At 61.0% G+C, this 69,544-nt stretch overlaps 4 protein-coding genes across 4 annotated transcripts in view; 1 reads left to right on the top strand and 3 right to left on the bottom strand.

The window, feature by feature from the left end:
- LOC104253270 (zinc finger protein 345) overlaps nt 1–2,145 on the bottom strand; it is a 10,994-nt gene extending 8,849 nt beyond the window's left edge. Inside the window, 1 exon segment of the mRNA XM_059833118.1 lies at nt 1,034–2,145. Coding sequence (XP_059689101.1) covers nt 1,034–2,088 — 1,055 coding nt within the window. The 5' untranslated portion in view covers nt 2,089–2,145.
- The window catches only part of LOC104255182 (zinc finger protein 721), a 43,118-nt gene extending 11,316 nt beyond the window's left edge, over nt 1–31,802 (top strand). Inside the window, 7 exon segments of the mRNA XM_059833101.1 lie at nt 5,652–6,043; nt 6,046–6,248; nt 10,186–10,192; nt 20,002–21,125; nt 30,158–30,410; nt 30,471–31,606; nt 31,691–31,802. Coding sequence (XP_059689084.1) covers nt 5,652–6,043; nt 6,046–6,248; nt 10,186–10,192; nt 20,002–21,125; nt 30,158–30,410; nt 30,471–31,606; nt 31,691–31,802 — 3,227 coding nt within the window.
- On the bottom strand, nt 13,565–16,327 carry LOC104254317 (zinc finger protein 883-like). The gene is made up of 5 exons (XM_059833134.1): nt 16,294–16,327; nt 15,945–16,019; nt 15,004–15,735; nt 14,571–14,925; nt 13,565–14,417 (listed from the first exon to the last, which is right to left on the bottom strand). The coding sequence occupies exons 1-5, from the start codon at nt 16,325–16,327 to the stop codon at nt 13,565–13,567; spliced, it is 2,049 nt and encodes a 682-aa protein (XP_059689117.1).
- Nucleotides 31,803–41,683: 9,881 nt separating the features above from the next.
- Nucleotides 41,684–60,979, bottom strand: DDR1 (discoidin domain receptor tyrosine kinase 1). Its single transcript, XM_059833100.1, is given in 19 exon segments — nt 41,684–41,821; nt 44,458–44,607; nt 46,595–46,829; nt 47,662–47,829; nt 47,923–48,050; nt 48,670–48,845; nt 49,296–49,403; nt 50,531–50,624; nt 50,626–50,721; nt 51,594–51,748; nt 51,844–51,972; nt 53,200–53,305; nt 53,307–53,447; nt 53,828–54,014; nt 55,122–55,224; nt 55,426–55,573; nt 57,007–57,235; nt 57,977–58,079; nt 60,895–60,979. Coding segments are annotated over 19 exon segments (2,679 nt in total).
- Nucleotides 60,980–69,544: the final 8,565 nt, after the last annotated feature.

Here is a 69,544-nt window from a genome sequence, read left to right as displayed (position 1 = left end):
GTGCCCCGGGGTGTGGGGCTGGGAAGGGAGGAAGCTGGTGGCACCCTAAGGGATGTGGGGGTCCCATCACAGGCCCGCCCACCCCAAAACAGGGTGGGGGGGCCTGCCAGCAGCACCCCAAGGGATGTGGGGGTCCCATCGCTGGCACCCCAAGGAATTTGGGGGTCCCATTGCCGGCCTCCCACCCCAAAACACTGGGGTAGGGTGCCCGTCACCCCAAGGGATGTGGGGGTCCCATCGCTGGCACCCCAAGGAATTTGGGGGTCCCATTGCCGGCCTCCCACCCCAAAACACTGGGGTAGGGTGCCCGTCACCCCAAGGGATGTGGGGGTCCCATCACTGGTCCCCCACCCCAAAATATGGCGGGGTGGGGTGCTGGGGGTGCCTGCTCACAGCACCCCAAGGAATTTGGGGGTCCCACTGTTGGCCCCCCACCCCAAAACACTGTGGGGTAGGGTGCCTGTCACCCCAAGGGATGTGGGGGTCCCATCACTGGTCCCCCACCCCAAAACACAGTGGGGTGGGGTGCTGGGGGTGCCTGCTCACAGCACCCCAAAGGATTTGGGGGTCCCATCACTGGCACCCCAAGGAATTTGGGGGTCCCACTGCTGGCCCCCCACCCCAAAACACTGTGGGGTAGGGTGCCCGTCACCCCAAGGGATGTGGGGGTCACATTGCTGGCCCCCCACCCTAAAGCACAGGGGCGTGGCTGCTCACAGCACCCCAAGGGATGTGGGGGACCCATGGCTGGCACCCCAAGGAATTTGGGGGTCCCATCGCCATCCCCCCACCCCAAAACACCCAGCGCGGCGGCGGGGGGGGGGGGCACACGAAATCCGGGACACCGACCCGACCGCATCCTGAAGTTACGTATGGATTTTTTCCCTCCATCCACGTACGTTTTGGGGGGGTCAAGCCCACCCTTATTTTGGGGGTGACGCTCAAGAGCAGCTATGGGGCAGTTCCTCCTCCTCCTCCGCTTACTTTTCCCTGCGGATCAAGCTCCATCCCGAATCCTTCTCCTCCCCGGGATGACTGGTGAAGCCGCTGATGCTTGAGCAAACTCGCCCGGCCGCCGAAGCCCTTCCCGCAAAGCGGACAGGGATACGGTTTCTCTCCCGTATGGATCCGTCGATGCCGAGCGAGGTTCGAGCTCTGAACGAAACGTTTCCCGCAAGCCGGACACGCGTAGGGTCGTTCTCCCGTATGGAGCCGTTGATGGATAACGAGGATGGAACGAGCGCCGAAGCCTTTTCCGCATTCCCGGCATTTATAGGGTTTTTCTCCCGTGTGTAATCCTTGATGTCGGATCAAGCTGGAACTGACCCTAAATCGTTTGCCGCACTCGGAGCACGTATAGGGAGTCTCGCCGGCGTGGGATCGCCTATGGATAAGGAGATCCGAGCTTTGTACAAAGCTTTTCCCGCATTCCGGACACTTATAGGGTTTTTCTCCTGTATGCCGACCTTGATGACGGATGAGATGGGATCGTTCGTTAAAGGACTTCCCGCAAAACGAGCAGGAAAAGGGTTTTTCTCCGGTGTGGGTTCGCCGATGCTGGATGAGATCCGAGCTTTGTCCGAAACTTTTCCCGCATTCGGAACATCGATAGGGTTTTTCTCCGGTGTGGATCCGTTGATGACGGAAAAGATTGGAGCGAACGCTGAAACGTTTCCCGCATTCGGAACAAATATAGGGAATATCATCCGGGCGGCTTCGGGAATGCAGGATACTGTCAGCCTTCAAGCTTTTTCCGTAAGGAATTTCCATGCCGTGCAGGCGTTGATGACGGAGGAGGTTGGAGCGACGGCTGAAGCATTTCTGGCATTCGGGACAACAATGGGGTTTTTCCCCCGTATGGGTTTTTTGATGGGAATTCAGATGGGAATTCCAGGTAAAAGTTTTCCCGCATTTTGGACAGGGATAAGGCCGTTCTCCGGAGTGGATGCGTTGGTGGCGGAGGAGGTAGGAGCTGTGGTTGAAGCTCTTCCCACATTCGGTGCATAAAAATCTCCTCTTCTCCCTCGGGATTGGGTCTTCCGGGGGGTCGAACCCCTTTCTGGGGAGAAGGGGATGAGCCGAATCCATTCCCGGGGGATTTTCCTGATGGTTCGGTGTGGTTGTGCTGAGCCCTGCACTGGCTGGTCCTTCGCCTGCCGGGAAATTCGGGATGAGGGCGGGGAGGGATGGGGGGAATTGGGGAAGGGATGGGAGGCATTTGGGAAGGCAGGGAAGGATGGGGGGATTTGGGGAGAGATGGGATTTGGGATGAGGACAGAGGGATGGAGGATTTGGGAAGGCAGGGAAGGATGGGGGGATTGGGGGAGGGATGGGATTTGGGATGAGGACAGAGGGATGGAGGATTTGGGAAGGTGAGGAGGGATGGGGGGATTTGGGGAGGGATGGGATTTGGGATGAGGACAGAGATGGAGGATTTGGGAAGGTGGGGAGGGATGGGGGGATTTGGGAAGGCGGGGAGGGATGGGGGGATTTGGGAAGGCGGGGAGGGATGGGGGAATTGGGAACGCGGTGAGGGACGTGGGGATTTGGGGAGGAATGGGAGGGGTTTGGGATGAAGGCAGGGAGGGATGGGGGGATTTGGGGTGGTAGCGAGGGGCAGGGGGTATTTGGGAAGGCGCAGAAGGATGCAGGGATTTTGGGAGGCAGCAATGGGGGGATTTGGGAAGGCAGAGAAGGATGGGGATTCGGGATGAGGGAAGAGAGGGATGGGGGATGCGGGAAGGCCGGGAGGGAATGGGGAGATTTTGGGAGGCAGCGATGGGGGGATTTGGGAAGGCAGAGAGGGAGGGGGATTTGGGATGGGGGATGAGGGAAGGCCGGGAGGGAATGGGGGGATTTTGGGAGGCAGTGATGGGGGGATCTGGGGAGGCGGGGAGGGACGCGGGGATTTGGGGAGGCGGGGAGGGACGCAGGGATTTGGGGAGGCGGGGAGGGATCCCAATGCTTGAGTGGGGTAGCGTGGGGAGGGGGAATTTAACAGGTTTTGCAGGATTCGGGGGAACCGCGGACCTGCTCACCCGATGCCTCATGGTTCTCCTGCATGGCCGATGCAACCCCGTCCTCCTCCAGCCCCCGAAACAGCAAATGTCTCCGTCGGTCCCCGTGATTCCCAAAACCCACCGATCCGGAGGAATCCAGGGATGGGCAGGAGGCTGCGACGTCCCTCGGGTTGGGGGGGGGGTGTCCCCGTTCGGACCCTGGAGGGATAAATGCAGTTGTGTGATGGTTAAAAAGGGCAAAGGATCCTCCTGGAAAGGGCTCCGGAGCCATTTCACCGCTTCCTACAGCAATCCGGGAGAGGAACGGGGAGGGAAATGGGGTGCCGAAGCCCACGGGAGGGAAACGCCGAGTGTGTGGGGGGCTCTGTATGGGGATCAGAGCTGGGGCGGTGCCTGCTATGGGGGGGTGAGGGGCTCAGCTCCCCGACTGTGTCCTGACTGGGGTAGTCCCGGGATCGAGCCGAGTGTCCCTGGGGTCGGATGGAGCTTCCCCGGGACTGGGCTGAGCATTCCAGGGCCCCCGTGGAGCCTCCCTGGGATTGGGCCGAGCATCCCTGGGGTCCCAGTGGAGCCTCTCCGGGCCCAATGGAGTCTCCCCAGGACTGGGCCGAGGATCCCCGGGGCCCAGTGGAGCCTCTCCGGGCCCCAACGGAGCCTCCCCGGATTGGGCCGAGCATCCCTGGGCCCCAGTGGAGCATCCCCGGGAGTGGGCCGAGCATCCCCGGGGCCGAGTGGAGCCTCTCCAGGCCCCAATGGAGCCTCCCTGGATCGGGCCGAGCATCCCCGGGGCCCAGTGGAGCCTCTCCAGGCCCCAATGGAGCCTCCCCAGGCCCCAATGGAGCCTCCCTGGATCGGGCCGAGCATCCCCGGGGCCCAGTGGAGCATCCCCGGATCGGGCCGAGCATCCCCGGGGCCCAGTGGAGCCTTCCCGGGCCCAGTGGAGCCGTCCTGGGACTGGGCCGAGCATCCCCGGGTGCAGTGGAGCCTCTCCAGGCCCCAATGGAGCCTCCCTGGATCGGGCCGAGCATCCCCGGGGCCCAGTGGAGCATCCCCGGGAGTGGGCCGAGCATCCCCGGGGCCCAGTGGAGCCTCTCCAGGCCCCAACGGAGCCTCCCTGGATCGGGCCGAGCATCCCCGGGGCCCAGTGGAGCATCCCCGGGAGTGGGCCGAGCATCCCCGGGGCCCAGTGGAGCCTCTCCAGGCCCCAACGGAGCCTCCCCGGATCGGGCCGAGCATCCCCGGGCCCCAGTGGAGCATCCCCGGGAGTGGGCCGAGCATCCCCGGGGCCCAGTGGAGCCTCCCCAGGACTGGGCCGAGCATCCCCGGGTGCAGTGGAGCCTCTCCAGGCCCAATGGAGCCTCCCCAGGACTGGGCCGAGGATCCCCGGGGCCCAGTGGAGCCTCCCCGGGACTGGACGGAGCATCCCCGGGGCCCAGTGGAGCCTCTCCAGGCCCCAATGGAGCCTCCCTGGATCAGGCCGAGCATCCCCGGGGCCCAGTGGAGCCTCCCCGGATCAGGCGGAGGATCCCCGGGGCCCAGTGGAGCCTCCCCGGGAGTGGGCCGAGCATCCCCGGGCCCCAGTGGAGCCTCCCCGGGCCCCAGCTGAGCCTCCCCGGTACCTACCGGCTCCGACCTCCCCCTCCGCTTCCTCCGGGCTGGGGCAGCCCTTTCCTGTGTCCTCCCACAGCCACCCGGCCTGCAACCGGCACCGGGAACCGGTGGCGGCGGGGGGGGGATCGAGGCGTCCGGCTGCCTCCCCCGAGCATCCCCGGGGCGCTGGAGCGGGGTGGGGGGGGGTCGTGGTGGTCTCCCCAGGTTTTTTTTCCATGGAAATACTGGATTTATTAAAGGAATCGGTGGGGGGTATTTTGTGAGAGAGCAAATTTGGGGCGGGGGGGGGAGCAGGGGGGTGAGGGTGGTCCCCAAAGTCTGGGGGGACCCTCCCCGGCAAGAAGAAACCCTTGAGCTCCACCAAGTCCCGATGGCAGAAAAAGGTGGGAAATTATAAAGCTCCTTTTTATTCCTCCTCCCGCCTTTTTCCATTAAAATCCAGGCACAAATCGGGGGAAAAAAAAACCCCAAACCCATGAAATTTTGCTTAAACCTTAAAAAATAGAAGCTTTTTTTTTGGGCGCTGTCCTCCTGCGAGGAGATGGTTGCGATGATGGGTACCTTCCAACTGGAGATGTTCCATGATGGAAGAAGGTTGGAAGAGGCTTCCTGGAGCTGGTCCACCCTTGGAGATGCTCAAGGAGGTGGACATGGGTCTAGAAGACCTCGTTTGAGGTAGGTGGTTGGAGTGGAACATCTCCAGGTCTTGGCTCCAAACCTCCATCCGTTGGGGACGTGCCTTGGTGGGACGCTTTGGGATCTCCATTAACGCGTCTCTCCTTGCAGGTGCCGGGACCACGGACGGTGAGGAGGATGGAGGTGGTGAGAGGATGGAGACGCGTCGGAGAGGACCCGGGATGGGACAATGTGGGGCTGGGAAATGGGTGGAGAAGGGGACGAGGGGTGGTGGGATGTGGGACCACGTGCGGACAGGGGGTTCTGTCGCAGGAGGTGCCGATGTCTGCGGGGAGGGTGGGAGAAGTTTTCCCCTCAGATCATCCCTGGCCACCCACCGGCACGTCCACGCCGGCGAGAAGCCCTACAATCGTCCCGACTGCGGGAAGAGCTTCAACCAGAGGTCCAACCTTCTCATCCACCAACGGATCCACGCCGGAGAGAGACCCTACGGGTGTCCTGAGTGCGGGAAGAGCTTCAGCTATAGGTCCGTCTTCCTAATCCACCAGAAGACCCACACTGGGGACAAACCCTACGCCTGCGCCGACTGCGGGAAGATCTTCAGCCAGAGCTCGGACCTCACCAAGCATCGCCGGATCCACACCGGAGAGAGACCCTACGGTTGTGCCGAGTGCGGGAAGACCTTCAGCCTCCATTCCCACCTCCTCTCCCATCAGAGGACCCACAAAGACGAGAAGCCCTACGCTTGCCCCGAGTGCGGGAAGAACTTCACAAGGACAGCTCCAACCTCATCACCCACCAGCGTATCCACACCGGGGAGAAGCCCTACGGATGCCCCGAGTATGGGAAAGGTTTCGGATGCCTCTCGCATCCCCACCGGCACCAGAGGACCCACACTGGGGAGAAGCCCTTCACCTGCTTGAGCTGCGGGAAGAGCTTCAGTGAGAACTCCTCCCTTATCCGTCACCAACGGGTCCACACATGAGCCTGTTTTGGGGTGGGATGAGGAGCTCCAGCTTTCCCACCAAGGATGGGGGAAGCAGGTGACACCTTTCCCAGCTTGGTGGTGGTGGGTGTCAGGCAGCAACACCCCACAGATCACCCCAAAATTGGGCAGGGAGAAGGAGCTCGGTGGGGTTCTTGGGCTGTCGTTCGACCCCAAGACGCGTGGGGGACGTCTGATTTATTCCGTATGGTGTTCCACCAAAAAACCTGGAGATCCACCAGGATGGGTGGGAGAAATAAAGTCCAGGTGGGTCTTGAAGGCTCTCTAAGCCTTTGGGGCCATCAAGTCCTCAAAGTCCTGGGTGATGGCCATCGAGGTGAGGTGTCCCCAAGTCCTGGGTGGTGTTGGCAGGCACATGGGGTGAGATGACCCAGTTTTGGGAGCTGTCGGGAGGACCTGGCTGCAGATCCCGGTACAAAGGAACAGCACGATGTGTGCTGGAGCTCTACGTCTTCTCCTGGGGCAGGGGATGGTCCTTCCCTCGGTGACAGGGTCTCCACAGCCTTCCTGGGAGGATGAATCTCAGCTGTACGGGGCAGCCCGTGTGTTGTAAGGACTGGTGGTCTCCATCCATGAACTCAGTTGGGGCACAGAAGATCCCAAGCGGGGGGAAAACTGTCATAGCTCCTTGTCTGGAGGGTTTGGTGGAGCCAAAACCTTGATGGAGCCAAAACTTTGATGGAGCCAAGCCCTGATGGAGCCAAAACTTCGATGGAGCCAAAATCTTGATGGAGCCAAGACCTTGATGGAGCCAAAACCTTGATGGAGCCAAAATCCTGATGGGTCAAAACCTTGATGGAGCCAAGACCTTGATGGAGCCAAAATCTTCATGGAGCCAAAACCCTGATGGAGCCAAGACCTTGATGGAGCCAAAACCTTGATGGAGCCAAGACCTTGATGGAGCCAAAACCGTGATGGAGCCAAAACCTTGATGGGTCAAAACCTTGATGGAGCCAAGACCTTGATGGAGCCAAGACCTTGATGGGTCAAAACCTTGATGGAGCCAAAACCTTGATGGAGCCAAACTCTTCTGCATGATGTTGGATGAGGCGGGGAGGGAGGAGATGCTTCAGGAGCAGCGTGGCTGTCCCGTTCATATGGATGTGGGGTTGTTTGGAGAGTCTGTAGCTTGTATCTGACTTTCTAGAGCTGTAAGGAACAAAGGGACCAGCTCGTCTTGGTGTCACGTGGAGAAACCCAAGACAGGAGCAACGTCTGCAGCTGCTCCTGGGCAGGACTTTTCTCCCCGCTCCCGGCACGGGTTCACCTCGCCGGTTATTTTAGGCATTCGGCGGAGTGGTTGGGTTTGCCCTTCAGGGAGCAAACCACGTGGAACCTTCGGGTTCGGGAGGACGTTGCAGGCAAATCTTTGGCATGCCAGAAATGCTCTCACTGCCGACGGAGAGCAAAGGAGACGACCACTTTATCCTTTTACAATTCTCTACGGCCATTTTCTCTCCATGTTTTTAATCTCCTCTGCTGATACCTGTCAGTTTTTTTTTTTTGCCGTAGTGAAAAATAAGGGTTTGGTGGGGTTTTTTTTTCCATATATTGACTATTCGTTCAAAGAAGAATCACCTCCTTTTGCTCACCAAAGAGCTGCTTTCGTGCTCTGCTATGGAGGAAGCATCTTGTGGGCTGATGTTGCTCCCCCACACCCCTCTTCAACCTCTTTTTTTTCAGCTTAAGACTTCAGATTTATTCAATTTTGGTTCCATTTTTTGTAACTATCCTGTAGCACGGCCACCACAATTACCTCATAACTGTATTTCCAGCATTAAAAAAAATTCCTACATCTTCTTTTTATGCATTTATTAAGACACTTATTCATTAAAACCTTTCTCAAATAAAAGTAGGAATATATACATATTCTACGCAGACCCCGGCAGCAATTTAATTAAGACAACGGACATTTAATATCGCTCTAAAAATAAAGACCCTACCCCGTCCCCCTCCTGGCACCGTCCCCGTCCCCCCCGCCCCCCGCAGATGTTTCCTCAGAAACAGCCAAGTCCAGGAGGGCTCTGGGGGGGGGTGTTGTCTCTGGGTTGAACCCCAAAATGGGGTTGTTCCCGGGGGGGTCTCTGCCCCATGGCAGAGCTGTGGGGTGGGGCTGGGGCTGGCACCGGCTTCTTGTCCCCAGGGTGGGCATTGAACCCCTTGGAGATGTGCTGAACCCCTTCAAGACATGCTGAACCCCTTCCAGATGTGTTGAACCCCTTTGGAGGTGTCCTGAACCCCTTCCAGATGTGTTGAACCCCTTAGAAGATATATTGAACCCCTTTGGAGGTGTCCTGAACCCCTTCCAGGTGTGTTGAACCCCCCAGAGGACATATTGAACCCCTTGGAGATGTGCTGAACCCCTTCAAGACATGCTGAGCTCCTTCGAGACATGCTGAACCCCTTTGGAGGTGTCCTGAACCCCTTAGAGATGTGCTGAACCCCTTTGGAGGCATCGTGAACCCCTTCAAGATGAGCTGAACCCCTTGGAGATGTGCTGAACCCCTTCAAGACATGCCGAGCTCCTTCAAGACGTGCTGAACCCCGTTGGAGACATCCTGAACCCATTCCAGATGCATTGAACCCCTTAGAAGACATGTTGAACCCCTTGGAGATGTGCTGCAGAGCCACCCTAAAAACCATTTTGGAGGCTGAGGGTATTAATGGTCATCAACAACACCGACCAGCCCCACATGGGACCCCCACCACTCCCCACCCATGGCCCAGGAGCTCTATTTAAGGCCATTTCTGGGGATTTTGGTCCCTCTGCAGGACATCTTGGAGGAGCATCCATGCATGACCACGGACCCTGCTGATCCGCCCCACCGGCTGCCAGCCTGGCTTGCCCCTCGCTTGGGTGGGTGGGATGTGGCCACGGCTGGTGGTGCCCCTTGGAGTCTTGGCAAGTGTGTGGGGGTTAATTTAATTTCTTCTCCCTGGGGTTCACCAGCAGACGTTTGGAGCAGCCCTAGGGACGCGCTGGGACCCAACCCTTCCCCGTGGTCCAAGTGGAGTTGCCTTTTGGGCTTAAAAAAGGTGGTTTTGGTACCACCGCGCTCTTGGTTACCCAAGTGACCACGACCAAAGGGTTCAGCTGGTGAAGGCTCAACACTTCCCTCCATCCTGACACAGTTTTACTGGATTCATGGGAATCTGGCACTGGAAAAATGCACGTTTTTAACTGCAGGATGAGCCGCAACCGGGCTTCGAATTGGGGCAACCCAACTGGAAACTCAACCAAAGGGGAAAAAGGGCAGGGGGGGGAAGAAAAAATCATCGGAAAATCGGATCTTGACGTGGTTTGAAGCCCTCCAAAGCAAAGGGAAAAGGAACGACCACTTTTCAGCCCACCGAGGGAAAAGACCGCAGCACCGCCGGAGTAGCTAGGCTCTAATTTATTACTACTCATGGAAAGAAAACGACTCCAAAAAAAAAAAAAGAAAACCAACAAAAAACCCAAGAGCCGCGAGCCGCGGTGATGAGGCGAGGGCGGTCCCCGAAAGCGGACTGGGGGGGGACCGTTGACAAGCAGCACAGCGACACGTCCACGCCGGTTTTGGAAGCACGGACAACACCAGAAAATATCTAAATTTCACTTAAATCGCAGTTCGGTGGGGGGTTTTGGGGTGGTTTCCCCCCCCAAATATCCTCGCTGAAGGCCTTTCATGCTCTTTTCGAGGTGGCGTTTGTCCCTCGTGGCTCCGTTTGGGACCCTGCGCCCCGCGGCACGGTCACCGTGTCCTCCTAAAAGGATTCGCTTATTTGAAGCCCAGGGGAGGTTCCTGACTTCATCCCCTTCCCTCCTCTTCCTCCCCCTTCCCCGCTTTCCGTTTGCCAGGTCCTGGGCTCTGCAGGGTGGTGGGGAGGGGCCTTCCTCGTGTCCCCCGCCTCGGTGACCCCATCCACAGAGACTGGAGAGGTGACCAAGCCACCAAATCTCACCATTTGCCCTTGATTTGGGGCTAATTTGGCCCAAATTAGCCGGCGAGCCCCACGGCAGGGCAGCATCTACGCAGGAGCACGTAATTAGTGCGCTCGTTAACGCACAATTAACGCATCGCAGATATGATTTGGAGGTGGGTGTCAAAAGCCGATCCAAGAGCAGCTCCCGTCAACCGCCAGCCAAAATTGAGGCAAGAACGTGAGATTTTGGTGCTCCTTCAAACAAGTTTTGTCCCCCGAAGTGGGGCTGGTGCTGCCTGGAGGCAGCTCCTTGGCGGGGGGCTTGGGGATCCGAAGCCGCCGGGGGCGTCCGGAGGGTCCCCCCGCCACGCGAAGACAGAACTAACATCCTCGGTGACATCCCAGTTGTGCCAGTGGTGACATCATGATTGTGCCAGCGATGACATCATGGTTGTGCCATCAGTGACATCCTGGTTGTGCCAGCGGTGACATCCTGGTTCTACCATTGGTGACATCCCGGTTGTGCCATTGGTGACATCATGGTTGTGCCAGCAGCAACATTCTGGTTCTACCATTGGTGACATTCTGGTTGTGCCATTGGTGATGTCTCAGCTGTGCCAGTGGTGACATCATGGTTATGCCATCAGTGATGTCCTGGTTCTACCATCGGTGACATCCCAGTTCTGCCAGTGGTGACATCCCGGTTGTGCCAGCGGTGACATCATGATTGTTGCATCAGTGGCATCCCAGTTTTGCCATCAGTGACATCTCGGCTGTGCCATTGGTGATGTCTCGGCTGTGCCAGCGGTGACATCATGGTTATGCCAGCGGCAACATCCTGGTTGTGCCAGCGGTGACATCATGGTTTTGCCACCAGTGACGTCCTGATTCTACCATTGGTGCCATCCTGGTTGTGCCAGCGATGACATCATGGTTCTGCCAGTAGTGATGTCCTGGTTCTACCATTGGTGACATCATGGTTATGCCATCAGTGACATCCTGGTTGTGCCAGTGGTGACATCCGGCTTGTGCCAGCGGTGACATCCTGGTTGTACCAGCAGTGACATCATGATTGCGGCATCAGTGACATCCCAGTTGTGCCATTGGTGATGTCTCGGCTGTGCCAGTGGTGACATCAAGGTTCTACCATTGGTGACATCCTGGTTGCGCCAGTGATGACATCATGGTTCTGCCATCGGTGACATCATGGTTCTGCCAGCGGTGCCATCCTGGCTTTGCAGCGGGGTTGGCCGGGGAGCCAGGTAGGTCCCCAAAACCCGTCGCACGGAGCCGGGGACAATCCACAGGGGCTGTTTCATCAGGCAAGGGGACGGCACAGCTCCGTATCCCCCTTCCCGCGGCCGGATCCCGCAGCCGTATCCCGTATCCCGTGGCTGCATCCGCTTCTCCTCCGCCCAGCGCACCTCTGAGCTGCGCAGCCCTCGAGCAAAAACCCGGAGCCAACTCCATCCACTCCGGGCGTTTTTTGTTTTTTTAAATTCTGATTTTTATTATTTTTTCCACGTCCAACCATCCGGCAGTGATTCCCGGCGCTGCCACGTCCGACGCCGGCTCGGCTCCCGCTTCCCTGCGATGGCTGCCCGACACAGGCTCCGGTACTTTCTTAGGACGGTTGGTTTTATCCCTTTCTCTATTTTTATCACCATTTTTTTTCTATTCCATACGTCCTTTGCTTTCTTTTCCTCCTCTTCTTTTTCATTTTCCAGAATTTCTTTTTTTTTTCCGCATTTTCTTTTTTTTCCTCTTTTTTTGCACCTACCGTTCTACCTGTTCTTCTTGCCAATATTTTAAACTTCTATTTTTTTTAATAAACACGACGAGTCCTTCCTGTAGCGTCTCCGCACCCCTCGAATTCTTTCAATTTCAGGTGAAACCTTCCCGATTCCAGAGATTTCAGCAATTCTCTACTTTTCCAAAAGTCTTATTTCAGCTTTTTATCCTTTTTCAGGAAAAAAAAGTCCTTCTCAGCCTTAATTCTTTCTCTTCAGTATTTCTTTCCAGGCTTTTCTATTTTGTGTGTAACCCTTTCTGTTTCTTTCAGTGTTTTTTGTTTCTTTTTTTATTTTTTTTTAAATTTCTTCATTTACTTTCCCCCGAGAAGCGCTCGCTCCCCCGGCAACGGGGAGAAATCGGAAAATGGGAGAAATCGGGATTTTAGGCAGCGAAAAAAGCACCGCGGCCGCCTTTTCCCGATAGTACCGAAACGCGCCGAATCCCGCTCCGAGGGACGGAGCAAAAGCAAACATGAAAATTCAGGAAAATCAGTAATAATAATACCCCCCCCCCAACCACATTAAAGTCCGCGTGGAAAAGGAAAAAAAAAAAAACCCAAACCAAAATATTCCACGAAGTGCCTGAAAAATGACGTCACAAAATCGCTTGTTTTTGCCCAAAAGTGTTTTCTTTCCCAAAGGAAAAAAAAATAATAATAAAAAAAGAAAAGAAGAAAACCCTAACCGGCTCCGTTTCTGAGGAATGACGTGGGATAAGATGAGCTCAGGGAGATGCCGCAGGAGACGGGGACGTGGAAATATCCCCGAGTCCCTCGTGGCAGCTCCCGGGCGAGCAGAGGGTGATGCGCCGGCGTGGGAAAACCCCCGTTTCTGCCGGTTTTTCACCCAAAATGCTCCAAGGTGGGAGCAGAGGGTGGTACCCGGGTGGGGGTGATGACGTGGAGCTTCATCCGATGGGGTACGGTGGGAAGATGCTCTGGGGGGGCACACACGGGAGGTGCTGGGATGAGGGGTGGGGTGGGGAGTGGGGGGACTGGGATGGAGGTTGGGGTCCCAGTGCGGAGCTGGGGGGATGCGGGGTGGGGGGAGCACCCAGTGCCGGCAATGAGATCGTTAATTAGCCATGAAGGCTGAACGGCTTCGGGTGGGACCAAGGCGCCCAATGCTGGGGCTTTGAGGTCAACCCAGGTTGGGTGTTGGGCGAGCGGCTGGGGGAGGCAGGGGGAAGGATGGAGCCGGGGCCACGGCTGGGGATGGAGGAGCTCCCTCATCCCTAATTAGAGAGATCATTAATTAGCCACCGGGACTGAACAGCTCCGGGTGGGATCAAGCCCCCCAGCACCAGGTCTTTGAGGTCAACTCCGGTTGACCAGGTCTTTGAGGTCAACTCCGGTTGGGCGTTGGGCGAGCGGCTGGGGAGGTCGGCAGGAGGACGGAGCCGCGGAATGAAGGGGACTTCCCCGTCCCCCTAATTAGAGGGAGCGTTAATTAACCCACGAAGGCTGAACGGCTCCGGGTAGGACCAACCGCCCCCAACGCCGCGTCTTTGAGGCCAACTCCAGTTGGGCGTTGGGCGAGCGGCTGGGGAGGTGGGGAGGAGGACGGAGCCGCGCCCAGGGCCCGGCACCCGCTGCTCAGTTGATGAGGGAGGAGGTCTGGGCCCCCGAGGCGGGCGCCGAGGGGAAGGAGGGGTGGGGGAAGGCGCGGGCGGGGAAGGACAGGGCCCACGGCAGGTCCAGGGCGGGGCTGGAGAGGGAAGGGATAGGCAGGGGCGAGGGGGAGGCAGGGAAGGAGGGCAGCGAGGGGATGGGGGCCGCCGGGCCGCCCAATGGCGGGGAGAAGGCGGCGCTGGAGAAGGCGCCGGAGGGATTGGCGGCGGCAGCGGCAGCGGCTTTGGGCTTGTCCCCGGCGTGGGTGCGTTGGTGGCGGTTGAGGTGGGAGCTACGGCTGAAGCACTTGCCGCACTCGGGACACTTGTAGGGCTTCTCGCCGGTGTGGACGCGTTGGTGGATGGTGAGCTCGGAGCGTTGGATGAAGCTCTTGCCGCATTCGGAGCATTGGTAGGGTTTCTCGCCGAGGTGGATGCGTTGGTGCTTGATGAGGTTGGAGGAGACGCTGAAGCATTTGCCGCAGACGTTGCACTTGTAGGGTTTCTCCCCGGTGTGCATCCGGCGGTGCTTGGTGAGGTCCGACTTCTGGATGAAACCCTTCCCGCAATCGGGACACTTGTAGGGCTTCTCGCCAAGGTGGGTCCGTTGATGTTTGATGAGGTTGGAGCGGACGCTGAAACTCTTCCCGCAGTCCCCGCACTTGTAGGGCTTTTCTCCCGTGTGCATCCGGCGATGCTTCACCAACGCCGAATTTTGCCCGAAGCTCTTCCCACATTCGGGGCAGGTATAGGGTTTCTCCCCCGTCTGCGTCCCCTGGTGCTTGACGTTCTCCGCCCGGTAAGTGAAGCTCTTCCCACACTCGCTGCACTTATGGGTCCTCTCCGGTGCCGGTCGGGCACGGGAACCCCAAAGAAAGCTCTTCCCGCAATCGGTACACTTACAGGGTCGTTCACCGGTGCCGGTCAACAGCCGTCGGCGCTTGTTGGAGGCCAAGAAGCTCTTGCCGCAATCGGTGCATTGGCAGGGTTGCTCGGCGCCGGCATGGACGCGTTGGTGCCTCTCCAAGTGGGAACTTTGGGAGAAACTCTTCCCGCAATCCCCGCAACGGTAGGGTTTCTCGCCCATATGGATACGGCGATGCCGGTCAAGATGGGAGCTCCAGGCAAAGCTCTTACCGCAATCACCGCATTGGTAGGGTTTGCCGGCGGCGTGGCTCCGTTGATGCTGCAGCAACGCGGCGTTCAAGCCGAAACCCTTCCCGCACTCCCCGCACTTGTAGGGCTTCTCGCCGGCGTGGGCGCGCCGGTGCTTGGCCAACGCCGCGCTCTTGGTGAAGCCCTTCCCACATTCACCGCACTGCAAGGGCTTCTCAGGGGTTTTGGAGCCTTCGGCGTCGCCAGGAGCCGGGCAGCGACCGCAGTCGGCACAACGGCAAGCGGGTTCGCCAGTGACGGCGTGGGTACGGCGATGCCGGTCGAGGTGGGAGCTCCAACTGAAGCTCTTCCCGCATTCCGGGCAGGCATAAGGCTTTTCGCCGGTGTGGATCCGTCGATGCCGCTCCAGATGGGAATTCCAGTTGAAACCCTTCCCGCAATCCCCACATTTGTAGGGTTTTTCCTCCAGGTGTAATTTTTGGTGCTTCACCAAACTGGCGCTGGCCGGGAAACTCTTCCCGCAGACGCCGCATTGGCAAGGCGCCGCGCCGGCACCGGCGCCGGCATGCACTCGTTGATGTTGGATGAACGCCGAACCAACGCTGAAGGTCTTGCCGCAATCGGGGCACTTGTAGGGTTTATCGCTGGCATGCCGGCGTTGGTGGGTGATGAGGGTGGAGCTGAGCCGAAAACATTTCCCGCATTCGGGGCATTTATGGGGTCGTTCGGTCCCTCGCCGGCGTTTGGTGAAGGCTGAACCGAAAGCCAAAGCTTTGCCGCAGTCGTGGCAACGGCCGTGGCCGAGCAAGCTCCGTGGGGGGAATTTCTTGAAGCCTCGGTGGCCCGATTTACCCTGTCGCTTGCCCGATGGCTTTCTGGGCTGGTTCTCCGGTTTTTGGGGACCGTCGCCGGGCTTTGTCCCCTCTCCACCAGTGGGGCTGCCCCCCTTGGGCTTCCCCGCCGGCGTCCCCTCGGCGTCCACCTTCTCCAGCTCGCCGGGTGGTGGGTCTTCCTCTTCGTTCTCGCTCAACAACCCATCGTCTACAGGGGAAATCAAAAAAAAAGGGGTGAGGATCCAGCCCCGCCGCCGAAAACCCACCGGTTGGCTGCCCGCATCCTTCCCGGCGTTGCGGCGGTGGGCTCCGGCTGTTTTCCCATCTCCTGAATCCATCACCCCGTCGTTTCGGGACTTCCAAAAGAGGTTTTCTGGGCGTCACCGGCACCGATCGGCATCGCTATGGGTGACTTACCAGACACCAAGCCTCTCCTCCGGTGCGATTCGGCGAAGGCGGTGATCCGTGGCCAACTGATGGCGATTTCTTCGGCTAAGGGGGGAGAGGGTGGGGTACCGGTTAGAGCTCTTTCTGCCCCAAAAATTCTAACGGTGGGGACGGCTGAGGACGCCGGGGTCGTAAAGCCCCGGCTGGAAAGGGGGTGCTGGTTGAATCCCCGCCACGGGTTCTATTTAAGGTGAAATCCGGTGATTTTGGTGCTTTTCAACCGTATGGATTCAGCCGCTAATTAAGGTAATTAATTTCCTTTTATTCTCTTTGATTAATAATAAATTAGGGAGAAATTAAGGGGAATTAGGAGCCTCACCCAGGGAGATGACGCTCTCGTAGCTCTCCTGCATCTCGGCCCGGTGCCGGCGCGTTTCGGGGGGGGCCGGGGCGCGGCGGAAGGGGGTCCCTGCAACGCAAACGGCTCCGCTTCAGGTATTGGGGTCCAAGGCTGGGGGGGGGGAGGTGAGGACACCCCCAAAATGGGTGCCCCCCCTCCCCCAGCCATGCCTTGCTGGATGTAGGGACCCGGGGGGGGGGGGGGGTGGGGGTGTCCCCGCATCACCCTGGGGGTGTCACGGTCGGGTGGCAATGGGGGATGGGGTACGACTCGCTGCCCCCCCCCCCCCCGGTGTTTGGGGTGGGCTTCACCCCAAAGCGCCCTCAGTAACTACCCTGTGGGAAGGGGCCCCCCCACCCCAGATGCCCCCCCACACCAGATGCCCCCCCACACCCCAGATGCCCCCCCCCACCCCCAGATGCGCCCCCCCAGATGCCCCCCAACCCCCGGTGCCCCCCAACCCCGAATGCCCCCCCAAACCCCGGATGCCCCCCACCCCACATGCTCCCCAACCCCCAGATGACCCCCCAATGCCCCCCCGGATGCCCCCCAAACCCAGATGCCCCCCTCGATGCCCCCCAAACCCCACATGCCCCCCCAAAAGGCCCCCCAAACCCAGATTCCCCCCAGATGCCCCCCAGCCCCACATGTCCCCTCCCAGATGCCCCCCAACCCCACATGCCCCCCCCAGATGCCCCCCAAACCCCACATACACCCTCCCAGATGCCCCCCCAAAACCCACATGCCCCCCAACATGCCCCCCAAACACAGGTGCCCCCCAAACCCCACATGCCCCCCCCAGATGCCCCCCAAACCCAGATTCCCCCCCACATGCCCCCCAAACCCAGATTCCCCCCCACATGCCCCCCAAACCCAGTTACCCCCCCCAAATGCCCCCCAACTCCATATGCCCCATCCAGATGCCCCCCAAACCCACATGCCCCCCCCGGAATGTTGGGGGGCACTTAAATAAGGGTTGGGGTGACCCCAGGGAGCGGGGGTGGGGATGGGGGGGTTCAGCACCCCCGAGGTGAAGACAAGGGGTGGAAATTAAGGGGGGGGGACGGAAAAATAAGGGGGGGGGGCGTTAAAATGCAGCAGGGCTGGAGGGAAAATGGGAACCGCGGTTGAATGCAGAGGGGGGAGAAATGGGGGGGGTCGGGGGAGAATGTCGGGGGGGGGTGCGAGGAGGGGGGGGGGATTTGGGGGGGGGTGAAAACACAACGCGGCTGGATGGGGGGGGGGGGGAGGGAAAATCTGAGCGAGGTGAAGGCGGCCGGGGGAGGGGGGGGGAGAAATAGAAGGGGGTGGGGGAGAATAGGGGGTGCCCCCCCCCAAATCGCCCCGTTTCAAGGTGGGGGGGGCCCGTGGGGTGCGGTTGGGCGGGGTGCCCCCCCCCCATATCCCCGGGGGTGCCCCCCCCCCGCCGTTACCTGGTAGCGGAGGGATGCGGAGGCGATGGAGGAGAGGAGATGGGGGGGGGGGGATATTTTTTTTTGGGGGGGGGGGGAAAGGAGGGTGGGGGGCGGCGGCGGGGCTGTTGCAGCCCGGTTGGGTGAGCCCGGACACACAGGAAGGGGATGGTGCAGCCGGGACCGGGGGGGGGGGCCCAGACAGGAAGGGGGGGGACACACACACACACGGGGGGGGGGGACACACACATACACACAGACACGGCCACGAGCGGAGGCACCGGAGTGGCGTTGTCGCCGTGGGGGGGGTGGGTGGCGGGTCCCCCCCACCCGCGACGGGGTGGTAGGTAATGGGGGGGGGGGACACACAGGCGATGGGGGGGGGCCCCCCCCGGGGGGTGGGGGACGCTGCCGGCGCCGCCCCGCTTTGTCCCCGGGAGGGGGAGAGGGGAGGGGGGGCCGGGGGGGTCCCCTCTGTCCCCTATAGGGCTGGGTCTCTTCTGTCCCCTATAGGGCAGTGGCGATGTGGGGCCGGGGGGTCCCCTCTGTCCCCTATAGGGCTGGGGGGTCGGGGGGGGTCCCCTTTGTCCCCTATAGGGCTGGTGGGGAGGGGGGATGGGGGGTCCCCTCTGTCCCATATAAAGGGAGCGGGGCCGGGGGGGTTCCCTCTGTCCCCTATAGGGCTGGGTCTCCTCTGTCCCCTATAGGGCTGGTGGGGATATGGGGCCGGGGGTTCCCCTCTGTCCCGTATAGAAGGAGCGGGGATGGGGGGCCGGGGGGGTCCCCTTTGTCCCCTATAGGGCTGGGTCTCCTCTGTCCCCTATAGGGCAGTGGGGATGAGGTGCTGGGGGCAACCGCTCTGTCCCCTATAGGGCCAGTGGGGACGGGGGGCCCCCTCTGTCCCCTATAGGGCAGTGGGGATGTGGGGCCGGGGGTTCCCCTCTGTTCCGTATAGAGGGAGCACAGATGGGGGGCCATGGGGGTTCCCTCTGTCCCCTATAGGGCTGGTGGGGAGCGGGGATGGGGGGTCCCCTCCATCCCATATAGAGGGAGCGGGTATGGGGGTCTGAGGGGGTCCCCTCTGTCCCCTATAGAGCTGGTGGGGCTGGGGGGTCCCCTCTGTCCCCTATGGGGCTGGATCCCCTCTGTCCCCTATAGGGCTGGTGGGGAGCGGGGATGGGGGGTCCCCTCCATCCCATACAGAGGGAGCAGGGCTGGGGGGACTGGGGGGGGTCCCCTCTGTCCCCTATAGGGCTGGTGGGGATGGGGGGCCGGGGGGGTCCCCTCTATCCCGCAGCGGCCCTGGGGTGCCCAAGGTGGTCCTACCCGAGCACCCAGCGTCACCCACCAAGCACCGGGACCTCTGGTGTGTGTGTCCCCCCCCTCGGTGTCACCCACGGGGTACGGGGACGCGCCACAAACCGGGACCCCCAAACTCTTCCTCCTGCCGTGCGCTGGGACCCCCCCCCACCCGCCATCCTGCTGAACCCCAAACTTCCCCGAACCCCCCGGCGATGCTTTTTGAGGGGGGGGTGCCGAAGGATGGTGACGGGGTGCCGTCGGCTTTCCAGGCTCCCCGTGCCGCCGGCCGAGGTGCGGGAACGGGCGATGGATCCCTGGGGGGCTGCGGAGCCGGAGCAGACGGTGCTTTTTGGGGGTGACGGGGAGGAGGACGCCTACGACCCCCCGGCGACGCAGAGTAAGTGTCGAGGAGGGTTGGGGGGGACGTGGCGGCGCCGGGGTGGGTTCTCATTGCGCTCCGGCCATGGGAAGGGGGTGGAGACCCCCGGCCCCCACCACGGGCACCCACATCCCCCGGTGTGTCCGTCACCCCCCCCCAAAACGGAACCCGTGTCCTTGGTCCCGGCGCCGAGGACGTGCCGAGCGCAAAGTTATGGGGTGCGCCAGCGCAGCCCCCTTGGAGGTCCCCGTGGGGAGGGGGTCACCATCGCCGTTAACCCCCACCCCGCACCGGCACTGACCCCCCCATCTGCCCCCCCTCAACCCCACTTCTGCCATCCCAGGGACACCGAGCGACCCCGAGACGGACCCCCCGCCAGCCGGTGACCCTGAGATCGTCGAGCTGGATCCGGCCACCTTGTCGGCTCACCCCCAGGAGGGTTCACCGGGCGAACGGAGCCCGGGACGGGAGACCTTGCAGTGGACGGTGGTCCAGCAGATCGACTCCCCTGGCGCGGCGGGAGGTCGGCGCGGCAGTAAAACCGGATCGGGAGCTGGCGCCTTCTCCAACTTCAAGAGCATCATTGTCTTGCAGAAGAGTTACGAGTGCGGCGAGTGCGGCAAGAACTTCAGCTGCAGCTCCCACTTCAGCAAACACCAGCGGACCCACACCGGCGAGAAACCCTTCCTCTGCCTTCACTGCGGTAAGAGCTTCAACGTCAGCTCCAACCTCTACCGGCATCAACGGGCTCACGCCGATGAACAACCGGCTCCACCGGCTCCACCGGCGCGTCCCCGCGGCTTGCCGTATAAATGCGAGGAGTGCGGCAAGAGTTTTCGCCGTAACAAGGAGCTGGTGACCCACCAACGGTTGCACACCGGTCGCTTGCCCTTCCAATGCGGTCACTGCGGTAAGAGCTTCAGTTGGAGCTCTCATTTTGACCGGCACCAACGTGTCCATACCGGTGAGAAGCCCTACCAGTGCCCCGAATGCGGTAAGCGTTTTAGCCGGAGCTCCCACCTCTACCGGCACCAACGCACCCACGCTGGCGGTCGCTCTTACATCTGCACGTATTGCGGGCGTAGTTTTGGTAGCACCCTCCATTTTGACCGGCACCAACGCACCCACACTGGCCAACGACCCTACAAGTGCACCTTGTGCCGGAAAAGTTTTGGCGATGGGCCGGCGTTGGTCAAACACCAACGCCTTCATCTGGGTGATGGTCCTTTCCGTTGCGAAGAGTGCGGTAAAGCCTTCGGCGCCCGTGCCCAATACGCCCGGCATCGGCGTAGCCTCCATGGCGGCGGTGAGAAACCGTACCGTTGTGGTGATTGCGGGAAGAGTTTTTCTTGGAGCTCGCATTGGGAACGACACCAGCGTATCCATACCGGCGAACGACCCTACCAATGCGGGGACTGCGGCAAACGTTTTGGCCGGACCTCCCATCTCTACCGACATCAACGTACCCACGCCGGCGGGCAACCCCACATCTGTGCCGATTGCGGGAAGAGCTTCAACAGCACCCTACACTTCCATAAGCACCAACGGGCTCACGCCGGTCCCCGGCACGCCTGTCCCGATTGCGGCAAGGCGTTTGCCGACGGTTCGGCGTTGGCTAAGCACCGACGGGCGCACGCCGGCGAGAAGCCTTTCCCTTGCCCGCAGTGCGGCCGACGTTTCGGCGTCAGCTCCCACCTTCACCGTCATCTCCGTAGCCACGGCGAGGAGCCGCCAGAGGAACCGCCGGATGAGCTCACGCCCTGTTAACCGGGGGACGGTGGGGCGGGGGGGACACACATAGGGTTGACCCCCTCGGCTGGTTCCCATCCCCCCGCCGCTGCCGCAGGGTGCCTCGGGTAGCCCCCATGTGTGATGGGTGCCACGGGGATGGGTGCTCCCAAGCCGGTGATGTCCCCCGGTGGCACCAACGCCGGCCCCGAGGACGTAGTTTTTGTAGGGTAGCGTAGGAAGGTAGGGTAGATAGGGGAGGATGGAGACGGGGCTGGGGGGCCGGGTGGGAATTGGGGGCGGGGGGGGCCCCTCCAGGAAATCAGACCTAATCCTACCGACGGACATCGGGACATCCCGACCGTGCTCCTTCTCCACGCGTAGTCCGGGAGAAACCACCTCCACAGGTGTTGGGGAGACGGTGCCGAGCGGCTGGGGAGGCGCGGAGGGAAGGGGATGGGGTTGGGGGTGCGGGAGATTCCCACCGGCTCCTTTGCCGAACTCGGAGAGACCCCAAAATATTTGGGGTGGCTTCATCCCCTTGACCATCCCCCCTTCCCTGTGCTGCCAGCTTTGACCGACACCCAAAGCCCGAATCCTCCCAGCCGCGCTTGGGGCGTGATGATGCCATCTACCAAACGACACCATTTGGGGCAAAAAACCAAAAACCCCATTTTTTTCTGGCTTTGTTGTTTAAGAAACGAGCCCCGGCGTCCACCCCCGCCGGTTCCCAGCCCCGCCGTTCGGCTGCCGGCGATGCTTCGGCGCGGACCCGGCGTTGAGTGGTTTATTTAATGTATTTATTGTATTTATTTGGCGGGAGCCCACCCGCGGTTGGAGGAACCCAACGTCTTGGGGTGAGCTGGAGGGCTGTTGGGGACAAAAGCTGGGGACGAGGGAGGAGGGTTTGTCCCCGAGCTGGCACGGGGACGCGGTGGCTCCTCTTGGGTTGCTTGATCAACCACCGTGCGAAGGAACCCATGGTGGGAAGCCATGGGTGATGGGGAGGAGGTGGCACCACCCATGGCTGGAAAAAAAGCCCCAGGAGATGACGGGGAGAGTCACCTGCGGGTATTTCCCAGCTGAAAAGAGGGGAACCTTTGGGGTGAACCTCAGGGATGGGGAACACGACCCAAATCCGGGGCGGGGGGGGAGTTTCCTGGGGGTTTTGGGGTCACGGCCATGCCGGCTGCCTGGTCCGTCTCTTCCCAAGATGAGCAGAAGATGTGTTTGTATCGTGAATAAAAATAGCCTAGCGCAAAACCCGGCGGGTGGCTTCTGCTTCTCCTCGGAGGAGCGGCGAATCCTGGGCTCTTCCCGTGCGGAAAGTCAGAGGGATTATGGCGGGCGGAGGCGGGGCGGTGTCCAAAATAACCCCCCTCTGCCTGCGCCCGTACCGGGGAAACTCAACCAGGCGGGCAGCCTGCAGCGGAGCCTGGTCTGTGGTGGCGGTGGCGGGTCACCTACCAGGAGGTGGAAGGTTGGGGCTACGTGTCCCCCCATAACCTGTGTAGTGTGTCCCCCCCCTGAATGCCCCATATTTTTGAAGGTCCCCCCTTCCCGGCCACGTCCCACACCGATGTTGGTGCACTGTCCCAAATACGCCCAACGGCAAACACGCAAATCCCTTCTGCCTTCGTTGGGTCCAGGACGATCTCCAAGGAGGAAGATCCTCTGCCTTCGTTGGATCTAGAGGGGTTCTCCAAGGAGGAAGATCTTCTGCCTTCGTTGGGTCCAGGAGGATCTCCAAGGAGGAAGATCCTCTGCCTTCGTTGGGTCCAGGAGGATCTCCAAGGAGGAAGATCCTCTGCCTTCGTTGGGTCCAGGACGATCTCCAAGGAGGAAGATCCTCTGCCTTTGTTGGGTCCAGGAGGATCTCCAAGGAGGAAGATCCTCTGCCTTTGTTGGGTCTAGAGGGGATCTCCAAGGAGGAAGATCCTCTGCCTTCGTTGGGTCTAGAGGGGATCTCCAAGGAGGAAGATCCTCTGCCTTCGTTGGGTCCAGGAGGATCTCCAAGGAGGAAGATCCTCTGCCTTCATTGGATCTAAAGGGGTTCTCCAAGGAGGAAGATCCTCTGCCTTCGTTGGGTCCAGGACGATCTCCAAGGAGGAAGATCCTTTGCCTTCGTTGGGTCCAGGAGGATCTCCAAGGAGGAAGATCCTCTGCCTTCATTGGATCTAAAGGGGTTCTCCAAGGAGGAAGATCCTCTGCCTTCGTTGGGTCCAGGACGATCTCCAAGGAGGAAGATCCTCTGCCTTCGTTGGGTCCAGTACGATCTCCAAGGAGGAAGATCCTCTGCCTTCGTTGGGTCTAGAAGGGTTCTCCAAGGAGGAAGATCCTCTGCCTTCACTGGGTCCAGGAGGATCTCCGAGGATCTTCTCCCTTCAGTGGGTCCAGGAGGATCTGCCCTGAGGGGACCCCCCCACGCACCCTCAAGCTTTTAGGGGGCCCAGGGGAGGGCTGGGGCCCCCCGAATGAGCCTGCAGCTGCCTCCCCTGCACGTGTGGCCCAGACAGAGGGGCACCCTGCCCCACACCGCTGCCAGACCCTGCCTGCTACCGGTCGCCGGGTGTGGAGTCTCCGGTGTCTACCACTGCGGTTGAGGTACGACGAACAGTCCGTTCCCCAGTTCTCTTGGCCTCTGCTTTCCTTGGGATGTGGCCTCCAGTTTCCTTGGGATGTGAGCACCTCATTGGGCATCTCTTTGGGCAACTCCTTAAGCAACTCCTTGGGCATCTTCCGCATCTCCTTGGGTATCTCGGGCATCTCCTTGGGCATCTTGTGTATCTCCTTGGGCAACTCCTTGGGCATGTTGGGCAACTCCTTGGGCATCTCCTTGGGCATCTCCTTGGGCATGTTGGGCAACTCCTTGGGCATCTCCTTGGGCATCTCCTTGCACATTTTGGGCAACTCCTTGGACGTCTTCTTGGGCATCTCCTTGGGCATCTTGGGCAACTCCTTGGGCATCTCCTTGGGCAACTCCTTGGGCAACTCCTTGGGCATCTCCTTGGGCAACTCCTTGGGCAACTCCTTCAGCATATCCTTGGGCAACTCCTTGGGCTTCTTGGGCAACTCCTTGGGCATCTCCTTGGGCATCTCCTTGGGCTTCTTGGGCAACTCCTTGGGCATCTCCTTGGGCATCTCCTTGGGCAACTCCTTGGGCAACTCCTTCAGCATATCCTTGGGCAACTCCTTGGGCTTCTTGGGCAACTCCTTGGGCATCTCCTTAGGCTTCTTGGGCAACTCCTTGGGCATCTCCTTGGGCATCTCCTTGGGCAACTCCTTGGGCAACTCCTTGGGCATCTCCTTGGGCATCTCCTTGCACATTTTGGGCAACTCCTTGGACATCTTCTTGGGCATCTCCTTGGGCATCTTGGGCAACTCCTTGGGCATCTCCTTGGGCAACTCCTTGGGCAACTCCTTCAGTATATCCTTGGGCAACTCCTTGGGCTTCTTGGGCATCTCCTTCGGCAACTCCTTGGGCATTTTGGGCAACTCCTTGGGCATCTCCTTGGGCATCTCCTTGGGCTCCTTGGGCATCTCCTTGGGCTTCTTGGGCAACTCCTTGGGCATCTCCTTGGGCATCTCCTTGGGCAACTCCTTGGGCAGGGGACCGCCGCGTCAACCCCTGAGGGTACATTTGCCCCCACCTCTGAAGGCCGATGGATTTGGGGCTCCGGACCCCCATGTTTGACCCCCCCACCCCCTTCCCCTTCGAGGGTCCCTAAGGGCATCCACGGCGAGAGAGGACAAGAGTAGGGGTGCAGGGGGCAGCGGGACGAGCCCCCCCCCCACCCCGCCCCACCCCATCCAACAGCATCGCTCGCTAGGGATTCTCCAGTGTCTAATATAGGGGTTGAGCACCCATAGTGGTGGGGGGCACCGGTGGTGGGGGGGTGGTGGAATCCGGGCGCTGGGGAGGGGTCGGTGCAGCCGGGGGTGGGGTGAGGGGGTGTCGGGGGGGGGGTGAACCGGAGGCGGGGGCCGCTAGAGGGCCCTGGCTGGTGCGGGAGGAGGAGGAGGAGGAGGAGGGGGAGGAGGAGGAGGAGGAGGAGGGGGGGGGGAGGAGGAGGAGGAGGGCGGCCACAGCTTCACTGTATCCGGGTCACACGGGGAGCCGCCTCCACCGGGACCGGTGCTCGGCGAGGAGGGTCCCCGGAGCCCGGGGGGGAGCCCCGGGAAGCCGGGCTGGGCCCCCCCTTCTCCCCGCCGCAGGTAACGGGGGGCCCCCCCCCAAAAAAAGGTCCCCGCCCCGGGGTGCTCGCTGGTTGCACCCCCACCACCCCCCCCCCGCGGTGGGTGCTCCAGGGGTGGGGTGGGGGGTTGTGTCCTGGGGGGGGGGGGGAGATGGGGGTGCAGAGGTGGGAGGCCATGGGCACCCCAAAGAGTGGGGGTGCAGCCCCTGGGCACCCCAAAGAGTGGGTGAGCATCCTCTGGGCACCCCAAAGAGCAGGGGGGGCACCCCCATGGCACCCCAAAAAGCGGGGTGTATCCCCTGGGTACCCCCAAAGAACAGGGTGCATCCCCTGGGCACCCCAAAAAGCTGGGTGCATCCTTTGGGTACCCCAAAGAACAGGCATATCTCCATGGCACCCCAAAGAGTGGGTGAGCACCCCTTGGGCACCCCAAAAAACTGGGTGCATCCCCTGGGCACCCCAAAGAACAGGGTGCACCCCCTGGGCACCCCAAAAAGCTGGATGCATCCTTTGGGTACCCCAAAGAACAGGCATATCTCCATGGCACCCCAAAGAGTGGGTGAGCACCCCCTGGGCACCCCAAAAAACTGGGTGCATCCCCTGGGCACCCCAAAGAACAGGGTGCATCCCCTGGGCACCCCAAAAAGCTGGGTGCATCCTTTGGGTACCCCAAAGAACAGGCATATCTCCATGGCACCCCAAAAAGTGGGTGAGCACCCCCTGGGCACTCCAAAAAGCGGGGTGTATCCCCTGGGTACCCCCAAAGAACAGGGTGCATCCCCTGGGTACCCCTAAGAGTGGGGTGCATCCTTTGGGTACCCCAAAGAACAGGCATATCTCCATGGCACCCCAAAGAGTGGGTGAGCACCCCCTGGGCACCCCAAAAAACTGGGTGCATCCCCTGGGCACCCCAAAGAACAGGGTGCACCCCCTGGGTACCCCAAAGAGTGGGGTGCATCCGCTGGGTACGCTGAAGAGTGGGTGAGCAGCCGCTGGGCACCCCAAAAAGCAGGGGAGCACCCCCTGGGCACCCCAAAGAGTGGGTGAGCATCCTTTGGGTACCCCAAAAAGCAGGCACAGCCCTTGGGCACCCCAAAAAGCTGGGTGCATCCCCTGGGTACCCCAAAGAGTAGGCCTATCCCCATGGCACCCCAAAGAGTGAGTGAGCACCCCCCTGAGCACCCCAAAAAGCAGGGGAGCACACCCCTGGGCACCCCATAGACCAGGCAGCAACCCCTGGGCACCCCAAATTGTGGGTGAGCACCCCCTGGGCACCCCAAAAAGTGGGGTGCATCCCCTGGGTACCCCAAAGAACAGGGTGCAGCCCCTGGGCACCCCAAAAAGTGAGGTGCATCCCCTGGGTACACCAAAGAACAGGGTGCAACCCCTGGGCACCCCAAAAAGCGGGGTGCATCCTCATGGCACCCCAAAACACGGGCACACCTTAGCTCCGGACTCCCTGGGTATCGGGGTGCACAGCCCTGGAAAATTTGGGGAGCAAGGAGGGGGGGAACGACACAGACACCCCCCCCCTTCCCCACAGAAAAAGGGGGGTATTGGGGTGCTAACGGGGATGGGGGGGGGTCTCTTGTCATTGCAGGGGCCGGACGTTTGGTTGTGGGGTGACGCCACCCCCTTGGGACCCCCCCGTGTCCCCCCCAGGGCCCCCCCCATTTTTCAGGGCCACCATGCAGGAGAACTACGAGAACGTCATTTCTTTGGGTAAGGGGCACCGAGGGACGGTCTCATTTGGGGGGCGTTGGGTCATTCTGGGGGGGCCCAGCACCATTGTCACCCCCCATGTGGAGGTTGGGGATGTGTGTCCCCCCCCAGGCACAATTTGGGGGGGCTGTGAGCATCCCATGGCCTCAGGGTGGATATTGGGGGGGGGGGGTTGTACCCCAACGCTGCCTCAGTTTCCCTTGGAGCTGGTGGAAGCCTGTTTTTGCCCAAAAGTGGAGCGTTTCACCCCAAAACGGAGGGTCTGTTGTTGGGGGGGGGGAATTGGGGGGGCTGGGGGGAAATGGGGGTGAGGGAGCCCCTCACCGGGGCGTCTGGGCGCCTGAGGACCAACCCTTCTTCCCGGCAGCGGAGGAGATCGCGATCAGCTGGCCGCGCATCACCGCCTTCGCCGAGTCCCACCGGAGGCGGGGACTGGCGTCGGGTGAGTTTTGGGGTTCGGCGGGGGGGGGGACAGCCCCCCCAAAAAATGTGGGTCAACTCCTTCGGTTGTGGGGATCCCCCCCAAAATGTGGGAGAATTCCTGAGGTTTGGGGGAAAGGCCAAATTGGGGTGAAGTCCGTAAGTTTTTGGGGATCCCCCCAAATTGGGGTGTATTCTGTAAGTTTTTGGGGACCCCCCAAAATTTGGGTGCATTTCTTAGGTGTGGGGGAACCCTCAAATTTGGGTGAATCCCTTAGATTTTGGGGAACCCTCACATTTGGGTGAATTCCTCAGGTTTGGGGGAACCCCCAAAATTGGGTGAATTCCATAAGTTTTTGGGGACCCCCAAAATTTGGGTGAATTCCTTAGGTTTGGGGGAACCCCCACATTTGGGTCAATTCCATAAGGTTTTGGGGACACCCCCAAATTTGGGTGAATTCCTTAGGATTGGGGGACATCCTAAATTTGGGTGAATTCTGTTAGGTTTTGGGGACCCCCAAAATTTGGGTGCATTTCTTAGGTTTGGGGGGACCCCCAAAATTAGGTGAATTCCTTAGGTTTTTGGGGACCCCCTTGAAATTTGAGTGACTTCCTTAGGTTTTTGGGGACCCCCCCAAATTTGGGTGAATCCCTTAGGTTTTTGGGGACCCCCAAATTTGGGTGCATTTCTTAGGTTTGGGGGAACCCCCCAAATTTGGGTGAATCCCTGAAGTTTGGGGGAATCCCCGAATTTGGGTGAATTCCATAAGTTTTTGGGGACCCCCCAAATTTGGGTGAATCCCTTAAATTTGGGGGAACCCCTAAATTTGGGTGAATTCCATAAGTTTTTGGGGACCCCCCAAATTTGGGTGAATCCCTTAAATTTGGGGGAACCCCTAAATTTGTGTGAATTCCATAACGTTTTGGGGAACCTCTAAAATTTGGGTGCATTTCTTAGGTTTGGGGGACCCCCCAAATTTGGGTCAATCCCTTAGGTTTGGGGGGACCCCCCAAATTTAGATGAATCCCTTAGGTTTTTGGGGACCCCCCAAATTTGAGCGACCTCCTTAAGTTTGGGTGACCCCCCAAATTCGTGTGAATCTCTTCTCTTTCACACCCCCCCCCCCCAAATTTCAGTGAACCTCTTAGTTTTTTGGGGACCCTTAAATTTGGGTGAACCCCTTAGGTTTTGGGGACCCCCTAAATCTTCATGAATCCCTTAGGCTTTTTGGGGGACCCCCCAAATCTGAGTGAATCCCTTAAGTTTGGGGGACCCCAACCAAATTTGAGCGCCTTCCTTAGGTTTGGGCAACCCCCTAAATTTGGGTGAATCGCTTATTTTTCGGGGCCCCCTCAAATTTGGGTGAACCCTCAGGATTTTTGGGGACCCCCCCAAATTTGGGTGAATTCCTGGGCTTTTTAGGGCTCCAAGGATTGGGGCGTTCGGGTTGTTTTTTGTGTTTTTTTTTTTTTCCCCAGGGGTGGAAGCGGAGGGGGAACAGGGTCAACCCGAACCCACCCAAATCCCCCCCTCGGCGGGGGCCGGTTCCAGCGACGGGGGGGTGAACCCCGATTTACGCCGCCAGTTGGGCCTGATCCTGCAAACGGCCGGTCGGAGCCAGGTGGAAAAGATGCTGCGGGAGTTGGTGCGGGAGCAGGGACAAGGCGGGAAGCGCCGCAACCGCAAGAAGACGCCCAAGGATGGAGGTAAATTTGGGGGGGACACCTTCCGAAGACCCCCTCCGCCCTCCAAGACCTTCCCTGAGATTCCTCCGTCTTGGGATCATCCCATGGGATATGAGGTGGGGGCAGTTTTGGGGGGTTCAGGGGGTGGGTTTTCATTGAGTCATGGAAGGGGTTGGGTGGGACAGGACCCACCTCCCGGGTGGGAATGTCTTCTCCCCGCTTGGGGTGCTCGGAGCCGCGGCCAACCTGACCTTGACCGGCTCCAGGGATGGGCCACCTCCGAGCTCTCGGGGCCACCTCTTCCCGTGTCCCACCACTCTCAGCGGGAAGAATTTCTTCCTTGGATCTAGTCGGAATCCGCCCTTTTTTACCTTAAAACCATTCCCCCTCGGTCCCACCAAAACCTCCGTCCCCATGACGCCTGGTGGGCCACCACGAGGGCCACCGCGAGGACCACCATGAGCCTCCTCCTCTCCCGGCCCGGCAGCGGACACGGAGCCGTCAACCGCGACTCTGGATGCCGCCACCCACCCAATCCCTCATCCGCCGGATCCCAACTCCTCTCCATCTTAGGGAGAAGGACGGCGCGCGGCACTGCGCCAAAGGTCTTCCAGAAGTCCAGCTCGATGACGTTTCCCCATGTTGGGGGGGGCTTAAAATGAATTTGGGGGGCGGGCGTTGTGCCGGGAGGGGCTCATGGTTTCTCACGCCGGTGCAGGCACTGGCGCCGGGAGCGGGACGGAAGAGGATTCGGCAGCGCGGGACGGCGAGGAGACGGCGCTGGAGGAGGCCGACCAGCGCCAAAGCGGGGGACAGGCGGGCGAACCCCCCGTCGTGGGTAAAGGGAACGGGGGCAAGAAGGGCGGCGCGGCATCGCCGGCATCCCGGGGCGGTTGTGCCGAATGCGGGACGCGGAACCGGTCACAGAGTCCGGTAAAACCGCGCCGGTGTTCCGAGTGCGGGCGGCGGTGTCGGCAATCGGCTCGGCAGCCGGAACGCGGCGGGGAGAAGCCGCACCGGTGTGGTGACTGCGGCAAAGGCTTCAGCCGAGGGTCCAACCTCGCCCAGCACCGGCGTATCCACACCGGTGAACGACCACACCGTTGCGGTGATTGCGGCAAAGGCTTCATCCAACGCTCCGACCTGGAGCGGCACCGACGGGTTCACACCGGCGAACGGCCATATCCTTGCGGCGACTGCGGCAAACGGTTCAGCGTCAGCTCCCACCTCGACCGGCATCGCCGTACCCACGCCGGCGGACCCGGTCCACCCGCCCAACCCCGCACCCGTCCTCGACCACCTCCGCCGGAGGGGTCGCCGGCTCCTCACCGTTGCCCCGAATGCGGTAAGAGCTTCGCCCAACGTTCCGCCTTGGCCAAACACCGGAAGACCCACAGTGGCGAACGGCCTCACCGCTGCGGCGATTGCGGTAAGAGCTTCAGCCGAGGCTCCAACCTCACCCAACACCGGCGCATCCATACCGGCGAACGGCCGTTTGCTTGTGGCGATTGCGGCAAAGGTTTCATCCAACGCTCCGACCTGGAACGGCATCAACGGGTACACACCGGCGAACGACCCTACACCTGTGCCGAATGCGGTAAGAGCTTCAGCGTCAGCTCCCACCTTGACCGGCACCAGAAGATCCACGCGGCCGAACGGGCGTCCTACCGTTGCCCCGAACATCTAGCCGGCTTCTTGGCCGCTCACCGTCACGGTCGCCTCTTCCAATGCGCCCAATGCGGGCGATGTTTCAGTCAAGGCGCCGCCTTGCTCAAGCATCAACGCGCCCACGGTGCCGGGGGAACCGTGGGGCAGTCCCCCAAATGCCCGGATTGCGGGAAGAACCGGGGCAGCGCGGTGGGGTTACGTCCCCGCGCTCAGCAATGTATGGATTGCGGGAGGGAATCGGATACCGGCACCGGTGAGACGGCGCCGGCGGCACCGCCGGAGAAACCCTATAAGTGCGGGGAATGTGGGAAGGGGTTTGGGCAACGTTCGGCGCTGGTTAAACACCGGCGTATCCACACCGGAGAGAAACCCTACGCCTGCGGGGACTGCGGGAAGGGTTTCATCCAGAAGTCGGACCTGACCATCCATCGCCGGATGCACACCGGGGAGAAACCGTACCGTTGCGGTGAGTGCGGCAAATGCTTCAGCGTCTCCTCCAACCTCATCACCCACCAACGCACCCACCTCGGCGAGAAACCCTACCAATGCCCCGAATGCGGCAAGAGCTTCATCCAACGCTCCGAGCTCACCATCCACCAACGCGTCCACACCGGCGAGAAGCCCTACAAGTGTCCCGAGTGCGGCAAGTGCTTCAGCCGTAGCTCCCACCTCAACCGCCACCAACGCACCCACGCCGGGGACAAGCCCAAAGCCGCCGCCGCCACTGCTGCCGCCGCCAACCCCTCCGGCGCCTTCTCCAGCGCCGCCTTCTCCCCGCCGTTGGGCGGCCCGGCGGCCCCCATCCCCTCGCTGCCCTCCTTCCCTGCCTCCCCCTCGCCCCTGCCCATCCCTTCCCTCTCCAGCCCCGCCCTGGACCTGCCGTGGGCCCTGTCCTTCCCCGCCCGCGCCTTCCCCCACCCCTCCTTCCCCTCGGCGCCCGCCTCGGGGGCCCAGACCTCCTCCCTCATCAACTGAGCAGCGGGTGCCGGGCCCTGGGCGCGGCTCCGTCCTCCTCCCCACCTCCCCAGCCGCTCGCCCAACGCCCAACCGGAGTTGGCCTCAAAGACGCGGCGTTGGGGGCGGTTGGTCCTACCCGGAGCCGTTCAGCCTTCGTGGGTTAATTAACGCTCCCTCTAATTAGGGGGACGGGGAAGTCCCCTTCATTCCGCGGCTCCGTCCTCCTGCCGACCTCCCCAGCCGCTCGCCCAACGCCCAACTGGAGTTGACCTCAAAGACCTGGTCAACCGGAGTTGACCTCAAAGACCTGGTGCTGGGGGGCTTGATCCCACCCGGAGCTGTTCAGACCCGGTGGCTAATTAATGATCTCTCTAATTAGGGATGAGGGAGCTCCTCCATCCCCAGCCGTGGCCCCGGCTCCATCCTTCCCCCTGCCTCCCCCAGCCGCTCGCCCAACACCCAACCTGGGTTGACCTCAAAGACCTGGTGCTGGGGGGCTTGATCCCACCCGGAGCTGTTCAGACCCGGTGGCTAATTAATGATCTCTCTAATTAGGGATGAGGGCGCTCCTCCAACCCTGACCGCAGTCCCAGCTCCGTCCTCCTCCCCAGCCGCTCGCCCAATGGCCAACCGGAGTTGGCCTCAAAGACCCGGTGTTGGGGCGGTTGGTCCTGCGGGGAGCCGTTCAGCCTTCGTGGGTTAATTAACGTTCCCTCTAATTAGGGGGACGGGGAAGTCCCCTTCATTCCGCGGCTCCATCCTCCTGCCAACCTCCCCAGCCGCTCGCCCAACGCCCAACCGGAGTTGACCTCAAAGACCCGGCGTTGGGGGGGTTGTTCCTACCCGGAGCCGTTCAGCCTTCGTGGGTAATTAATTAATATCTCCCTAATTATGGGGGAATGAGGAGTCCCGCCAAGCCCCGGCTCCATCCTTCACCCAACCTCCCCAGCCGCTCACCCAACACCCAACTTGGGTTGACCACAAAGACCCATGGGAGGGCGGGGCTTGTTCCCACCCAGAGCCATTCAGCCTTGGCAGCTAATTAATGATTTAATTAAGGGGACCACCCCCTCCCCTTAAGTTTTTAACCAAATTACCACCTTTTCACAGCAGGAAGACACATCCCTTCCCCAAATCACTATCCCCATGGTGGGGGCGGGGTGGGAGGCAGCACCCGCTGCCACCCCTCAGATTTTTTGGGGAAGCGAATAAAATCGATTCCTCACCTAATTAAGATGATTTTTAACGGACTTTTCCCACCCCTTCATCCTCCCCGCTGTGTTTTAAAACACTGCTGAACACGACCCAAAAATTTACCGCATCTGTCCTAGGTGGGAAGTGGTCAAAACCAAAGCAGAAAAGTTGTTTTGGGGCTTTTTTTTCCCCGTTTTCTGCTGGGTTTCGCTCTTTTTGGGCAGATTATTTTGGGGGGTGGGCTGGGGGTGAGTCCCATCTGGGATCGATGGGCGGTATTTCTCTTTTTGTTCTTTTTACTGCTGTCATGTGTCTTGTTCGTGGTTTTTCGGCATGGCCGGGCAGCGATGATGCTCCCCAAGTGCCGTTACGGGGGGAAAAAAAGCCGCAATTTGGGTCATCGGCACTGCCGAGCACGCGGCTCGGAGGAAAGACTTTATTGTCCCGAGTCAACCGCGGGGTTTGCCCGGTCCCCCCCAACATTTCCCCCCCCAAAATGGGAGCAAAATCGAGCTGTTTACAGCGGGTTGTTTTTTTTTTTTAAAAAGAAAATAGATTTTTTTGTTTTGTTTTGTTACTCTTGTGACTTTGTATTCCAGCATCGCCTACGAGTCGGTTCAATAAACAAGAGCTGGGCGCCCACGTGCGTCCCGCGGCCGACTCGCGATGAGAAGTGATGTTTTTCTGCCTAAAATGGGGGTTTTCTTTAACTCCCTGCATCGGACACCCCCAAAATAGTGGGTGCAGTGCCTCCGCCCCTCCCCAGCCTGGAAATTGGGGCAAAAAACATGGAAAAATCCTATTTTCTCGCACGTCAGGGAGAAGGAAGTGCTTCCGGCCCGTTTCTCCCGAGCGAAGGTGCGGGCAGAGGGGGTTGCAGGCGGGCGGAGGGGCTCGAGGGGGGTTTGGGGGGGGGGGTTTAAGGGCTCCCCCTGACACCGCGACCACATGACGCTCCAATGAAGACCCAACAGCGACTCACGTTAAATAACAGCAATTATTAAATACCCCCAAATCACGTTAAATAACCCGCAATTAAATAAACTTAAATAACCCGTAATTAAATAACAGCAAAATAAATACAAATACAATAAATAAATACCATGGGGGGGGAAGGGGATGAGGTGAGCAGCCCCAAGGTGGGATGAGGGGCACCCATGGGTGCTAGGGGCGGCCCCAAAGGTGAGGTAGGGGTACCCATGGGTGCTGAATGCCTCTTTGAGTGCATGGTGAGGGGCACCCATGGGTGCTGGGTGCCGTCACAGTCCTAAGGCCAGGGTGATGGGCCCTAAAGTGTCCCTGGGGCACTGGGTGCCACCCCGAGGCTGAGGTGAGGGGCACCCATGGGTGCGTGGTGCCACCCTGTGGCCACTACAATAGGCACAGCCACCAGTCCAGCGCATTAGGCACAGCCCTGAGGCCACGGCGATAGGCACGGCAGGGTGCTGGGTGCCACCCCGAGGCAGAGGTGACAGTCTGGGGTGCCACCCTGAGACCAGGGTGAGCATCCTGGGTGCCCCTCAGCGGGCAGTGCCGCTGGCTGTGCAGTTGTGGGGCCGCAGGGCAGGTGACAGCAGCAGACGGGGGCAGGAGGCACCCATGGGTGTCCCCACAGGTGCTGCCAGTGTCCCCACCAGTGTCTCATTGGGTGTCCGGGTTGTCCCCGTGGGTGTCACAGCAGTCCTGAGCAGCGCTCCGTCCCCCAGCAGGGATGTCACAGCAGATACCGCGGGTGTTTCGGGTGTCACCGTGGGTGTTTCGGGTGTCACCGCCGTCGTCGCAGCCACCTCGGGTGTCACGTCCCCGGGCGCGTTGTACACCTGGGCGCTCACCACGGCCAACAGCAGCACCAGGAGCCGCTTCGCCGCGCTCGGCTCCTCCGTGGGGGGCGGCCGCCGCACCTGGGGGGCAACAAAGTGGGGTAAGAACCGACCTGCCGGGGGCAAATACCCCCTCCCTGGGGGCAAATCCCCCCGCCCTGGGGGCAAATAACTGCCCCCGATGAGGTTTAGGAAACCCATTCAAGGGCAAACACCCCCCGACCCTGTTTAGCTTCCAGAAGGGTAACTGGGGTAATTACCCCCCCGGGCCAAATAACCCTCCCCAGGGGGGGAAAATACTCCTCTGGGAGGGGGGGATTCACCCCCAGGTCCCCCCCCGGGGCAAATAACCCCCCCAGGAGGGCAAATACTCTCCTGGGAGGGAGGGAATACACCCCCAGGTTCCTCCCCCGGGGCAAATAACCCCCCCACGGGGGCAAATACTCTCCTGGGAGGGAGGGATTCACCCCCAGATCCCTCCCCCGGTGCAAATAACCCCCCCAGGAGGGCAAATACTCTCCTGGGAGGGAGGGATACACCCCCAGGTTCCTCCCCCGGGGCAAATAACCCCTCCAGGGGGGCAAATACTCTCCTGGGAGGGAGGGATACACCCCCAGGTCCCTCCCCCGAGGCAAATAACCCCCCCCCGGCTGGGGGAAATGCCACTCCTGATCAAGCTTAGGGAACCCATCCGAGGGCAAACCCTCTCCGACCCTGCTTAGCTTCCAGAAAGGCGACTGGGGGAATTGCCCCTCCCTGGGGGGGCAAATTAGCCCTTCCCTGGGGCAAACACTGGCCCGGGGGGGGGGGGTGAGGTGACCCCCGGGGCCCTCCCCAGGACACCGGGTGCTCCCCCCGGGGGGGCTGAGTCAGGCCGGAGGCGGGCGGGGGGAGGAAATGACTCACCCCCCCCGCTCCTCCGGGAAATGTGCCTCATCCTGCCCCCCCCCAGGGACCCAGGAGCCGGGGACCCAGGGGACCGAGGAGGGATCCCCCCCCCCTTCCCCCGCCCCACCCCCCGGGGGAACGCAGCCGTCCGGTACTCACAGCAGGCGGGTAAAGGACGCGGCGGTGGCGGCGGCGGGGCCTAGGGGGGCCGCTGGGCCCTACCGGAGGCTCGAAGGTGAAGTGTCGGGGTGGGGAAGGGGTGACCCCACCGGGGATCCCCTCAGGGGGACCCCAAACCCGGCCCGGATATGTCGTGGCCGCCGCCGCCGCCGCCATCACGGTCATGGTCATCTCGCAAAATGGCGGCGGCGGTGACGGCGTCGCTCTTATGGCGGCGGAGAGGCTCCGCCTCCTGCAGGGAGGGACACGCCCTTCCTCTACTCCCATTGGCTGCGTGCCGCTGGGGGGCGTGGCCTCACCGGGATGCCCCACCCGCCCGCCCGGGGGCGCTCTAGGGGTGTGTAGGGGGGCTATAGGGGGGTATATGGGGCGCTATAGGGGTCCGTAGGGGGCTATAGGTGGCGTATGGGACCCATAGGGGTCTATAATAGTCTATAGGGGGCTATGGGGCTTGTGTAGGGGGCTAGGGGGGCCGTATAGTGGCGATGGCGGCGGGTATAGGGGGCTATGGGGGTGTATAGGGGGTGTATAGGGGGCTATAGGGGGCTATAGGGGGCTATAGGGGGTGTATAGGGGGGCTATGGGGGTTACATGTAGGGGTACAGGGGGCTATAGGGGATGTATGGGGTGATAGGGAGCTGAGGGGGCTATAGAGAGTGTATGAGGAGGGCTATAGGGAGTGTATTGGGGGGTACAGGGGTTGTGTGGAGAGGTATAGGGGGCTATAGGGGGCTATAGGGGGTGTATAGGGGGCTATGGGGGTTACACGTAGGGGTACAGGGGGCTATAGGGGATGTATGGGGTGATAGGGAGCTGAGGGGGCTATAGAGAGTGTATGAGGAGGGCTATAGGGAGTGTATTGGGGGGTACAGGGGTTGTGTGGAGAGGTATAGGGGGCTATAGGGGGCTATAGGGGGTGTATAGGGGGCTATGGGGGTTACACGTAGGGGTACAGGGGGCTATAGGGGGTGTATGGGGTGATAGGGAGCTGAGGGGGCTATAGAGAGTGTATGAGGAGGGCTATAGGGAGTGTATTGGGGGGTACAGGGGTTGTGTGCAGAGGTATAGGGGGCTATAGGGGGTGTATAGGGGGCTATGGGGGTCACATGTAGGGGTACAGGGGGCTATAGGGGATGTATGGGGTGATAGGGAGCTGAGGGGGCTATAGAGAGTGTATGAGGAGGGCTATAGGGAGTGTATTGGGGGTACAGGGGTTGTGTGGAGAGGTATAGGGGGCTATAGGGGGTGTATAGGGGGTGTATAGGGGGCTATGGGGGTTACATGTAGGGGTACAGGGGGCTATAGGGGATGTATGGGGTGATAGGGAGCTGAGGGGGCTATAGAGAGTGTATGAGGAGGGCTATAGGGAGTGTATTGGGGGGTACAGGGGTTGTGTGGAGAGGTATAGGGGGCTATAGGGGGTGTATAGGGGGCTATAGGGGGTGTATAGGGGGCTATGGGGGTTACATGTAGGGGTACAGGGGGCTATAGGGGGTGTATGGGGTGATAGGGAGCCGAGGGGGCTATAGAGAATGAAGGGGGCTATAGGGGGTTATATGGGACTGGGGGGGTGTATGGGTGGCTATAGCAGGCTATAGAGGATGTATGCGTGGCTATAGGGGGCTATAGGGGATGCATAGATGTCTATAGGGGTCTTTAGAGTCTTTAAGGGAGGTCTACAGTGTCTTTAAGGCTTGTATAGGGGCATATAGGGGGTGGACGGGGGTCCAGAGGAGCCCGCAGAGGTGTACAGAGGCTGTAGAGGGGGTTCCGGGGGGTCTGTATGGGGATGCATAGGGCTGTATGGGGGTGTATAGCAGTCTATAGGGGTGTGTAAATGAATATAGGGGGTGTATGGAGGGGTACAGTAGGTTAAAGGGGAGTTGGGGGGTGTATAGGGGGTATATAGGAGTGTATGGGGAAATACTCGGACGTAAAGGGGTATGTAGGGGCGTATGGGGATTTATGGCAGTGTAGGGGATGTATAGGGGGTTATGGCAGCGCATAGGGGTGTATAGGAGCATATAGGGGTGTATAGGAGCATATATGGCTGTATAGGGGGGCTGTATAGGAACATATATGGGTGTATAGGGGGTGTATAGGGATAGGAGGGGGTTCACTGGGCATTGACCTCCTCCCTAACCCCCCCAACACCCCCTGTAGCCCCCCCCATAGCCCCCCTTCCCCTATAGCCCCTATAGCTTCCTGCCCCCCCCCCTTACACGTGTGTCACGCCACGGCTTTTCCCACGTTGCGCAACCGGGTCCCGATTCCTGCGGGGGCACCCAGACCCTTTGGGGGGGGGGGGGGGGGGACACCCCCAAACACCTGGGTCCCCTGGAAGGGGGGGGCACCTATAGGATGGGGCACCTATAGGATGAGACACCCAGATATCTGGGGGTGCCCGGAGGTCTGGGTGCCCTACTGGGTGCTGGGTGGGGGCTGGGCAGCTGGCTGGATGTCTGGGTTCCTAAACCCTGAGTCATGGGGGGGGGGGGGGGTGGGGGGGGGGTGTTTGCGTCATTATCCCCAAAGGGGGGATGGGCAGAGAGGACCCAGGGGTCTGGGGACCCCCCACTGTATGCCAGACCGGCCCCCCCCCCCCCCAAAAAAAAAAAGGGACCCCCCCATCACCACCTCTCAGGGGACCCAGGTGTCCGGGCACCCAAAGTGGGGTCCCAGGTGTCTGAGCACCCCAGGGGGGGACCCCAGGAGGGGACCCAGGTGTCCGGGCACCCAAGGGGGGGGTCCCAGGTGTCTGAGCACCCCAGGAGGGGACCCAGGCATCTGGGCACCCAAAAGGGGGTCCCAGGCATCTGAGCACCCCAGGGGGGCACCCCAGGAGGGGACCCAAGCGTCTGGGCACCCAAAGTGGGGTCCCAGGCATCTGAGCACCCCAGGAGGGGACCCACGTGTCCGAGCACCCCAGGAGGGGACCCAGGTGTCCGGGCACCAAAGTGGGGACCCACATGTCTGAGCACCCCAGGGGGGCACCCCAGGAGGGGACCCAGGTGTCTGGGCACCCAAAGTGGGGACCCAGGTGTCTGAGCACCCCAGGAGGGGACCCAGGCATCTGGGCACCCCAGGAGGGGACCCTGGTGCCCGAGCACTCAAGGAGGGGACCAGGTGTCTGAGCACCCCAGGGGGGGCACCCCAGGAGGGGACCCAGGTGTCTGGGCACCCAAAGTGGGGACCCACATGTCTGAGCACCCCAGGGGGGCACCCCAGGAGGGGACCCAGGCATCTGGGCACCCAAAGTGGGGTCCAGGCATCCGAGCACCCCGGGGGGGGTCCCAGGTGTCTGGGCACCCAAAGTGGGGACCCAGGCATCTGAGCACCCCAGGGGGCACCCCAGGAGGGGACCCAGGTGTCCGAGCACCCAAAGGGGGCAGTCCCAGGCATCCAGGCACCCAAAGTGGGGACCCAGGTGTCTGAGCACCCCAGGAGGGGACCCAGGCATCTGGGCACCCAAAAGGGGGTCCCAGCATCTGAGCACCCCAGGGGGGCACCCCAGGAGGGGACCCAGGTGTCTGGGCACCCAAAGTGGGGACCCACGTGTCTGAGCACCCCGGGGGGGGACCCAGGTGTCTGGGCACCCAAAGTGGGGACCCAGGCATCCAGCACCCCAGGAGGGGACCCTGGTATCTGGGCACCCAAAGTGGGGTCCCAGGTGTCTGAGCACCCAGGGGGGGACCCCAGGAGGGGACCCAGGTGTCCGAGTACCCAAAGGGGGACCCAGGCATCTGGGCACCCAAAAGGGGGTCCCAGGCATCTGAGCACCCCCAGGGGGGCACCCCAGGAGGGGACCCAAGCGTCTGGGCACCCAAAGTGGGGACCCAGGCATCTGAGCACCCCAGGAGGGGACCCTGGTGTCCGAGCACCCAGGAGGGGACCCAGGTGTCTGAGCACCCCAGGGGGGCACCCCAGGAGGGGACCCAGGCATCTGGGCACCCAAAAGGGGGTCCCAGGCATCTGAGCACCCCAGGGGGGCACCCCAGGAGGGGACCCAGGCATCTGGGCACCCAAAAGGGGGTCCCAGGCATCTGAGCACCCCAGGGGGGCACCCCAGGAGGGGACCCAGGTGTCTGGGCACCCAAAGTGGGGACCCACGTGTCTGAGCACCCCGGGGGGGACCCAGGTGTCTGGGCACCCAAAGTGGGGACCCAGGCATCCCAGCACCCCAGGAGGGGACCCTGGTATCTGGGCACCCAAAGTGGGGACCCCCGCCATCCGAGCACCCCAGGGTGGACCCAGGCGTCCGGGCACCCAAGGGGGGGTCCCAGGCGTCCGTGCACCCAAAGTGGGGACCCAGGTGTCTGAGCACCCCAGGGTGGACCCAGGCGTTCGGGCACCCAAGGGGGCACCCAGGGGTCCGAGCACCCTCGCACAGATGAGACAGAGACAAACGACCCCAAAACTCATCTATATATTAGTGTAAAAATCTCCATTTCGGCACCAAATATTTACAGCCCCTCCCCCACCACGGCCCCCCACCCCTCCCCCGCTGCCACCCTGGCTAATTACCCCCCCACACCCCCCACCCAGCTAATGAGGAATGAGGGTGTTGAGTGGAGATGGGTGTGGGGTGGTCCCAGGTATCATGGGGGCACCCATAGATCTGGGGGGGGGTCCCAGGGGTCTGGGGGGGTCCCAGGTATCCAGGGAGCACCCAGGGGTCTGGGGGACACCCATAGATCTGGGGGGGGTCCCAGGGGTGTGGGGGGCACCCAGGGACTGGGTGGTCCCAGGTATCATGGGGGGACCCATAGATCTAGTGGGGGGGTCCCAGGGATCTGGGGGGGTCCCAGGGGTATCCAGGGAGCACCCAGGGGTCTGGGGGACACCCATAGATCTGGGGGGGGTCCCAGGGGTCTGGGGGGGTCCCAGGTATCCAGGGAGCACCCAGGGGTCTGGGGGACACCCATAGATCTGGGGGGGGTCCCAGGGGTGTGGGGGGCACCCAGGGACTGGGTGGTCCCAGGTATCATGGGGGCACCCATAGATCTGGGGGGCACCCATAGACCTAGGGGGGGGTCCCAGGGGTGTGGGGGGCACCCAGGGACTGGGTGGTCCCAGGTATCATGGGGGCACCCATAGATCTGGGGGGCACCCAGGGGCCTGGAGGGGGGTCCCATGTCAGTAGTGTTGGGTTCTTCCAGTGTTGGGTGAAGAGGAAGATGAAGGAGGAGGAGGAGGAGGAAGATGAAGGAGAAGGAGGTGGAAGAGAAGGAGGAGGAAGATGAAGGCTGAAGGAGGGAGGAGGAAGAGGAGGGTTATAAGGAGGATGAAGCATGAGAAGGAGGATGAAGGAGGAGGTGGATGGTGGAGGAGGATGAAGGAGGGATGAAGGAGGAGGATGATGATGAGGATGATAAAGCAGGAGGAGGAGGATGAAGGAGGAGGATGAGGAAGGCTGAAGGATGCTGATGGTGAGGATGAGGATGGTGAGGATGATGGTGGAGGAGGAGGAGGGACAAAGGCTGATTCCAGTGAGGAGGAGGATGGAGAGGGAGGCCGAAGGAGGGCTGAAGGATGCTGATGGTGAGGATGAGGATGGTGAGGATGATGGTGGAGGAGGAGGGATGAAGGCTGATGCCAGTGAGGAGGAGGAGGATGGAGAGGAAGGCCAAAGGAGGGCTGGAGGATGCTGGCGGCGAGGAAGAGGATGGTGAGGAGGATGCTGAGGATGATGGAGGAGGAGGAGGGACGAAGGCTGATGCCAACGAGGAGGAGGAGGATGGAGAGGGAGGCCGAAGGAGGGCGGGCAGATGCTGGCGGCGAGGAAGAGGATGGTGAGGCGGAGGAGGAGGCGGCGGCTCAGGCGAGGACAGTGCGGTCGCGCAGCAGGCGGTGCAGGAGGCCGAAGGACGGGCGGTCGGCGGCGTCGCGGGACCAGCAGCGCAGCATCACCCCGTGCAGCGCCGGAGGGCAGCCCGGAGGGCGGGGCAGGTACTCCTGGGGGCACGGGGGGTCACGGGGGCACTGGGAGTACTGGGGGGCACTGGGAGGAACTGGGAGTACTGAGGGAACTGGGAGGGATGGGGGAACTGGGAGGGATGGGGGAACTGGGAGTAACGGGGGTGGCAGGGAGTAACTGGGAGTAATGGGGGGTAACTGGGAGTGATGGGAGAAACTGGGAGTACTGGGGGAACTGGGGTGGCTGGGAGGAACTGGGAGTACTGGGAGTAATGGGGGTAACTGGGAGTGATGGGAGAAACTGGGAGTACTGGGGGGAATGGGGAGTAACTGGGGAGAACTGGAGTGGCTGGGAGTAACTGGGAGTACTGGGAGTAATGGGGGTACTGAGAGTGATGGGAGAAACTGGGAGTACTGGGGGGAATGGGGAGTAACTGGGGGGAACTGGGGTGACTGGGAGTAACTGGGGGTACTGGGAGGACTGGGGGGGTAACTGGGAGATATGGGAGTAACTGGGAGTACTGGGGAATAACTGGGAGCGATGGGAGGAACTGAGCGTACCGGGGGGGAATTGGGGTGCCTGGGAGTAACTGGGAGTACTGGGAGTACTGGAGGGAACTGGGAGAAACTGGGAGTAAATGGGAATATCTGGGAGTAACTGGGGTAGTGGGGACTAATGGGGGATAACTGGGACTGATGGAAGTAACTGGGAGTATGGGAGTAACGGGGGTGACTGGGAGTAACTGGGAGTCATGGGGGTAACTGGGAGTGACGGGAGTAACTGGGAGTACTGGGAATAATGGGGGGATAGCTGGGAGTGATGGGAGTAACGGGGAGTACTGGGGGAACTGGAAGGAACTGGGAGTACTGAGAGTAACGGGAGTAACTGGGAGTAACTGGGAGTAATGGGGAGTAACTGGGAGTGATGGGAGAAACTGGGAGTACTTGGGGGAACTGGGGTGACTGGGAGTACTGGGGGGGAAACTGGGAGGTATGGGAGTAACTGGGAATACTGGGGAATAACTGGGAGCGATGGGAGACATTGGGAGTACTGGGGGAACTGGAAGGAACTGGGAGTACTGAGAGTAACGGGGTGGCTGGGAGTAACTGGGAGTAATGGGGAGTAACTGGGAGTGATGGGAATAACTGGGAGTACTAGGGGGAACTGGGGTGGCTGGGAGTAACTGGGAGTAATGGCGGGATAACTGGGAGTGATGGGAGGAACTGGGAGTACTGAGGTGACTGGGAGTAACTGGGAGTACTGGGAGTAACTGGGAGTAACTGGGACTAAAGGGGGATAACTGGGAGTACTGGGGGGAACTGGGAGTAATGGGGTGACTGGGAGGGATGGGAGTAACTGGGGTAGTTGGGAGTACTGGGGGGATAACTGGGAGTACTGGGGGTTACTGGGAGTACTGGGGGTTACTGGGCACCTAGAGGGGCACAGCAGGTTCTTCTGGGGACACCCAGGGTCCTCCAGTCCCCCCCAGTGCCTCCCAGTACTCCCCAATCCCACTCAGTGTCCTCCCAGTCCCTCCAAGTCCTGCCCAGTGCCTCCCAGTCGCCTCCAGTCCCCTCCCAGTGTCCTCTCAGTCCCTCCCAACCTGCCCCAGAGAGCCCCAGCATCCCCCCACTGCCCTCCCAGTCTCCTTCCAGTGCCTCCCAGTTCCTCCCAGTACGCCCCCAGCCCCTTCCCGGTGCCCCCCAGTACCTCCCAGTCCCTCCCAGTGGCTCCCACCTTTCTCCCAGTGCCTCCCATCCGCTACCAGTGCCTCCCAGGCCCCTCCCAGTGGCCCCCAGTCCCCTCCCAGCTCTCTCCCAGTCCCCTCCCAGCTCTCTCCCAGTCCCCTCCCAGCTCTCTCCCAGTCCCCTCCCAGCCCTCTTCCTGTCCCCTCCCAGTCCCTCCCAGTGCCTCCCAATCCCCTCCCAGTGCCTCCCAATCCCCTCCCAGTGTCTCCCAATCCCCTCCCAATGCCTCCCAGTCCCTCCCAGTGCCTTCCAGTCCCCTCCCAGTGCCTCCCAGTCCCCTCCCAGTGCTACTCCAGTGCCTCCCAATCCCCTCCCAATCCCCTCCAGTGCCTCCCAGCCCCTCCCGGTGCCTCCCAGTCCCCTCCCAATGCCTCCCAGTCCCCTCCCAATGCCTCCCAGTCCCTCCAAGTGCTGTTCCAGTGCCTCCCAGTCCTCTCCCAGTGCCTCCCAGCCCCTCCCGGTGCCTCCCAGTCCCCTCCCAATGCCTCCCAGTCCCCTCCCAATGCCTCCCAGTCCCTCCAAGTGCTGTTCCAGTGCCTCCCAGTCCTCTCCCAGTGCCTCCCAGTCCCCTCCAAGTGCCCTTCCAGTGCCTCCCAGTCCCTCCCAGTGCCTCCCAGTCCTCTCCCAGTGCCTCCCAGTCCCTCCCAGTCCCCTCCAAGTGCCCTTCCAGTGCCTCCCAGTCCCTCCCAGTGCCTCCCAGTCCTCTCCCAGTGCCTCCCAGTCCCCTCCAAGTGCCCTTCCAGTGCCTCCCAGTCCCTCCCAGTGCCTCCCAGTCCTCTCCCAGTGCCTCCCAGTCCCTCCCAGTCCCCTCCAAGTGCCCTTCCAGTGCCTCCCAGTCCCTCCCAGTGCCTCCCAGTCCTCTCCCAGTGCCTCCCAGTCCCCTCCAAGTGCCCTTCCAGTGCTTCCCAGTCCCTCCCAGTGCCCACCTGGCGGCCCTGGGCGCGGAAGTGGTGCCCGGCGTTGGCGATGACCTGCTCATCGCTCAGGCGCCCGTAGGGCTGCTCGCGGCACCGCGTCAGCACCTCCCACAGCGTCACCCCAAAGGCCCAGGCGTCGCTGGCCGGCGTGAAGGTCCCCTGCGGAGGGGCGGGGACTAGCATGGACACACCCCACGGACACGCCCGTGCAGGCCCCGCCTACCCTCAGCCAACCTATCCCCGTGCTGCAGCCCAAATCCCCTTAACTCCGCCCAATTCCCCCAAATCCCCCTCAAATGCCCCCAAATCCCCTTAACTCCGCCCAATTCCCCCCAAATCCCCCTCAAATGCCCCCAAATCCCCTTAACTCTGCCCAATTCCCCCCAAATCCCCCTCAAATACCCCCAAATCCCCTTAACTCCACCCAATTCCCCCCAAATCCCCCTCAAATGCCCCCAAATCCCCTTAATTCTGCCCGTCTCCCCAAATCCCCCTCAAATGCCCTCAAATCTCCTTAACTCCGCCCAATTCCCCCCAAATCCCCCTCAAATGCCCCCAAATCCCCTTAACACCACCTAATTCCCCCCAAATCCCCCTCAAATGCCCCCAAATCCCCTTAACTCCGCCCAATTCCCCCCAAATCCCCCTCAAATGCCCCCAAATCCCCTTAACTCCACCCAATTCCCCCCAAATCCCCCTCAAATGCCCCCAAATCCCCTTAACTCCACCCAATTCCCCCCAAATCCCCCTCAAATGCCCCCAAATCCCCTTAATTCTGCCCAAGTCTCCCCAAATCCCCCTCAAATGCCCTCAAATCCCCTTAACTCCACTCAATTCCCCCCAAATCCCCCTCAAATACCCCCAAATCCTCTTAACTCTGCCCAATTCTGCCCCAATTCCCCTTCCCCACCACAAATCCCCTTAACTCTGCCCCTCGCTATGCCCAAGTCTTCCCAAATCCCCTTAACTCCACCCAATTCCCCCCAAATCCCCCTCAAATGCCCCCAAATCCCCTTAACACCACCCAATTCCCCCCAAATCCCCCTCAAATGCCCCCAAATCCCCTTAACTCCGCCCAATTCCCCCCAAATCCCCCTCAAATACCCCCAAATCCCCTTAACGCCGCCCAATTCCCCCCAAATCCCCCTCAAATACCCCCAAATCCCCTTAACACCACCCAATTCCCCCCAGATCCCCCTCAAATACCCCCAAATCCCCTTAACACCACCCAATTCCCCCCAAATCCCCCTCAAATGCCCCCAAATCCCCTTAACTCCGCCCAATTCCCCCCAGATCCCCCTCAAATGCCCCCAAATCCCCTTAACTCCGCCCAATTCCCCCCAAATCCCCCTCAAATACCCCCAAATCCCCTTAAGTCCACCCAAGACTCCCCAAATCCCCTTAACTCCGCCCAGTTCCCCCCAAATCCTCCTCAAATGCCCCCAAATCCCCTTAACTCCACCCAATTCCCCCCAAATCCCCCTCAAATACCCCCAAATCCCCTTAACTCCACCCAATTCCCCCCCAAATCCCCCTCAAATACCCCCAAATCCCCTTAACTCCACCCAATTCCCCCACAAATCCCCCTCAAATACCCCCAAATCCCCTTAAGTCCACCCAAGACTCCCCAAATCCCCTTAACTCCGCCCAGTTCCCCCCAAATCCTCCTCAAATGCCCCCAAATCCCCTTAACTCCACCCAATTCCCCCCAAATCCCCCTCAAATGCCCCCAAATCCCCTTAACACCACCCAATTCCCCCCAAATCCCCCTCAAATACCCCCAAATCCCCTTAACTCTGCCCAATTCCCCCCCAAATCCCCCTCAAATACCCCCAAATCCCCTTAAGTCCACCCAAGACTCCCCAAATCCCCTTAACTCCACCCAGTTCCCCCCAAATCCTCCTCAAATGCCCCCAAATCCCCTTAACTCCGCCCAATTCCCCCCAAATCCCCCTCAAATACCCCCAAATCCCCTTAACGCCGCCCAATTCCCCCCAAATGCCCCCAAATCCCCTTAACTCCCCCCAACTCTACCCCAATTCCCCTTCCCCACCCCAAATCCCCTTAACTCTGCCCCTCGCTATGCCCCTCCCTCCCCCTTTAGCCCCTCCCTCCCCCCTTTAGCCCCGCCCCTCCCCTCGCTCACCATGAGGATGCACTCCCAGGCCATCCACCGGATGGGCAGCAGGGCCCGGCCCCGTACCCGGTAATAATCGGCGGCGTAGAGGTGCCGGCTCATGCCGAAATCGGCCACCTTGACGGTGAAGCCCTCGCCCACCAGGCAGTTGCGGGTGGCCAGGTCGCGGTGGACGAAGTTCAAGCCGGCCAGGAACCGCATCCCCGAGGCGATCTGGGCCCCCACGTGCAGCAGGGTGGCCAGGCTGGGGTGGGCGGGGCGTCAGAAGGGGCGGGGCTTAAAGGGGTGGGGCATCGAGGGGTGGGGCGTGGGAGGGTGGGGTTGGGGAGGGGCTGGGGGGGGAAGAGAGGAGCTCTGGGGGCCTGGGGTGGAAGAGGAAGGGGCGGGGCTGAAGGGGAGGGGGCGTGGTTAAAGAGGAAGGGGTGGGGCTTAAGGGGGTGGGGCTTCAGGGGGGTGGGGCATGGGAGGGTGGGGCTGGGGAGGGGCTAAGGGAGGGGTGGGGGGGAAGAGAGGAGCTCTGGGGTCTGGGGTGGAAGAGGAAGGGGCGGGGCTGAATGGGAGGGGGCGTGGTTAAAGAGGAAGGGGTGGGGCTTAAGGGGGTGGGGCTTAAGGGGGGTGGGGTGTGGGAGGGTGGGGTTGGGGAGGGGCTGAAGGAGGGGCGGAGCTAAATTGAAGGGGTGGGGCTAAAGGTCAAGAAGAAAGAGCAAGGGGACTAATGGCAAGGGGCGTGGCTTACAGCCAAGGGGCGGTGCTACAAGGAAAGGGGCGGGGCTTATAGACATGGGGCAGGGCTGCTGAGAAAAGAGGTGTGGCTAAAGGGGAGAGGCGTGGCTTGCAAGAAGGGGGTGGGACCTATAGGCAAGGGGGTGGGCAAAACAGGAGGGGGGCGTGTCTTGCAGGCAAGGGGCGGAGCCTGGGGGTGGGGTGGAGCAATGGGCGGGGCCAAAGAGCAGTGGGGTGGGGAAGGGCCGGGCTTAAAGGGGCAGGACCCCTGAGGGGTTGAAAGGGGGGGCTCAAAGGGGGTGTGGCTTGAGAGGGCGTGGCTTGAGGGTGTGGCTCGAGGGGGCGTGTCCTACCTGAGGGCGGGGCCGCGGGGCCCCCCCAGGAACTGGTGGAGGTCGCCGTGCTCCATGTACTCGGTGATGATGCAGAGGGGGCCGGCCCCCGCGCACACCCCCAGCAGCCGCACGATGTTGGGGTCCCGCAGGCGCCCCAGGGTCCGCGCCTCCTGCAGGAAGTCCCGCCTGCGCCCCCGTCAGCTGCCCCGCCTCCTTCCTGCGCCCCGCCCTGCCCCGCCCCGGCCCCCGCCCCGCCCCGCCCCGGCCCCCGCCCCGTACCTGGCGTTCTTGGTGGCGTCGGGGCGCAGGACCTTGACGGCGACCAGCAGGGGGCGCCCTCGGGGGAGGTCGGGGGGGCGGGAGAGGGGGGGCAGAGCCTGGGGGTCCTCCACCTCGCACAGCAGCACCTACCCGGGGGGAGCGTGGCCTCGGCATGGGGCGGGGCTAAGCCCCAGGGGCGGGGCTAACCCCCTCGGGGCGGGGCTAAACTCCCCGGGGGCGGGGCCAAACTCCCCGGGGGCGGGGCCAAACTCCCCGGGGGCGGGGCTTGCGTTCCCTGGGCAAGGCTCGACTGAAAGGGCGTGGCTTCGCCCTGGGGCGGGGTTTCATGCATGGGGGCGTGGCTTCAGCTCCAGGGGTGGAGCTTGGGTGGGGGTCAAGGGGGCGGGGCTTATAGGAGCAGAGCTTCTGTGGGGGTGTGGCTTATAGGAGGGGCGTGGCTTCCCTGCATAGGGAGCTTATGGGAGGGGTGGGGTGCCGAGGGGGGTGGGGCTAGTATAAAAGGGGCGGAGTTGGGAATGGGGGGGTGGGGCCTGTCATGGGTCGGCCCAGCAAATGGGGGCGTGGCCAAACGCAAATGGGTGTGGCTTGTGCCCACAGGGCGGGGCAGGGCATGGGGGGGTAGCGACAAGAAGGTGGGGCCTGTGGAAAGGGGCGTGGCCAGTCACACCAAGGGGTGGGGCTTCATCCAAGGGGGCAGGGCCAACACTCAAGGGGTGGGGCTCATGCTGAGGGGGCGGGGCTTACCTCTCCAAACTGCCCCTCCCCCAGCTTCTCGCGGAAGCGGAGGCGCCGGCGGGGGAAGGCGGGGAGGGCGGGGCTTGGGGCGGGGCCGGGGGCGGGGCCAGCCACGGCGTAGGCGGAGCCTCCAGTGACGTCAGCTTCCGCATAGGCCCCCGCCCCCCCCTCGGGCTCTTCCGCACCTGCGGGGGTGGGGTGTCAGTGGGGGTGGGGCTAGAGTGGGAGGGGCAGGGAAACACCCAAGGGGTGGGGCTTCTCCAAGGGGGCGTGGCTTCACCAAAAAGGGAGGGGCCACGGCAGGAGGGGCATTGGAAGGGGAGGGGTTACAGCCAGAGGGGTCGGGATGGTGGTAAGAGGAGGAGGGGCTACAACAAGGGGGAGGAGTCAACCCAGGAGAGGGCGGGGCTACAGCAGGGGTAGGCCAAAAGAGGCGGGGCTATGGCAAGAAGAGGTGGGGCTGCAGGGAAGGGGCGGGGCTTCAGCAAGGGCGGGGTTACACCAGCAGGAGGCGGCACTTCACCCAAAGGGGGTGGGGCTTCCCCAAAGGGGGCAGGACCAGTCATGGATGAGGGTGGGGCCAAGGGGGGTTGGAGGCGTGGCTGCCCATCTCCCCCGCCCCCCTCCGCCCTTACCGTCTGTATTGATTGGCTTAGCCCCATCAGGTGGGGCTCGAGCGAGCCCTCCCATTGGCTGGGCGTAGGTGGCCAGCAGGAGCCGATAGGCCGGGTTGGCAAGGGGTGCTGCTGCGGGGGAGGGAGGAGTCAGGTGAAGGGGCGGGGCCAGGAGGCTCCGCCCTCCCCCCCAGCAGCAAGGTGGGTTCCCAACGTGGGAGGACGGGGGGTTGGGATGGACCCTGGTGTCCGTGTGGTCTCCATCCATCTGTCCGTCCATCCACGTGGTCTCCATCGATCTCCATGTGGGCCCCGCCCACCTGCCCCGCCCTCCCTCCATCCCCATGATGGGCTCCATTCCCTCCCTCCCCTCCTTCCCCCGCTGGCTCCAGCCATCCAGGTCTCACTCCATCCATCCCTCCATCCATCCATCCATCCCCACGTGGTCTCCATCCATCCATCCATCCATCCATCCCCACGTGGTCTCCATCCATCCATCCATCCATCCATCCCCACGTGGTCTCCATCCATCCATCCATCCATCCATCCATCCATCCATCCCCACGTGGTCTCCATCCATCCATCCATCCATCCATCCAACCCCACGTGGTCTCCATCCATCCATCCATCCATCCATCCCCACGTGGTCTCCATCCATCCATCCATCCATCCATCCCCACGTGGTCTCCATCCATCCATCCATCCATCCATCCCCGCGTGGTCTCCATCCATCCATCCATCCATCCATCCAACCCCATGTGGCCTCCATCCATCCATCCATCCCCACGTGGTCTCCATCCATCCATCCATCCATCCATCCATCCAACCCCACGTGGTCTCCATCCATCCATCCATCCATCCATCCAACCCCACGTGGTCTCCATCCATCCATCCATCCATCCATCCCCACGTGGTCTCCATCCATCCATCCATCCATCCATCCAACCCCACGTGGTCTCCATCCATCCATCCATCCATCCATCCATCCCCACGTGGTCTCCATCCATCCATCCATCCATCCATCCCCACGTGGTCTCCATCCATCCATCCATCCCCATGTGGTCTCCATCCATCCATCCATCCATCCATCCCCACGTGGTCTCCATCCATCCATCCATCCATCCATCCCCGCGTGGTCTCCATCCATCCATCCATCCATCCATCCCCACGTGGTCTCCATCCATCCATCCATCCATCCATCCATCCATCCATCCATCCCCACGTGGTCTCCATCCCTCCCTCCCTCCTCCACTCACCGGGTCCAGGGGGGACCGGGGGCAGCGATGGCCGCGACCGCGTCGGCTCCTGGTACTCGCCCTGGCCGGGGGGGATGCGCTCGTAGCGGGGGGGGTCCCCGCGCCGCCCCCGTCGCGTTGTTGATGACGATGGTGTCACCCGGCACCGAGAGCTGCACCCGCAGCTCGTCCTCCGAGGGCCGGCGCTGGGCCTGTGGGCAGGACCCTCAGGTGGACCCAGGCGTCCGGGCTCCCAGTTCCTCCCAGTTGACCCCACACCCTCCTAGACCTTGGCTGGTGGACCCAGACATGAGGGCTCCCAGTTCCTCCCAGTTGACCCCACACCCTCCTAGACCTTGGGCAGTGGACCCAGGCATCCGGGCTCCCAGTTCCTCCCAGTTGACCCCACACCCTCCTAGACCTTGGGCACTGCACCCAGGCATCCGGGCTCCCAGTTCCTCCCAGTTGACCCCACACCCTCCTAGACCTTGGCCGGTGGACCCAGACATGAGGGCTCCCAGTTCCTCCCAGTTGACCCCACACCCTCCTAGACCTTGGGCAGTGGACCCAGGCATCCGGGCTCCCAGTTCCTCCCAGTTGACCCCACACCCTCCTAGACCTTGGGCACTGCACCCAGGCATCCGGGCTCCCAGTTCCTCCCAGTTGACCCCACACCCTCCTAGACCTTGGCCGGTGGACCCAGACATGAGGGCTCCCAGTTCCTCCCAGTTGACCCCACACCCTCCTAGACCTTGGGCAGTGGACCCAGGCATCCGGGCTCCCAGTTCCTCCCAGTTGACCCCACACCCTCCTAGACCTTGGGCACTGCACCCAGGCATCCGGGCTCCCAGTTCCTCCCAGTTGACCCCACCACCCTCCCAGATCTTGAGCACTGCACCCAGGCATCCGGGCTCCCAGTTCCTCCCAGTTGACCCCACCACCCTCCTAGACCTTGGGCACTGGACCCAGGCGTCCGGGCTCCCAATTCCTCCCAGTTGAGCCCACCACCCTCCCAGACCTTGGGCACTGGACCCAGGCGTCCGGGCTCCCAATTCCTCCCAGTTGAGCCCACTACCCCACTCACCTTCCCCAGTATCTTCTTCCAGTACTGCCGCCAGAGGATGAGGAAGATGACACCCAATAGGAGCAAGATGATGGCCACCAGGCAGCCAATCAGGATGGACGTGTGGCTGTGGTCGGCTTTGGCGACCGGCTGCCCTGGCTTGGGGTCCCCAGGTGCTGCTGGGGGGGACGGTGGTGGGCAGGGTCCTATCATGGCCCCGCCCCCTCAGGTCCTGCCCCATTAAGCCCCGCCCCATTAAGCCCCGCCTTACCCAGGGTAGTGAGGTTGGTAGCCACGTCCCCGTGCCAGGGGTCCTCAGGGACGGCCATGACCCCTGCCGAGGGGTCAGGGGGGGCGGCTGGGGGCCACCCACTGGCACCCACCGCCTCCTCCACCACGTCTGTGGGGAGAGAGCCCCACGGCACCTTAACGAGGGAGCTAACGAGGGCGGGGGCAGTGGCCAAGCCACTCAAACAAACCGCCTTCCCATTGGCCAACAGGCCAACCAACTGGCTCATGAGTTGGTTGACCCCCAACCAAGCAATCACTCAACCAGCTTTGACCTAAGCCAACCAACTAGTCAAGCAACCAACCAGCTAACCAACTGGCCAACCAACCTGGCCTTTGACTCACCGACCAGTCACATGACGCCTCAAACATCTAACCAGTTGCCCCATCATCCAACTAACTAATCAAGAGGCAACCAGGTAACCAGCTGGTCACCGTTGGACTGGTTAACCTACTGACAATCCAGTCCTGCGTCCAACCACCCCAGCACCCAAACAGTGACCCCAGCACCCAACCAACGACCCCGTCACCCAACTAACCACCCCAGCACCCAACCAATGACCCCATCATCCAACTAACCACCCCAGCACCCAACCAACCACCCGGTCACCCAACCAACCACCCCAGCACCCAACCAATCACCCCTTCACCCAACCAACCACCCCAGCACCCAACCAATCACCCCTTCACCCAACCAACCACCCCAGCACCCAAGCAATGACCTCAGCACCCAACCAATGACCCCAGCACCCAACCAACCACCCCAGCACCCAACCAACTACCCCAGCACCCAACCAATCACCCCTTCACCCAACCAACCACCCCAGCACCCAACCAATCACCCCTTCACCCAACCAACCACCCCAGCACCCAAGCAATGACCTCAGCACCCAACCAATGACCCCAGCACCCAACCAACCACCCCAGCACCCAACCAACTACCCCAGCACCCAACCAATGTCCCCATCACCCAACCAACCACACCAGCACCCAAACAATGACCCCATCACACAAGCAATGACCTCATCACCCAACCAACCACCCCAGCAACCAACCAATGACCCCATCACCCAACTAACCACCCCATCACCCAAACAACCACCCCAGCACCCAACCAATGACCCCATCACCCACCCAACCACCCCAGCACCCAACCAATGACCCCAGCACCCAACCAACCACCCCAGCACCCAACCAATGACCCCAGCACCCAACCAATGACCCCCAGCACCCAACCAACCACCCTGTCACCCAACCATCCAACCCAAGAGCCAATCCGCTGGGGGAGGATGCCAAGGCCCAGGTAGATCTGGAGGCCGCCTGGCATAGTAGGACTCACCCGAGAGGAAGGTGATCTCGCTGAAGAGCATCCACTCCCCGGTGAAGAAGAAGTGGCACTGGATGAAGCGGGCCTGGCGCCCACCCAGGGGTACGGTGACCGAGCGGGGCGCTGGGGTCCTTGACGGTCCCACCCAGGCTGTGGGTGGCCGGGGTGGGCTCCCAGGCCGTGGCCAGGCTCCTCTTGAAGCGGCACTCCACCTCCCCGAAGATGCTCACCCCCCGCGTGTGCATGTTGTTGCAGTGAACCTTGGGGGGGGGGGGGGGGGGGGTTGCTGGGTGTTGGCCACCGTCCCATGATGCCCTGGGGCAGCTGGTGGGGGTGCTAAGCCAAAGGGTCCCCAATGGGAAGTTCCAGATCCTGAGGTGGGGTTGACGTGGTGGCCCCTTGTGGGTGCACCCCATGGCTGGCCAATCCCACAATTCCCGGGGCAGACCCCTTGCCCAAACCCCCATGATACCCTGGGCCACCCATTGCCCTCACTCCCATGATCCCCTGGGGCACCCCATTGCCCACCATCCCCTGCTCCCCAACCCACCCCACCCCGATGCCCTAGGGCACCCCCTTTCCCCCCTTCCCACCATGCCCTGGGCCCCCCCTCCCACTATCCCAGCATGCCGCGGGGCACCTGCATGGCACGGAAGGCCCGGAGACCCTCGAACTCAAACTCCAGCTCCACGTGGGGTCGGGGGCCGGGGGGCCGGCGCCATCCCACGTAGTCGTAGCCCGGCCAAAGACGCCGCTCGCGGCTCCGTATGAAGTCATCCAGCCCCAGCACCCCGTCCGCCAGCTGGCCCAGCCCCCCAAACTGCAGCCTGGGGGGGTGGGAGACACCCAGACACCTGGGTCCCTCCATCCCACCCACCCAGGACCCCCCCCCCAGTGACACCCTTGGGGTCAAGGGGCTCCCGGACGCCTGGGTCCCTCCATCCCACCCACCTGGGACCCCCCCCCCAGTGACACCCTTGGGGTCAAGGGGGTCCCGGACGCCTGGGTCCCTCCATCCCACCCACCCGGGACCCCCCAAGTGACAACTGGGGGCAATTGGGGCCGTTTTGGGGACATCGGGGTCAACTTGGGGACAACTGGGGCCAGATGGGGCAATTTGGGGACAGTCTGAGGCTCTTTTGGGACAGTGGGTGACAGTTTGAGGCTGTTTGGGGCCAACAGTTGAGAATTTGGGGACAGTTTGGGCTGTTTGGGGACAGTTGGGGACAGCAGGGAACAATTTGGGGCCATTTTGAGCCAATGGTTGACTATCTGAGGACACTTTGGGATCATTTGGGGAGAGTGGTGGATGGTTGGGGACAATCTGGGGACAGTTGCAGCCTGTTTGGAGATGTTTGGGACAGTCAGGGATGGCCAAGGGCAGTTTGGGGACACTTGGGGACAGTTGGGGATGGTTTGGGGAAACTTGGGGATGGCCAAGGCTTGTTGGGGACACTTGGGGACAGTTTGAGAACTGTTGGGGACAGCTGGGGAAGTCCAGGGACAGTCTGGGGACAGTTTGGGGACACTTGGGGTTGGTTTTGGGACACTTGAGGACAGATTGAGGAGTGCTGGGGACAGCTGAAGATGTTCAGGGACAGTCTGGGACAGTTTGGGGACAATTGCAAATGGCCTGGGGACACTCGGAGATGGTCAAAGCTGGTTGGGGACACTTGGGGACAGTTTGAGGACCGTTGGGGACACCTGCAGAGGTCCAGGGACACTCTGAGGATGGTTTGGGGACACTTGGAGATGGCCAAAGCTGGTTGGGGACAGTTTGAAGACCGCTGAGGGCAGCTGAGGAGGTTCAGGGACAGTCTGGGGACAATTGTGGACAGTTTGGGGACACCTGAGGATGGCTGAGAACATTTTGGGGCCAGCTGGGGCCAACGTGGGGGCTCTTGGGGACAGTTGGGGACACGTGGGGGACTCACGGGCCAACGCTGTATCCATCGTAGGTGGAGTCGTTGAGGACGACGGGTGCCGGGTCGAGTGCCATCACCTGTCCCCGCGGCGCCGTGTAGGACAGGAGCCCAGCTGGGGACAGGGGACACATCACCACGGGGCCACCGCGGGGTTGAGTGGGGGACGTGGGGATGGGGGACCACCACCCTGGGGGACACCCCCGGGCTTTGAGATGGGGTGGCACTTTGGGGGGGTGATGGAGTGGGATGGAGGTGACACGGGGTGACATGGGGTGACACAGGGTGACGGGGGGGGTGACAAGGGACCGCTCACCGTCCCACGGGCAGCCGTAGAGCTCCAGGCGCAGGCAGACGCTCATGGCGCGGGGGGCCCGGGGGTAGACACGCAGCGCCCGTGCCACAGGGGGGGGCGCCAGGTCCTTCAGCACCACCCCCTCGGGGTCCTCGTTACCCCCGATCACCTGCGTCACCGGGATCCGCTGGGATCCCCGGGGGTGCCGATCCCACCGCCGGGGACCTCCCCAGTGACCCCGGGGGTGTCCTGGGCCCCCCCCTCCGTGAGCCCAGGGATCCTCGGGGATCCTGTTGATCCCCGGGATCTCCCAAGGATCCCATTGTCCCCCAAGATCCCTCCCAGGGATCCCCAGGAATCTCCCAGGGATCCCACCACCACCCCAAGATCCCAGTGTCCCCAGCGATCCCATTGACCCCCGGGAACTCCCAAGGATTCCATTGTCCCCCGAGATCCCACTGCCCTCCCAGATATCCCAGGAATCTCCCAGGGATCCCCAGGGATCACCACTGCCCTCCCAGGATCCCAGTGTCCCCAGCGATCCCTGGGGATCCCCAAGGATCCCATTGACCCTTGGGATCTCCCAGGGATCCCATTGTCCCCCGAGATCCCGCTGCCCTCCCAGGGATCCCCAGGAATCCCCCAGGGATCCCCAGGGATCACCACCACCACCCCAGGATCCCAGTGTCCCCAGCGATCCCTGAGGATCCCCCGGTTACTAGAGCACCCCAACATCCCCAGGATGTCCCCAAGGTGTCCCCAGGGTCCTCGATCACCTCAGCACCCCAACACCCCCAAGGTCCCCAAGATGTCCCTAAGGTCCCCGGTCACAGCACCCCAACATCTCCAAGGTCCCCAAGGTGTCCCCAGGGTCCCTGGTCACCTCAGCACCCCAACACCCCAAAGGTCCCCAAGGTGTCTCCAAGGTCCCCGGTCACAGCACCCCAACATCCCCAAGGTCCCCAAGGTCCCCAGTCACCTCAGCACCCCAACACACCCAAGGTCCCCAAGGTGTCCCCAAGGTCCCCGGTCACAGCACCCCAACATCTCCAAGGTCCCCAAGGTGTCCCCAAGGTCCCTGGTCACCTCAGCACCCCAACATCCCCAAGGACCCCAAGGTGTTCCCAAGGTCCCCAGTCACCTCAGCACCCCAACACCCCAAAGGTCCCCAAGGTGTCTCCAAGGTCCCCGGTCACCTCAGCACCCCAACATCCCCAAGGTCCCCAAGGTCCCCAGTCACCTCAGCACCCCAACATCCCCAAGGTCCCCAAGATGTCCCCAAGGTCCCCGGTCACAGCACCCCAACATCTCCAAGGTCCCCAAGGTGTCCCCAAGGTCCCTGGTCACCTCAGCACCCCAACACCCCAAAGGTCCCCAAGGTGTCTCCAAGGTCCCCGGTCACAGCACCCCAACATCCCCAAGGTCCCCAAGGTCCCCAGTCACCTCAGCACCCCAACACCCCCAAGGTCCTCAAGGTGTCCCCAAGGTCCCCGTTCACAGCACCCCAACATCCCCAAGGTCCCCAAGATGTCCCCAAGGTCCCTGGTCACAGCACCCCAACATCCCCAAGGTCCCCAAGGTGTCCCCAAGGTCCCTGGTCACCTCAGTGCCCCATCGGTCGCGCCAGCGCAGCCAGCGGTGCCGGTCACGGCTGTAGCGCAGCCGGTAGGCATGTGCGAACTCCCTGCCGTGGCCACCGGCGTGACGTCCCTGTGTCCCCACCAGTGTCACCACGTGCAGCCGACCCAGGTCCACCTCCAGGAACTCCTCCTCCTCCGGAAAGACGGGACCCGCGGGACACCAGGCGCCGTCCCCATCGCTGCGACCCAGCCTGGGGACACGGGGACGTCCTGGGGACACCGGGGACGTGGGGATGCCTGGGGACACCAGGCACCGTCCCCATTGCTGTGGCCCAGGTTGGGGACATGGGGATGTCCTGGGGACGTGGGGGTACCTGGGGACACCCAGGGGACATGGGGACATCCTAGGGACACCTAAAGGATGTGGGGACACCCAGGGGACATGGGGACACTCAGAGGACATGGGGACATCCAGGGGAGATGGGGACACTAGGAGGACATGGGGACATCATAGGGACACTCGGGGATATGGGGACACCTGGGGAAGATGGGGGCACCCAGGGGACATGGGGACATCCTAGGGACACCCAGGGGACATGGGGACACTTGGAGGACATGGGAACATCATGGGGACACTCAGGGATATGGGGACACATGGAGACACCCAGGAGGACAGAGGGACATGGGGACACCCGAGGATACAAGGACACCCAGGGGACACAGGGACACCCAGGAGGACAGAGGGACCTGGGGACACCCGGGGGACCCTGGGTGGCACAGGACAGTACTGGGTGGGGGCACTGGGCCATACTGGGCCATACTGGGCTATACTGGGCCATACTGGGCCTCCTTGGCCACGGCAGGCAGCGGTGGCTCTGGGGTGGGGACACTGGGGGACTCTGGGAGGGGACACTGCAGGGGGTGGGTGCTGGGAGGGGGGTACTGGGCCATACTGGTGTGTACTGGTGTATACTGGTGCGTACTGGGCTCACCGGCCGTGGCGGGCGGCGGTGGAGTCGGACCAGGCGCTGGAGGCCGAGAGGCGGCTGTCGGGGATGGAGCCGTCCTCCATGCCCAGGGCGAAGCGGCACCTGCCTGGGGGACACGGGGGACATTGGGGACACGGGGGACATGGGGGGGCGTATGGGGACACAGGGGGACGTGGGGGACACGGAGACTTGGGGGGACATTAGGGACACGGGGGACATGGGGGACGTGGGGGACAATGGGACATGGGGAACACACGGGGACATTGGGGACATGGGGGACACAGGAGGACGTGGGGGACATTGGGGATGGGAAGGACATGGGGGACATTGGGGACACGGGGGGATGTGGGGGACATGGGGGGATGTGGGAGACTCAGGGAGACATTGGGGACACAGGGGACATGAGGAACACATGGGGACATTGGGGCCACGGGGGATATGGGGGACACGGGAGGACGTGGGGGACAGTGGGGATGAGGGCGACATGGGGACACAGGGACTTGGGGGGACATTGGGGACACAGGGGACTTGGGGGAGTGGGGGACAATGGGACATGGGGAACACAGGGGGACATTTGGGACACGGGGGACATGGGGGACATTGGGGACACGGGGGACATTGGGGACATGGGGGACACGGGGGACACAGGGGACATTGGAGACACAGGGGACATGGGGGACATTGGGGACACGGGGGACATGGGGGACACGGGGGACATGGGGACTCAGGGGGACACACAGGGGACACACTGGCCTCATCCCCTGCAGACCCCGTACGCAGCCCCTATACAGCCCCTATGGCCCTCCTGCCCCATAGAGCCGCTATAGGGCACCCACAGCCCCACGTGGCCCCTTCCCACCCCCTATGGCCCTCCTGCCCTATAGGGCTCCTATAGGTCACCCACCGCCCATAGGGAACCTATAGGGGACCTGCAACTCGCTGTGGCCCCTATAGGAGTCCCACGGCCCCACAGGGCCCCTATAAGCTCCCTATAGCCCTCCCATCCCATAGGGGCCCTATAGGGAACCCACAACCTCACGTGGCCCCTACACACCCCCTATGACTCTCCCACCCCACAGGAGCCCTATACACCCCATAGGGGACCCAGAGTCTCACGTGGCCCTTATGGACCCCATAAGGGACCCACAGCCTCAGGTGTCCAGAGCCTCATGCGGTCCCTATGGATCCCATAGGGGACCCAGAGCCTCACGTGGCCCCTATAGACCCCATAGGGGATCCACAGCCTCACATAGCCCATAGGGGACCCAAAGGCTCACGTGGCCCCTATGGACCCCATAGGTGATCCACAGCCTCACATGGCCCCTATGGACCCCATAGGGGACCCACAACCTCAGCTGGCCCATAGGTGACCCAAAGCTTCACGTGGTCCCTATGGACGCCATAGGGGATCCACAGCCTCACGTGGCCCCTATGGACCCCATAGGGGACCCACAGCCTCAGCTGGCCCATAGTTGACCCAAAGCTTCACGTGGCCCCTATGGACCCCATAGGGGACCCACAACCTCAGCTGGCCCATAGGTGACCCAAAGCTTCACGTGGTCCCTATGGACGCCATAGGGAATCCACAGCCTCACGTGGCCCCTATGGACCCCATAGGGTATCCACAGCCTCACGTGGCCCCTATGGACCCCATAGGGGACCCACAACCTCAGCTGGCCCATAGTTGACCCAAAGCTTCACGTGGTCCCTATGGACGCCATAGGGGATCCACAGCCTCACGTGGCCCCTATGGACCCCATAGGTGATCCAGAGCTTCACGTGACCCCTATGGACCCCATAGGGGACCCACAACCTCAGCTGGCCCATAGTTGACCCAAAGCTTCACGTGGTCCCTATGGACGCCATAGGGGATCCACAGCCTCACGTGGCCCCTATGGACCCCATAGGGTATCCACAGCCTCACATGGCCCCTATGGACCCCATAGGGGACCCACAACCTCAGCTGGCCCATAGGTGACCCAAAGCTTCACGTGGTCCCTATGGATGCCATAGGGGATCCACAGCCTCACGTGGCCCCTATGGACCCCATAGGGTATCCACAGCCTCACATGGCCCCTATGGACCCCATAGGGGACCCACAACCTCAGCTGGCCCATAGGTGACCCAAAGCTTCACATGGTCCCTATGGACCCCATAGGGTATCCACAGCCTCACATGGCCCCTATGGACCCCATAGGGTATCCACAGCCTCACATGGCCCCTATGGACCCCATAGGGGACCCACAACCTCAGCTGGCCCATAGGTGACCCAAAGCTTCACATGGTCCCTATGGACCCCATAGGGTATCCACAGCCTCACATGGCCCCTATGGACCCCATAGGGGACCCACAACCTCAGCTGGCCCATAGGTGCCCCAAAGCTTCACGTGGTCCCTATGGACCCCATAGGTGATCCAGAGCTTCACGTGACCCCTATGGACCCCATAGGGGACCCACAACCTCAGCTGGGCCATAGGTGACCCAAAGCTTCACGTGGTCCCTATGGACGCCATAGGGGATCCACAGCCTCACGTGGCCCCTATGGACCCCATAGGGGACCCACAACCTCAGCTGGGCCATAGGTGACCCAAAGCTTCACGTGGTCCCTATGGACGCCATAGGGGATCCACAGCCTCACGTGGCCCCTATGGACCCCATAGGGTATCCACAGCCTCACATGGCCCCTATGGACCCCATAGGGGACCCACAACCTCAGCTGGGCCATAGGTGACCCAAAGCTTCACGTGGTCCCTATGGACGCCATAGGGGATCCACAGCCTCACGTGGCCCCTATGGACCCCATAGGGGACCCACAGCCTCAGGTGGCCTCTATGGACCCCGTAGGAGACCCAGAGGCTCACGCGGCCCCTATGGAGCTATAGGCCCCTATAGGGGCCCCCCGCCGCCCCATAGGGTCTCACCCAGGTCGAGGTGCCCCCCGAGCTGCAGCCCCGACGCCTGAGTCCCCGCGGCCAGCAGCAGGAGGGGGAGGGGCAGGACCCCCATGGTGGCCCCGGCCCCGCCCGGTCACCGCACCTGGGGACAGCGAAGGGACACTGGGAGTCACTGGGAGGCACTGGGATGGGAACTGGGGGCACTGGGAGGGGAGGGATGGGGACTGGGAGGGAACTGGGAGGACTGGGAGTGGAACTGGGGGCACTGGGAGGGTAGGGATGGGGACTGGGAGGGAACTGGGAGGACTGGGAGTGGAACTGGGAGGACTGGGAGGGGAGGAATGGGGATTGGGAGGGAACTGGGAGGACTGGGAGTGGAACTGGGGGCACTGGGAGGGGTGGGATGGGGACTGGGAAGACTGAGAGGGGAACTGGGGGCACTGGCATAGGGACTGGGAGGACTGGGAGGGGAACTGGGAGGACTGAGAGGACTGGGAGGGGACCTGGGAGCACTGGGAGTACTGGGATAGGGACTGGGAGGGGAACAGGGAGGACTGGGATAGGGACTGGGAGCACTGGGAGGGGAACTGGGAGGACTGGATGGAACTGGGAGCACTGGGAGGGGAACTGGGAGGACTGGGATAGGGATTGGGGGCACTGAGAGGACTGGGAGAGGAATTGGGAGTACTGGGAGGAAATGGGGAGCACTGGGAGGGGAACTGGGAGGGGAACTGGGAGGACTGGGATAGGGATTGGGGGCACTGAGAGGACTGGGAGGGGAATTGGGAGTACTGGGAGGAAACTGGGAGCACTGGGAGGGGAACAGGGAGGACTGGGATAGGGACTGGGAGGGGAACTGGGCGGACTGGGATAGGGATTGGGGGCACTGAGAAGACTGGGAGGGGAATTAAGAGTACTGGGAGGAAACTGGAAGCACTGGGAGGGGAACTGGGAGGACTGGGAGGGGAACTGGGAGGACTGGGAGGGGAATTGGGAGTACTAGGAGGAAACTGGGAGCACTGGGAGGGGAACTGGGAGGACTGGATGGAACTGGGAGGGAACTGGGAGGGCCCCATCCCAGCAGCTGCTCCCACAATGCATTGCTGGAATGTGCCCCCCCCCCCCCCCCGCAGCTGCAGCCTGATGGGAAACAGCAGCTGGGGGGCGGGGCCAGGACAAGGGGTGTGTCTTCCCCCCCCCCCCCCCCCCGGCTGGGCCCCGCCCCCTCCCGGCACCCAGGGGGCACCCAGACCTCGGGGGGGGCACCCCGGGGTCACCCCAGCACGGGACAGGCCACAGACCGCGACCGGGACACGCCAGGACCCGTAACACACGATAACACGCAACAACACGCGATAACACGTAACAACACGCGATAACATGCAACAACACGTGATAGCATGCAACAACACGCGATAGCACACAACACGTGATAACATGCAAAACCACAATAACACATAACAACACGCAACAACACACGATAGCATGCAACAACACGTGGTAACAAGTAACAACACACAATAACACACAACAACATGCGATAACACACAACAGCACACGATAACATGCAACAACACATGGTAACAAGGAACAACACACAATAACACACAACAACACGTGATAACACGCAACAACACGCGGTAACAAGTAACAACACACAATAACATGCAACAACACGTGGTAACAAGTAACAACACACAATAACACACAACAACATGCGATAACACACAACAACATGCAATAACACACAACACGCAACGACACACGATAAGGAACGGCATGCAATAACTTGTGGTAACACACAACAACATGTAACAACACACGATAACATGTAACACACATGTGATAACATGTAACAACATGTGACAACACACAACACATGATAACATAATAACATCACGTGTGATAACATACAATAACGTGAAGTAACATGTAACAACATGCAACAACACATAATAACACATCACAACACATTATAACATGAGATGACATGTTACACAATAGCATGCAACAACACATAACATGCAATAACATGCAATAACATGTAACAACATGCGATGACACACAAGAGCGCGCAATAGCATGTAACAACACACAACAACACACAAACCCACACAACATGCAATAACATTCGACCCCAAACCATGCAGAACGCAGTGACACACAACAACATGCAATGACACGAGACACACAATGACAAACATGCAAAAACATGCAAGAACACGCAAGAACACACAACTAAATGCAGTAACACGCAATAACACACAACACATAATAACATACAACCCCAAGACATGCAGCAACACACCGCAACACGCCATGACACGCCCCAATACACAATGACACCCCCACGCCATGACACGCCACGTCACGCAGCAACACACCATGACATGCCCCAGCATGCTGTGACACGCCATGACACACCATGACACGCCACGCAGCAACATGCCATGACATGCCACGACACACCACGACACGCAGCAACACACCCGGACACACGACACACCACGAGACGCCATGACACACCACGACATGCAGCAACACGCCATGACACGTCACGCCACGCCATGCCACACCATGACACACAGCAACACACCATGACACGTCACGCCAAGTCACACCACGCCACGACATGCCACGACGTGCCACGACACACCATGACACGCAGCAACACGCCATGACACGCCCGACACACCATGACACACGCTGACACGCCACGACACACCACCACACACAGCCACACACCATGACACGCTACAACACACCATGACACGCCCCAACACGCCCCGACACGCACCTGGGGGCTGCTCCGGGTCTGGCTCCGGCCCCGACTCCTCCCTGGGGTCCCGCAGGTGGCACCTATGGCAGCACCTATAGATCTCGGTCCTATAGACCCCACGCCCCCCTCGCCGGCCCTATAGACGCCCAGCCCCGCGTGCACGTATGTGCAACACATACGTGTGCGTGGCCATACGTGTGTACGCCCCGATCTGCACATAGGTGCACATATAGAAGCCTATATAGTGTGTATAGACAGATACACCCCTATAGCGCCCATATAGCTCCGCATATATATGTGGGCTTATATATACAGCCCTATATATTCACCTATACACAGCTGTGGACTTATACATATATGTAACGGGCACTTAGACATATATAGAGTCACATATACATACAAGCACACATATATATTCACCTATACATACACGTTGACAGGTATACCTACACACAGATATATAGGCCCAGCGGATTCCATAGGCTTACGGCCCTTATACAGGCTCATATAGACACGGCTATAGTCACGGGCATGAAGCGGTCCGCTATACATTAGCCGTGAGCGTATGTACATACGTGTGTGGCGTCGCTGGCGGTGCGCATCACAGGCCTGTATATACGTATGTACGTTAGCTATAGGTGCCCATCTATAGGTATAGGCATGTGCATGTGTCTATATACACATAGACTTCCATATGTGCACGTATATATATAATACACATAAATATATGTGCACGTATACGTTTACACGCATACACAGCCACGCACATATGTGTTTCCCATATATATCCATATAAATGTATACCTCCCCCTACCTACGCAGAACTACAGCCCCTACACGCATCCATATGTGCACCTATAGACGGAGAAACACATTCTCTTCCGACACGCCTGCCTTCCGAATGCGCCTATAGGTGCGGGCACGTATATAATCACATATGGACCTATATAATCACGTATGCACCTATATGCGTTGTATACGCCGCAGCCCACACGGCCGTCAGCCTCCGTGCACCGTGCACAGCACGTATATACGGCCATATAGAGGGCTGGGGATCAAGGGACGTATAGATTTCCCATACACAAACCTATACAGCCCCACCCGATGGCATCCTATAGGTGCTGTATACATCCACGGGGCCATAGGGGTGTGAAAAGAGGGGGGGTTATGGGGTATTTAAGGTGCTATATAGGTGCCCCACGGCTATACCGCCCCGTGCGTATGGAGGCCATAGGGTTCGACGCTGCACGTATGGGGAGAAGAGAGGCTGTGGGGTTTACCGCTATCGGTCTATAGGTGCCCCTCGATCTATAGATGCCCACAGGCCCATATGGGGCTCTACAGCAGGAGCTTATAGGGGCTATAGGTGGGGCTATGGGGGTGCCTATGGGGCTTCTCCCTATAGGTACCTCCGGGCCACAGGGCGGGCAAAGGGGCGACCTATAGATCCTACAGATACCGCTTGGCGGGTGCTATAGGGAGACCCCCCCCGTGCCCCCCAAATCTGCCCCCCCACACACCCCCAGTGCCCCCCAAGTGCCCCCCCAAATCTGCCCCCCAACTCCCCCCCAGTGCCCCCCAAGTGCCCCCCAAATCTGCCCTCCGATACCCCCAGACGCCCCCCAAGTCCCCCCAACACCCCTAAATCCCCCCAAGTGCCCCCAAATACCCCCCAAGTCACCCCCCAAGAGCCCTCAGGGGCCCCCAGATCCCCCCAAATCTCCCTCCAAGTGCCCCAATACCCCCCAATTCACCCCCCAACACCCCCCAAGTGCCCCCAAACACTCCAAGTCCCCCCCAAATCCCCCCAAGTCCCCCCAAATTCCCCCAAGTGCCCTCCAAATGCCCCCCAAGTCACCCCCAAACCCCCAAGTGCCTCCAATACCCCCCAAATCCGCCCCCCAATACCCCCAAGTGCCCCCCAAGTCCCCCAAACACCCCCAAGTGCCCCCCAATAACCCACAAGTCACACCCCTACTCCCCCGAAGCGCCCCCAAATCCCCCCAAGTGCCCCCCAAACCCCTCCGAACCCCCCCAATCCCCCCAAGTACCCCCCAAGTCACCCCCAACACCCCCCAAGTGCCCCCAATACCCCCAAATCTGCCCCCAATACCCCCAAATCCCCCCAGATGTCCCCCAAGCGCCCTCCAAATGCCCCCCAAGTCACCCCCCAACCCCCCCATATACCCCCAAAGGACCCCCCCCAGGTGCCCCCCAATCCCCCCCCCCCTTATTTCTGCCCCCCCCCCCCCCCCGCCCCATGCCCACCGGGCTCCTCGTCGCCCCCTCCTCGCTGCAGCCCCCCGGACGCCTGGGTCCTCCCGGACGCCTGGGTCGCCTCCCCCTCCCCCTCCCCCACCCCCTCCCCCTCCTCCTGGGAGGGTGGGGGGGGGAGGGGAGGGCAGCCCTGACGCCTGGGTCCCCCCTACACCCTGCGGGGGGGGGAGGGGGGGGCAGCAGGGGGGCTTGGGAGCCCCGGACGCCTGGGTTCCCTGGGGGGGGGAGCCTCGAAACCGCTCTTTTTTAGACCCCAAGTGCCTTTTGGGGACCTCTCGAAACTCCTTTCTCCCCCCCCCCCGAAATAGATTTTTGGGGGATGCTCGAAACCCCCTTTTTCTGGACCCCTCAAAACCCCCTTCTTGGGGGGACCCCTCAAACCCCCCTTTTGGGGCCCCTCGAAACCACCTTTTTTTGGGGGGGGCCTCAAAACTCCCTTTTTGGGGCCACTCAAAGCTGCTTTTTTGGGGTGCTTGAAACAGCCTTTTGGGGGGACCCTCAAAAGCCCCTTTTTCTGGACCCCTCAAAACCCCCTTCTTGGGGGAACCCCTTGAAACTCCTTTTTGGGGCCCCTCAAAACCACCTTTTTAGAGATCCTGAAAATTGCCCTTTTTGGGGCCCCTCGAAACTGCCTTTTTTTGGAGGGCCCCCCTCAAAACATTCTTTGTGGGTCCCCCCAAAACTCCTTTACAGGGTCCATCCATAACCCCTTTGGGGCGCCCTTGAAACCCCCTTTTTCTGGACTCCTCCAAACCCCCTATCTTGGGGGGACCCCTTGAAACTCCCTTTTTGGGGTCCCCTCAAAACTCCTTTCTTGAGGGGTCCCCTTGAATATCCCTTTTGGGGCCCCCTCGAAACCACCTTTCTTGCTCCACCTCCGAAAGTGACTATTGGGGTCCCCCAAAACTCCCCTTTAGGGCCCCTCAAAACCACCTTTTTCAGGGGAGGCTTGAAACCACCTTTTGGGAGGACCGTCGACCCCGTCTTTTGCTGGACCCTTCAAACCCTTTTCTTGGGGGGACCCCTTGAAACTCACTTTTTGGGGCCCCTGGAAACGACCTTTTTTTGGAAGAACCCCCCCAAACTCCCTTTCAGGGCCCCTCAAAACCACCTTTTTTTGGAGGAATCCCCCAAAACTCCCTTTTGGGGCCCCTCGAAACCCTTTTTTTGGATGAAACCCCTGAAACTCCCTTTTGGGGCCCCTCAAAACCACCTTTTTTTGGAGGAAACCCCCCAAACTCCCTTTCGGGGCCCCTCAAAACCCTTTTTTTGGAGGAACCCCCCAAAACTCCCTTTCGGGGCCCCTCAAAACCACCTTTTTTGGAGGAACCCCCCAAAACTCCCTTTCGGGGCCCCTCGAAACCACCTTTTTTTGGAGGAACCCCCCGAAACTCCCTTTCGGGGCCCCTCAAAACCACCTTTTTTTGGAGGAACCCCCCAAAACTCCCTTTTGGGGCCCCTCGAAACCCTTTTTTTGGAGGAAACCCCCCAAACTCCCTTTTGGGGCCCCTCGAAACCCTTTTTTTGGAGGAAACCCCCCAAAACTCCCTTTTGGGGCCCCTCGAAACCCTTTTTTTGGAGGAAACCCCCCAAACTCCCTTTTGGGGCCCCTCGAAACCCTTTTTTTGCAGGAACCCCCCAAAACTCCCTTTTGGGGCCCCTCGAAACCCTTTTTTTGGAGGAAACCCCCGAAACTCCCTTTTGGGGCCCCTCAAAACCACCTTTTTTTGGAGGAATCCCCCAAAACTCCCTTTTGGGGCCCCTCGAAACCCTTTTTTTGGAGGAAACCCCTGAAACTCCCTTTTGGGGCCCCTCAAAACCACCTTTTTTTGGAGGAATCCCCCAAAACTCCCTTTCGGGGCCCCTCAAAACCCTTTTTTTGGAGGAACCCCCCAAAACTCCCTTTCGGGGCCCCTCAAAACCACCTTTTTTGGAGGAACCCCCCAAAACTCCCTTTCGGGGCCCCTCGAAACCACCTTTTTTTGGAGTAACCCCCTGAAACTCCCTTTCGGGGCCCCTCAAAACCACCTTTTTTTGGAGGAACCCCCCGAAACTCCCTTTTGGGGCCCCTCGAAACTCCTTTCTTGGGGGGGCCCCCCCTGAAACTCCCTTTTGGGGCCCCCTGGAAGCTGCCTGGGGCGGGGGCCACTCCCAGCAGTGGGTGCCAGGGCAACACCCTGGGGTGGGGGGCACCCTAAGGTGGGGGGGGCACAATACTCCCCTCCCCCCCGCAGGGGACCCAGGCGTGGGCTCCCCCCGCCCCCGCCGCGGGGTTGGGTGGTGACCGCATGTCTCAGGGCCTAAAAATATTGGGGGGGGGGGGGGGGGGGGCACGTGACCCGGCCAACTGCTGCCCCCCAACAGCTGGGGGGGGGGGGGCAGCAGCTGTTGGGGGGGAACAGCTGGGGGGGGGGGGGAGCGAATTCCAGTGTGAAGAGTCATTTTCCCCTAACGACAGCTTATTTCCCAACTATTTGCGGGGTTTTTCCCATTATTAGCCACTATTTCCCATTATTAGCAGTTATTTCCTCATTATTAGCAGTTATTTCTACATTATCAGCCGTTATTTCTACATTATCAGCCGTTATTTCCCCATTATTAGCAGTTATTTCCCCAATATCAGCCGTTATTTCCCATTATTAGAGCTACTTCCCCATTAGTAGCAGTTATTTCCACATTATCAACCGTTATTTCCCCAATATTAGCCACTATTTCCCATTATTAGCCGCTATTTCCCCATTATTAGCCATTATTTCCCCGTTATTAGCCATTATTTCCCCGTTATTAGCCATTATTTCCCCATTTTCACTGTTATTCCGCACCATTAGCAGTTATTTTTCATTATCAGGCCTAGGTTAGGTCTCCAATATCACCTATTTCCCTGCCTTTATTTTGGGTGATTCCCCATTATTAGCAATTAGTACCCCATTATTAGGGGTTATTTCCCCATTTCCCCCCTTTATTTGGGGTTCTTCCCCATTATTAGCGGTTATTACTCCATTATTAGGGGTTTCTCCCCTGTTTCCCCCCACTATTAGGGACTATTCCCCATTATTAGTGGTTATTACCCCATTATTAGGGGTTTCTCCCCCATTTCTCCTCATTATTAGGGACTATTCCCCATTATTAGCGGTTATTACCTCATTATTAGGGGTTTCTCCCCCGTTTCCCCCACGCTATTAGAGACTATTCCCCATTATTAGTGGTTATTACCCCATTATTAAGGGTTGCTCCCCCATTTCTCCTCATTATTAGGGACTATTCCCCATTATTAGTGGTTATTACCCCATTATTAGGGGTTTCTCCCCCATTTTCCCCCATTATTAGGGACTATTCCCCCATAATTCCCCACTATTAGCGATTATTACCCCATTATTAGGGGATTGTCCCCCATTTTCCCCCTTTATTTGGGATTATTCCCCGTTATTAGCGGGTTTTACCCCATTATTAGGGGTTGCTCCCCCAGTTTGGGGGCTGCTCCCCCTTATTCCGCCGTTATTCCCCCCGTTATTAACGTTATTAACACTCATTACTGCCCCCTCCCCCCAGGAGCTGCTCCAGGCCCCGCCCCTTCTGCCAGCCCCGCCCCCTTACGTCAACCCCACCCTTTCCTCAGCCCCG

Source organism: Gavia stellata, chromosome 39 (assembly GCF_030936135.1).
Source record: "Gavia stellata isolate bGavSte3 chromosome 39, bGavSte3.hap2, whole genome shotgun sequence".
Taxonomy (NCBI): Eukaryota; Metazoa; Chordata; class Aves; order Gaviiformes; family Gaviidae; genus Gavia; species Gavia stellata.
This window is presented reverse-complemented; position numbering and strand designations above follow the sequence as displayed.

Coding starts and splice junctions, on each gene's coding strand:
- LOC104254317 (XM_059833134.1), bottom strand. CDS start 16,327: ATGCAGGAGAGCTACGAGAGCGTCATCTCCCTGG. Junction 16,020..16,293: donor CGAGAGCGTCATCTCCCTGG/GTGAGGCTCCTA, acceptor CTCCCCCCTTAG/CCGAAGAAATCGCCATCAGT. Junction 15,736..15,944: donor GAGGAGAGGCTTGGTGTCTG/GTAAGTCACCCA, acceptor TTTCCCCTGTAG/ACGATGGGTTGTTGAGCGAG.